Source organism: Limanda limanda, chromosome 1, assembly GCF_963576545.1.
Source record: "Limanda limanda chromosome 1, fLimLim1.1, whole genome shotgun sequence".
Classification (NCBI taxonomy): domain Eukaryota; kingdom Metazoa; phylum Chordata; class Actinopteri; order Pleuronectiformes; family Pleuronectidae; genus Limanda; species Limanda limanda.
In genome coordinates this window covers 8,979,227-9,051,315 of record NC_083636.1, presented here as the reverse complement: position 1 = coordinate 9,051,315, position 72,089 = coordinate 8,979,227, and the positions used below count along the sequence as shown (strand labels likewise).

Below are 72,089 nucleotides of genomic sequence, written 5' to 3'. Positions count from 1 at the left end.
TGGTCCACCATACAACATATTTTCTTTGTTATGAGTGATTGAATAAAACATATCGGTGCAGTAAAGTGTATCATGTTAAATTCAAACGTTTAGTGGAAGAAGAACTCTAAATTACAGGGAATGAAAATAATACAAAAATAAGTGTGTGTGTCCATCCTCCCACAGTGTGATGAATTAGGTCTGTGATACAACGACATAGATCCCATCACATTATACATTTATATAGTTTTACTGTCTCTTTATGGTATTTTTACCTCTTTGGGGCCATTTTAAAATCTTTTGTCCTCGCTTGTCTCTCTGCCGTCGAGTAGGTGGAGGAGGAGGAGGGAGCTGGCAAAGGCTGCAAATGAGAGAGTCTGCAGCAGCACAGAGGAGGAGGATGCCCCCCTGTGGCCATTAGAGAGTAAACGGTTTACAAAGGGAGGCGCAGGGCCGGAGCCAGCGTCTCCACGGCCCCGGGCCCCTCTGTCCCCACCAGAGCTTCAGTCCCCGTTCATTCTGCTGAGCTCCAGTAAACCCAGTGAAGTATTACATCATTGTTACTGGTTTATGGATAAGAGACTAAATTAGTTTTTCCTTCTTCTCACTCCAGATTCCAGCGTTTCCAGAGCTGATGTGTTTTCGAATGAAGATGTAGCTTCAGTTCTGAATGTAATAATAATATCACTACTACTAACACCAATACATACATGAATAACCATAACAATCCCTTTTGAAAGTTAATAACTGAATTCAGCTTTAAACTGAATCTAAACGCTCAGATTGAACTCTGGACACAAATGTTCTGAAGTTTGTCTTTTCACAAAAGAAGAAGTCGGTTCTCTGATCGGAGGGACAGTGAAAAGAGATTTATTCAGCACAGTTACATTTTCATCCACATGAAGAAAGTTTGGAAGAAACAGTGTGACGCAGCCTGACTCTGAGCTTTGTCAACAAACGAGCGAGACAGACGAGGGATGAACAAAATAACAAGTATTTATTATAACACTAAGTTTAACAGTAGCCAAAGTCAACAACCAAGTGAAAAACAGCCGTCTGCAACCGGGAAGGGATTCCCCCCCCAACTGGAAGAGTAGTCTTGATATACCCAGCCCGGGCACAGGTGTGGCTCATCAGGCCTGATGACCCATCACTCCCACAGGACACCTGAAAGACAACCAGCAATAAAGAGAGAAGGACACCTAGTGTCCTTCTCTTATGACACAAGACACACGGAGCTTCTCTTTCCTGCTTCTCCTTCCTTTTTCTCCATATTTATCACATCAAGATAATTCTTATCTGATCAGTACATGTTACTAACTTGACCCCTTTTCCCGGAGTTTCTGTGCCTTAGCGCCCGCGGATGCAGGGCCACAGCTGTGGCCGCACCATGGATTATGATTGTGGATCGCGTGTCGGAGGTCGCAATGGTGGATCCAGTTCGGTGGATTCTGTATCGTGCCAGCTGATCGTCGTTGTAATGGAGGATCCTTTGTCGCGTTGGCATCGGATGATGAGGGACCACGACCGAGGCGGCAGCTGATGATGGATTCTAACTGGCGGCGGTGGACAATGACTGTAGACTATAGTGGATACCATCCTGACGCTGGATCGTGGTCTTGCTGGCTGCTGGCCAGAGACTGTGATTGCAGCGGGACTGCCTGACACATAGTATTGAAAAATGTTTAGCCTCATGGATGCTGCTAAAAATCCTGATGATGTTTTCTTACACCTGACATCTATTGCACTTCTGTCCGTCCTGAGAGAGGGATCCCTCACATGTGGCTCTCTCTGAGGTTTCTACATATTTTTACCTGTGAAAAGGGTTTTTAGTAGTTTTTCCTTACTCTTGTTGAGGGTTAAGGACAGAGGATGTCACACAATGTTAAAGCCCCATGAGACGAATTGTTATTTGTGAATGTGGGCTATACAAATAAAACTTGATTGATTGATTGATTGATAGTGGAGTGGAGGGTCGTCACACCCCCACCCATAAAAAAAACGTTCCCACCTGGAACCGCCAACCTTAGTCAACCCCGCCACCTAGTAACTCCGGTTCTGTTGACAATACACCACTGTTCACACACATACACACACTTTAACGTGTAGTCAGATACACATAGCGTAAACACACAAACATAACACATAGTTCTTCTCCTGCTTCTCAACCTCAGAATGTTTCATACTCCTTAAAAAGGGAGTCTGCCTTAGTGGACAGATAACAGGTTTTCAAACCTCTGGCTTCATGAATCACTTCATTATATTAGTTCTGAGACTCCCTCACACACACACAGCGGACAGATTAGACTAGAGGTTTTCATGCCTTTCTCACAGTTTTCTATGACCTCACTTCACTTCACACACACATAAAATAAGCGCACACGCGAGGCAATATGCTCATGAACTTTAGTAACCGCAACACGGCTTGCACGTCACGCAACGCCAGGAGGAGGACCAAACGACGCCAGGAGGACGACCCGACGAGATCCGACCAATCCCAATCCAAGAAGAACCTCTGTCATGCCCAGTATCAATATATAAGCTTTCTGCGTACTCTGCCTCACCGCCATTTTTCCTGTACAGGATCAGTGGACCATGCATGATCATTTGCTAGACACCGCAGTTTCCTGACCTGTGACCTCTGAATAAACCTGCTTAATTTTAACTTGAGAACGACGCCTCCTGCCTCTGATTTCCACCCGCAACAAAATGGTAGCAGAGGATGGTTTAAGACGATTGGAAGAGCGGAGTGGAAACAACAGGTCGGGGAGGAGGCCGTCTCTCGGACGGGAAAGAACCGTCCTGAAGTGACTTGTATCGCCTTGGGAAACTGATCAAACAGCGCTGTACTATTAAAAGGTGAGCAGAGCCTATTTAATTGAAATCTGCATATTGTCGTGATAAAGAAAACCCAAATTTTTGATCAGTAGTACTGAGGTGTATACAAGTACATATGATAAATTTAACAAAGTAATTAAAATGGTCTGAAAATGCTGTGTATTATGCAATGGTGACGGTTGTATTTTAGTTCAAATTTTACACAAACACTGTAAATAACTGTGCCTGATCTCCAGGTCTGTGTTTGAGTACTAGTTTCAATTTTCACACCAATAAGGTCTCTCACTCTAAAATAAAATTTTACACAAACACTGTAAATAACTGTGCCTGATCTCCAGGTCTGTGTTTGAGTAGTAGTTCAAATTTTACACAAACACTGTAAATAACTGTGCCTGATCTCCAGGTCTGTGTTTGAGTACTAGTTTCAATTTTCACACCAATAAGGTCTCTCACTCTAAAATAAAATAGAATACAAACACTGTAAATAACTGTGCCTGATCTCCAGGTCTGTGTTTGAGTAGTAGTTCAAATTTTACACAAACACTGTAAATAACTGTGCCTGATCTCCAGGTCTGTGTTTGAGTACTAGTTTCAATTTTCACACCAATAAGGTCTCTCACTCTAAAATAAAATAGAATACAAACACTGTAAATAACTGTGCCTGATCTCCAGGTCTGTGTTTGAGTAGTAGTTCAAATTTTACACAAACACTGTAAATAACTGTGCCTGATCTCCAGGTCTGTGTTTGAGTACTAGTTTCAATTTTCACACCAATAAGGTCTCTCACTCTAAAATAAAATAGAATACAAACACTGTAAATAACTGTGCCTGATCTCCAGGTCTGTGTTTGAGTAGTAGTTCAAATTTTACACAAACACTGTAAATAACTGTGCCTGATCTCCAGGTCTGTGTTTGAGTAGTAGTTTCAATTTTCACACCAATAAGGTCTCCCACTTCAAAAAGAAAAAAGAAAGAATACCCAGGGATGGAGGTCACGTGCCACCCGTGGATGTTTTTGAGATTGAAATGTCAAGTTATATGAAGATTTTAACTGCTCTTACTGCAGCTCTCTCCAATCAGGTCTCCAGGGCCCTGGCGACTGATCCGGAGGAAGCTGCAGAACCGAAGGTAAAAGTTGGTGACTGGGTAAGAGTCAAGGTTCACAAGAGAAAGTGGCCAGAACCCAGGTGGACTGGACCGTACGAAGTGAAGGAGGTTACTTCACACTCGGCCCAGGTCAAAGGTAAATCAGGCGCACCTTGGCACCACCTGACACATTGTACCCCAGCACCTTCACCTTCCCGCTCATTGGCTGAAATAAGAACTGATTTGAATAATGCCACAGGAGCTTTACAAACCAGACACACCATTGTTTCAATTGGGCACAAATAACGGAAGGCTGTTACGAATAAGGATTTGAAAGAGGAAATTACTTATATAAAAATTATTATACTACTTTAGATTATATAATATAGAGAGGATTTGAAGTAACTAGTATGAATGGAAGTGTGTGGCTGTTGGACTGACTGACTGGTAGAAAACGTTGGGTCGCGGCCCGTTGTATCTCAAAAGAGGGAGTCCGGTCTCTGCCCGAAATGTAAAAAAAAAGGTGGCAGAGAGCGCTTGGGCTGTGAATGTTCGTGTGCTTGTGTGCAGGGAGATAACTCCCAGTGTGTGTGGGAGTAGGAGTGTTTATGTGTGTGGAAACGAGAGAAATGTCTCAAGGTCAGCTGGCTGACTGAAGACACAGAAAAATTTGATGGAGCGACAAACTGACTGGAAAACGACTTTTTCCTAAACTAGTGGGTGTTATATGCGATTGCCATCTGATAAATGTTGTATGTAAGGTTGGGAGGGGTAAATGTGTTTAGGACTTGCCAAAGAAAGATTAAGACTTGCACAGCAGAGGATGAAAAGGGGGAGGGCCAGAAGCCTTACAGCTTACAACTGGCGTTGACATCATAAGAAGGCTTGGTGTTTGTTTATTTGTTTGTTTGTTTGTTTTTAATATTGCTTCATTCAGAAGTAAAGAATTCCAGAAGGAATTGTTAAAATTACACTTTTTGGCACAAATTTATTCTTTCAGATATTTCCAAAATATATCTTATCTATTAGAGGAAAGGAGAAATCATTTAATATCTTATTTTATTTATTACCTGACACAGGAGGGATAATAGTAGACACCAGTTTAATACTTCACAAGTTATTAATTTGATTTGTAATATAAATTCAAGGATGAGTGATTAACAAAATCACATTAAGGTGTCTTTTTAAAGCCCATCTCTAAGTACAGTTATGAGCTGAATCAATCATATTAGGATGAGAAATTCTAACTTAACTTTAAACTAAATTTTGTGCTGCCTAGAATTAGATATTTCTTTGTTTTCACCTGTAGTTGCTTTAATTCCATATTCAAATCATCCATTAAGAATTCAATAGTCAAGACATGTCAAATCTATTTACAGTTGGAATTTAAACTAGAAATTTGATTCAACCCCCATGTAACTCTGGAGAGTCCTAAAATAAATATGTTTCACCATTGGGAAGACGAATAAATTAAAATCCAGTTAAAGGTCAGAGGTCAAATACACTTTAACTCATAGCGTGTTTCATCTTAAATGAAAAGCACAAGCCATAATACAAGCCCCTCTGTTTACACAGTTTATAGAATGTCATATCTTTAATTAGATTTCAATTTATTTTGGACCCTTTAACTTTCAAACTCTGGAAAGAAGGTTTTTATTTTGTTGTTTTGTTTCACCAGTTATCTTAACATCTAAGGCTCTTAATTTGAAAGGTGATGTTAAGCTCCAATTATTGTTTTTATTTCATCATGAAGGAAATTGTGGCAGAATAACTTTTAAATTGTTTTGAATTGTTTCAGCTGTCAACTCTGAGACGTTTGATTGAATCTAATCTCTCACACATTTGTATTTTGTATGTGATTCCTGTTTTATCACAGGACAGTTTGACGTCAAAGCTTCTGAATTATCGTGTTATGGAGCAGTCAATGAATTTTGGAAAATGGTTTGAACTCAAATACTCAAACACTGTCATATATGCTGCATATTGAAATTCAACTTGTTTAACCTTTTATTTTTAATGTCCACTGATTTGGCCGACCACACCTAAAAAGTTTTATGAAATTGTTGAATACCAAAAGAGGGTATGTATGTTTTGATTCGATTATTTTGTTTGTTTCTTTTAATTATAAATTTATATAATCTACTTTAATCTCAATTACGCATCGCAGTAAATTAATAATTTTTCTGTTTGTCTTCCTTTCAAACTCTGGGAACTGGGCTTCATGAATTCCACAACTCACTCCCATCCGGTGTTAACTCCACCTCCTCCACCACGACCGACAATACGCCCTGCGCCTGGCTTGGTACAGTGCAAGCTCAAACACATGCCCTGTTGGCAAGTATTAATTCCACGAAAGGATCTTTACAAGGCTAAGATCCAGATCATTGACTTTTAAAGACTGAAAAAGCCTCACTGACAATTCTTGATAATTTTGTTCTTGGAGCAGATCTGAAAAAAGCTGATATCTGAACAGCTCGCTCCTGGTCACACAGAAACGAATGGCCCTGGATCTGCTGCTTGCAGAAGAGGGTTATGTGTGTGTACTATGATGGACAGTTCTTGAAAAACATTTTTTCCAAACTGCTCCTGGTGGCTGGGTGACCAGTGCCCTCTCCACCTCTACGCACCATGACATGACATGGCTGTAGACTCTGCTCTGATGAAGGAAAACGTGCCTCATCCCCAGCTGTTCTGTGGATGCTGAACTGGGGATGGGTGCTGTGGATGCTGTGGATGCTGAAGGGGAAACTGATGCTGTGAAGCTGAAGCTGAGGAAGATGGAGATGACGACGCGATGATGAGGATGAGGAGGGGGACGGGTTTGCACTGGATGGGATAAACGTTGAGGGGTACATGAACTCCCCAGTAAGTGGTCACACCCTAAAGGGGGATTAAGAGAGAGTCTGGAGGAATTTCAACTTTTTAACTATAGTCTGTGTCTGATTGAACTCTTACGCAATAAAGATAGAAACAGTTTTAGCTAGATATTATACTTCATACAAATGATTTCAATAACTGTTGCTGCTTAGTGATAATAATGAATCTTTCACCTGTTCTCACTTCTCGTTCTGTATTAAAGCATAATTTCCTTGGCTACATTAGACATCAAACAGAGTTACAGGAGCTGCCTCTCCTGGGGCAAAGTCAGTCTGACATTGTTTGGGTTCAGTCTGTTCCGAATGTTTACAGTCAGGTTTGTTTAGAGATTTTTTGTTTGCTGGCTGTGATTCAAAGAATCACAGCTATGTTTTGACGTTTTTGTTTTTGTGTTTTACTGAGTATTAAGTTGGGTTTGTTTTTCTGCCTTGCCCTTTTCTGCCCTTTGCCTTCCCAGTGTTGTCCGCACCTATCAGGTGCGGAAAGGGGGATTTGTTGACAATACACCACTGTTCACACACATACACACACTTTAACGTGTAGTCAGATACACATAGCGTAAACACACAAACATAACACATAGTTCTTCTCCTGCTTCTCAACCTCAGAATGTTTCATACTCCTTAAAAAGGGAGTCTGCCTTAGTGGACAGATAACAGGTTTTCAAACCTCTGGCTTCATGAATCACTTCATTATATTAGTTCTGAGACTCCCTCACACACACACAGCGGACAGATTAGACTAGAGGTTTTCATGCCTTTCTCACAGTTTTCTATGACCTCACTTCACTTCACACACACATAAAATAAGCGCACACGCGAGGCAATATGCTCATGAACTTTAGTAACCGCAACACGGCTTGCACGTCATCACGCAACGCCCAGGAGGAGGACCAAACGACGCCAGGAGGACGACCCGACGAGATCCGACCAATCCCAATCCAAGAAGAACCTCTGTCATGCCCAGTATCAATATATAAGCTTTCTGCGTACTCTGCCTCACCGCCATTTTTCCTGTACAGGATCAGTGGACCATGCATGATCATTTGCTAGACACCGCAGTTTCCTGACCTGTGACCTCTGAATAAACCTGCTTAATTTTAACTTGAGAACGACACCTCCTGCCTCTGATTTCCACCCGCAACAGTTCCCAGAGAGACGTTTTCAGAAAGCAGAGAGACACAGACAGAGCAGGTAAAACAAAGACAAAATTAATACAGAACTTAAGAGCAAAGTGCTCTCGACAAGGCATCTGTCACAATATTTTCAGAGCCTTTGATGTAACGGATGTCCAAACAGTAGGCTTGCAGTAACAAAATCCAACGCATCAACCTGCGGTTTGGACAAAGCACCGAGTGCAAAAAGGTGATCGGGTTGTGGTCTGTGTAGACCACTCAAAATGTTGCAATGCCCAGATGAGTGACAATGTCTCTTTTTCCAAAGCAGAATAATTTAACTGAAAAGAATTAAATTTCTTTGAGTAAAAACTCACGGGACATTCAACACCCTGGGTGTCACTTGGAAACAAAACAGAACCTGTACCTACATCACCTGCATCCACATGAAGTTGGAAAGGTTGATCCATGCATGGAGCTGCAAGAACAGGGGGTGAGCAAAGAACAGACTTCACATTATCAAATGCTTGCTGACAGGACAATGACCAGATGTATTTTACTTTACCCTTGAGTAGGTCAGTCAGAGGAGCGACAACCGTAGAAAAGTTCTTACAAAAACTGCGGTAGTAACCCACAAGCCCAAGGAACTGCTGGAGCTCCTTTTTAGTGGTGGGCACTGGGTAGTGCTCAATGGCAGTCACTTTAGCCTGAAGGGGCCGCACAATCCCCTGCCCCACTACCTTGCCCAGGTATCTAACTGTGGCCTTAAGGATAGCCATTAACAAGAGCAGACAGCTCAGCACCCCTCTCCTCAGACAGGTGACCAAACATAGACTCCAGACCACGCAGTGTCTCACCAGCAACTTGTCCTGAAGCAAGTACCTACTAGCAGCACTCCTTCCTTCCTCCGTGGTGAGAACCAAGTCAAACAGTTGGCTCAGCGACAATCAGCTCTCTGCTCCGCCACTAAGCCACTGCGAGAAACGGACAAAAGAGAGTTAGGGATAGGCACCCTCTCTTCTGCCCCCTCCTGCTCAGATGCAGGTTCAGGCCCCGACTCTGCACGGCCCATAGCCCGTGTCACTGCACAGGCAGTAAACACCCCAGGGAAGCGCTGAGCACTCTCATCGGGTTCTCCTGTAACACAGGGTGAGGATGTCACTATTGGAGGAATGGGATTTGGCTGAGTTCCCGTCCACACACGGCTACCTGCCAGGTCATTTCCCACTATGACCTCCACGCCCTCAATGGGCAATGCCGGCCGCACGCCCATGACCACCTCACCTTTGACCAACCCACAGTTGAACACCATCTTATGCAGTGGGACAGGGAACACACTCAAACCCATACCTCGCATCAAAACCTGGTCCCCTGTATCAGAGTCTCCAGAAAAGGGTAAGACAGAGCTCACTATGTATGAATTAAAAGCCCCAGTGTCCCTCAGAATCTTTACCGGTACAGTGATGTCACTCCCCACAAGTGACACGAAGCCGTCCGACAAGAACGCAGAGAAATCAGACCCCAATCTGCCTTTCACTCCAGATTGCACCTGTTGACAGGGAGAAACAGAATTGGTTGAGTCAACAGAACCAGCAAACAGTGCTGGTGTAACCTGTCCCCTACCGCTTCCACATTTAGTTTTTGGACACTCCGCTTTCCAATGGCCCTTGCCCCCACAGTAATGGCATGTGTTTGAGTCAAACTCCATCTGACCACGTGTAGCAAATTCTGACCTACCTGAGCGAGGACTAAATGCTTCCCTCCCTGTACCTGCACGAAACATACTGCTTCCCCCCCTGTACCCAACATCACGAGAACAGAGCTCACGGTTTTCCCTGTGGGTAAGCACATACTCGTCTGCCAGTACAGCAGCCTCTGCAGCAGTCATCACTCTACGCTCAGTGATCAGTCAGGCCATTTGGGAGTTCGCAAGACATATGAGTACTTGCTGCGATACTTTTTCTGGCCCTGTGTAAGGAGGGATGTGTCTGGTTATGTCAAAACGTGCCATACATGTCAAATGACCGGTAAACCCAATCAGGGTATTTCCCCGGCTCCTTTATACCCGATTCCGGTGGTGGAGCAGCCATTCGAGCACCTGATAATAGACTGTGTGGGTCCTCTGCCTCGTTCCAAGTCTGGTAGTAGATACCTGGGCAAGGTAGTGGGGCAGGGGATTGTGCGGCCCCTTCAGGCTAAAGTGACTGCCATTGAGCACTACCCAGTGCCCACCACTAAAAAGGAGCTCCAGCAGTTCCTTGGGCTTGTGGGTTACTACCGCAGTTTTTGTAAGAACTTTTCTACGGTTGTCGCTCCTCTGACTGACCTACTCAAGGGTAAAGTAAAATACATCTGGTCATTGTCCTGTCAGGAAGCATTTGATAATGTGAAGTCTGTTCTTTGCTCACCCCCTGTTCTTGCAGCTCCATGCATGGATCAACCTTTCCAACTTCATGTGGATGCAAGTGATGTAGGTACAGGTGCTGTTTGTTTCAAAGTGACACCCAGGGTGTTGAATGTCCCGTGAGTTTTTACTCAAAGAAATGTAATTCTTTTCAGTTAAATTATTCTGTTATTGAAAAAGAGACATTGTCACTCATCTGGGCATTGCAACATTCTATGTAGTATACGTAGATTCCAGTGTTCCTCTAGTGGTCTACACAGACCACAACCCGATCACCTTTTTGCACTCGGTGCTTTGTCCAAACCGCAGGTTGATGCGTTGGATTTTGTTTCTGCAAGCCTACTGTTTGGACATCCGTTACATCAAAGGCTCTGAAAATATTGTGGCAGATGCCTTGTCGAGAGCACCTTGCTCTTAAGTTCTGTATTCATTTTGTCTTTGTTTTACCTGCTCTGTCTGTGTCTCTCTGCTTTCTAAAAACGTCTCTCTGGGAACCGGAGTTACTAGGTGGCGGGGTTGATTAAGGTTGGCGGTTCCAGGTGGGAACGTTTTTTTTTGGGTGGGGGTGTGACGACCCTCCACTCCACTAGGTGTCTTCTCTTTTTATTGCTGGTTGTCTTTCAGGTGTCCTGTGGGAGTGATGGGTCATCAGGCCTGATGAGCCACACCTGTTCCCGGTCTGGGTATATCAAGACTACTCTTCCAGTTCGGGGGGGAATCCCTTCCCGGTTGCAGACGGCTGTTTCTCACTTGGATATTGACTTTGGCTACTGTTACCTTAGTGTTATAATAAATACTTGTTATTTTGTTCATCCCTCGTCCGTCTCCCTCGTTTGTTGACAAAGCTCTGATTCAGGCTGCGTCACATGGGGGCTCGTCCGGGAAAGTTGTTATCGTTCAAAATATTTCAACACAACATCTAAAAGTTCAGAAGGTGAATTAAACTGAAGCAGCAGAACTTTCACATTATGTGTTTATATGACCTGAGGATATGATCACTTCGTCCCTGCCCCTCCTCTGCTCCGTCTGCCCCTCCTCCTCTGTGGCAACTGTGGCACTTTATTAGTATTTTAATAAATGTATTTATAGATATAATCATGGGGGTTATGAGGATTTTACAGCGTATGAACAACTTTTATGATAACCACTGCAATGTGTGTAATTGTTAAAAGTTGTATAACGGGACTTGTTTTGTCATGTCTATAACGCTTGATTTTTCATTTAAAGTGTGTGTTGTTGCGTTGCTGGAGGTAGAGGGCAGCAACTCCCTGCAGCTGAGAGCAGTCTGTTGAAACAGCCTCAACATCCCTGAACATAAAATGAAAGTGCATCAGGCTGCAAAAATATAAAACCAAGAAATATGACTTTGAGACGTAAGAAGCAGGTAAAATCTGGAAAGATAAAATAGTCAGAACCTAACTTACTGCGAGCTTCACAACATGTTTAAGTTGTGCCTTGTCATCGTGGTGTGCGGTGCGTTTCACCAGCGGAGCCTTGCAGCGCCACAGGCCCTGGCTGCAGGTCACAGGTCACACGATGCGAGCGATGTGGAGCAGGAGCACAGACTGCAAGAGGAGATCGACGGCCAGGAGAGCATCCTCTCGAAGTCAGGAGCACATCTCCACTTTCCCTATTCCTCTACACAATTTGTTTTACGCACATTCAAACATGTTTGTGCGCAAAAAAAGTCAAATTCTGATTGGGCGTGGTGGAAAATACATGCTTGCTCTTCTCTCCGTAGCTGCATGGTGATTATGACAAAGTGAAAGCCCTCTCGGAAGGCTCTGACTGTCGATGTAAATGTGGTCAGGTCGGCAGGGTTTCTGAAGAGGTTTGGACTACTGCACTGTAAAAATGGTAACTAGTAATTGTTGATCTCATAAGAATTTTCTAATTAAACTGACTCAGAAATAAGGCTTTGCAATATGCAATCTATAAAATCTTGTCTGTCCAGCAATTTTCTCTCATTGTTGTCCTAACTACTATTTTAAATCAGCACAACAAGGATTTGTAAATTTTTTAGCAGATTTTTGAGTTAAGTTGGGCCAACTCAGTAGATTCCAGTTCCGGTTTTAACGGCTCTCTGCTGAACCTGAGCGGGACATTTTCTGGATGGACAACGACGTGGAGCCCACAACAATTTTGCTCAAGAAGGTATGGTAAGTGCGTTTTTACTTTCATCACATTAAATTACGTTAGTTCTGGCATAGACTGGCATGTTTATAGCACTTCTGCTGTGGTTAAATTTGTTAAGATAACCCGTTTTGTATTTTGCCCATGTAAACGCGAGTGGTCATGCATACGCTTTCATGGGGCAGACACAGTGGCGGCTGGTGACATATATGTTGAATATAATGCAGCTAGTTTTATTTCCTGCATCAAAATTTCAAATGCACAAACAGCAGACTGCCCTCCTCGTATAATAGCCTAGCTCTCAAATTTGAATGTATTTATCCTGTTTATAGTCTAAGACAGACGGGCTCTGTTTCACTGGTAGAATTTATATGCTTATGGACAAATGACTCGTAAGATCTGGATCTGTTTAGTGACTCAGAAAGATTTGAATCCCTAAAAGGATTCAAGTTTGACATCTGTAGTTGTGTTATAAATTACAGAGACTGTTGTGAAAGTGATTGTAGCAAAACTGACTTTGTGTTATATGTGTCTCTTGTGTTTCAGAGGTGGATTTCATGCACTGTCAATTTTGCAAATTTTAAAGCTCCAGCCAAGAGACTCTTCTCAAGCATTTGCGGCTTCATCACGGACAAGGTGCACACTGGCCTTGCATTCATACAGACTGTGTTTGTGTATTTAAAACACCTGGAGCGTTACGATCACACATCTCAAGATCACACTCAACAGTGAAATCCCATGAAAATTTTACATTTCAGTGTGAATTGTGTGATTTTAAAGAAATTTGCAGTGAAAACATTTTTTGGAACCATCTCGGACATCATTTAAAGAAACGAGAAACTGTACAATGTCCCTTTCTAAGGTGTACCTTTAAAACAAACACTCGCCCAACCTTCAGTTCTCACAAAAGTCGAAACCATAAACATTTTACACTTAAGGATTTCAGAACAATAGCAAGAACTGTTACTGAAGATGAGATAATTGATGATGAACAATCTGATAGTGAAGCAGGGACATCAGCTCATAATACTGTGAGACTAAATGAGGTTGAAGATAGTGTTGAGGATGTAGATAGTGAGACTCTTGAGCACAAATTAGCTTCTCTCTTTTTGTCTATGCAAACTGTGTTGCATGTTTCTCGAGGTGCAACACAAAAGATTGTAGAAGATTTGCATAATCTGCTGTCTTTCTCTAACATTCAAACTTTGAACAGTGTCAAAGAGATCCTTTCAAAACATAAAATTGAAGTAAATGATTCTGTTTTGCAAGAAATTTCTAGTGCTATAGTTCAAACTAATCCACTCATTTTAACAACATTAGAGAAAGGATCCCTATCTACAGATCACCCAAGGAATATATATTTCAAAGAGCACTTTCCTGTTATTGAACCCACAGAATATCTGTACAACACAGCCCATAAAAACTCATTTGTATATATATCAGTCACCAAAGTACTTGAAACTTTACTTGGATGTTCAGATTTTTTGGACAAAATTGTATTTGATCAAAGAGATTTATCTGGTAACTTTAAGTCTTTTCAGGACGGCAAGTACTACAAGGAGAACAAGCTACTGGGACAACAAAACATCTGTATCAGTTTGGCATTATATATTGATGATTTTGAAGTTTGTAACCCACTGGGCACCTCTCGAAAAATCCATAAGATTACTGCAGTATGTTGGGTAGTTCTAAATTTACCAGTCAGGTTTCGATCGAGTCTCACTTCAATTCAGGTAGCTCTCTTGGGTAAAAGTGTGGATGTCAAACAATATGGTTATGAAAAGTTTCTTGAGCCATTGCTTAAAGACATAAAGTGTCTAGAACAAGAGGGAATTTTTGTTGAAGTTGTGGGTCAGTTTGTTAAAAGCACTGTATATTGTGTTTGTGCTGATAACCTTGGTGCACATGGTCTTGCAGGCTTTCAAGAAAGTTTTACTGTTGAAAAGTTCTGTCGGTTTTGTTTGATAAGTCGGGACCAAATTGCAACCACTGAAGTTAATGATTTCCAATTGAGAAGTGTTGAGCAACATAACTTGTTTCTGGAAGAGCTTAGGCAGAAGTGCGTTAAAAGTGTTAATGGGGTTAAAAGTGAATGTGTCCTGGGAAAACATCTCCTGTTCTTTCACCCAATAACTGGATTTCCTCCAGATGTTTTGCATGACCTTTTTGAAGGAGTCATCCCTGTGGAATTGTCCTTATGTTTGAAAAATCTGATCTCAAAAGGCTTTATGACATTTGATGCATTAAATGACTGCATAAAATCATTTCCCTACAAGTATTCAGACAAAGTAAACAAGCCTCAAAAAATTCCAAAAGCAAGCTTTGAAAAAGGAACAATTGGAGGTAATGGGCATGAAAATTGGACACTGCTGCGCTTACTTCCTTTTATAGTTGGACGTAAGATACCAGAACAGGAGCCTGCCTGGGAGATTTTGATGGACCTCAAGGAAATTGTTGACATTGTTGTGTCAAACTGTCTCTCTGAGGAAGCATTGTGTTATTTATCTTGTAAACTACTGGATCATCACAAGTTGCTCACCAGTACCTTTCCAGAGTTCAGACTGAGGCCAAAACACCACTTCATTGACCACTACCCACAACTTATTCGCTGCTATGGACCTTTAGTGGAATTGTGGACAATGAGATTCGAGGCAAAACATAGCTTCTTTAAAAAGGTTGTCCATGACACTCACAACTGGAAAAATGTGCTGCTCACTCTCTCCTCAAAACACCAGCAGATGATGGCATACCATCTGGACAGTGGGAACCTTTTCAAGCCAAAACTGTATGTTGAAAATGTGAAAGTGGTCAGGGTTTCAGATCTGGATCCATCAATCAAGTGTGAAATACTGAAGAAGTACCCACATCTAGACAGTGTGTCTCTGTCTAAAACAATTCACCTGCATGGGACACAGTATGCAGCGGGCATGATTTTATCTGCTGGACAGTGCAGTGGCCTCCCGGAATTCCATAAGATTGTGAGCATTCTTGTCATTGCAAAGGATGTGGCATTCATTTGTAAAAGACTGTCTTCCTGGTACGTTGAACATTTCAGGTCCTATGAGCTTGAATATCACACCTGTGCAGACCTTCTTCTTCTGGATCCAGATGTGCTGACAGATTACCACCCTCTAGCAGCATACACAGTTGGTGAAAAGCTTATGGTGACCCCAAGGAAGTTCATTCTCCATTAAAGCTATTCAAAATGGTATGTTCTTTCCCCTCTCCTCTGCTCTCCTCCTCCTCTGTGTCTCCTCTCCTCACTCTCTCTTCTCTCTCCTCCCCCTCTCTCTCTCATCTGCTCACTCTCTCCCCTCTTCTCCTCTCTCACCACCCTCTGTCTCTCCTCTCCTCACCAACTCTCTTCTCCTGTCCTCTGCTCCCCTCTTTCCTTTCCTCTTGCTTTTCTTCTCTTCTCATTTGGACACTAAATTATTTGTTAATCAAACATAATCAGCTGATAAATCTCTCTCCTCTCTTTTCAGACTTTGTTACTTCGGGTCGTTCTTTCTACCAGAGAAGCCCGGCGAATCCAGCTTCCTGAAGTCCCAACATCTGTGGGGCAATTTATTGATATACTGAAAGAGAGACTTGAACTTCAGGGTGATTTCTCACTACAGTTTGAGGATCCAGAGTTTGGAAATGCACTCTGCAACTTAACAGAAATGTCTGAATTACCAGCTGAGCGTGCAGTCTTGCATATAATGTGGAACAGTGATTCATGTCCACTTGACCAATCCACTAGTTCAGTCTCCTCTCAGGACACACTCAGTGTTCACTCTGAAGATTTTAGGCCTAGTTGGACTGATTCTATCCAGAATAATTTAAGGCAAGTCGCAGAGTGGCCATCTCCATTTCCTATCCCTAAGTTTGCATATGATGTGGAACTGAAATTGTGTAAGGCCAATGACACATATGAAAAGTCAAAGAAGGGCCTTGCAGTGACAAGAGACATGAAAATGGAGATACTGGATAAAATTGCACAGGCAATTTTTGAAATCAAAAGCTACCCCGAGAAAGATGAGCTTGAGTCAGTTGCCGCTGCGCTGGTTCATAAGTATCCATGCCTGAAGGAGCCAAGTGGCATCACAGGCCATGAGGGATGGAAAACAAGTATCAAGTACAAACTTGGAAACTACAGATCAAAGCTTCGCCAGGCAGGATGCAATGAGGTAAATGTGAACAGGAAAAGAAAAGAGGGGGGTGAAGATGACAGCCCGTTCACCCTGAAGAAGCCCAAACGTGGAGAGGTCAATCATGTGCCAGATTATCCACAACACCATGATGATTCTACACTTGAAGAGGAAAGAGTTGCTCTGGTTGATGAAATGAAAAAGAAGAAAAGGAACATGACATTGATACAGCAGAAGATGGAGCTGACGTTCTCCCTCAGGCGGAGAGAAGTCGTGGAGCATCAGCCTATGGTATCTGAGGTCCAAGAGAGGTGGCCTGCGCTGTTTTCGTCTCAGGAGGTAAGGATGTCCTAATTTATTTAGCAATTGTCTTATACAACTACATTGGCTTTTCTTGAAGAAGAACAGTATCTACTGGGGAAATGTGTCAATTCTGTCTTGCCAGTGTTACATTTAAATCTATGATCCATTTGATTCTGTGACCTGTCCTAATTTTCTTACCCTAACCATCTCACTCCTATGGAAGCCCATTTCCTCCAGTTAAAGAAAAAAAAATCCCCATGCTTAATTGAAATTGCAATTACAATTAATTACAATATTTTGTTGATTGTCTTGTTTAGATATCTGAAGAATTTCGGCGTATCACCAGCAAAGACCTCCTGGGGACTTTTAATGCATCTCTTGAAAGATTTGGACCTGGCCTGCTAAAACTCTACCGGACTAAGAAGGGTGGTTTTGGCCAAGAAATGGAAGACCTCCTTGATAAACTCGATGATCAGGTGAGTGAAGTGCTCCTTTGCCTGGCATTTTTAGAAGAGCATGAATATACTTTCTTATAACAGACACAGAAAAAGATGTTGGCTTCCTTTGTGTTTTGGTGGCATTTGGTTTAACAGTATTTTAATTTGTTAAAGTAAAGTTGTGTGTGCTTCATCTTCAGTACTATAAAAGATTTCTGATATTGCATTATGTGTATGTTCAGTACAGTACTATACTTATTGAAATACTTATTTTCCACTGGATACTCTTTAGACATCTGACATTGTTACACACCGAAAGACAGCAGCACTGAGAGGCTTGCCCATTTTCCTCCGCGAAGATACCAAAAAGTTTTTCATGAAGTGCTTGGTAAGTACTAGTAACTGTAGCAAAAAGATAAATACTTCAGGCCATGTAGCTAATTCCTCATTCTCATGAGATGTTTTAAAGTAGTAGTTCATCCAAAATGGAAATATACACCTCCCCAGTGCAGTTTATCAGTGCAGTAATCATATTTCTCTGATTTGTTCATATTTTCATACATTGTTCACACTAACTTTTTTACAATTCATGTAAATCAACCTCCTTTTCACAAGTTCTACTTCTAAACTACTAAATCTATTTTCAGCTATTACGTCAGCTATGTTGCCATTGCTTCATCAATTTTCTTTGGCTGTCAGGTTCCAGTGTATAGCTGCCCATTTTCTTCTGCCTTTTTAACATTTCAACTGTTTTTAGCCGTTATGAAGCCAATCATATCTCAGCCTACAAATTATACTTTCAGCTTTAGCACGGACCTTCTCAGCATTCACACACATTTTCTTCAGAAAATGCTCTTTCTAGTTTGTCAAGGCTCAAATGCATCTGTTATTTTTCCTCAGGACACTGACATTTTGGCACCAGTGCTGGAAGGGGCGTCTGTGGCCATCCTCACCATCCTAGATGACGAAGCCGACATCTCACATGCTCGAGACCATGCAGTTGTTTTGGAAGGGGGCATCGTGCTGCATGAAATGGAAAACCTCTCCTCTGCGTTCGCCTACCTCTTTGGCCTTCTATATGCCCTCAATATAAATTACCCCAAACAGTTGAGGTATACATTTGAAGCCATCCAGACTATCTTTTTTGAGCTTGGTGGCTCTCGGTGCTCCCAGCGCACAAGATCTTTGAAAACGAAAGTTTTATTTTGAATACACATTGTGTATGTGTTTGAATACACATTGTTTATGTGTATGTGTTTAAATATACATATTGTTGTATGTGTATGTGTTTAAATATACACATTGTTGTATGTGTATGTGTTTAAAAATACACATTGTTGTATGTGTATGTGTTTAAATACACATTGTGTATGTGTATGTGTTTAAATATACACCTTGTTGTATGTGTATGTGTTTAAATATACACATTGTTGTATGTGTATGTGTTTGAATACACATACACAATGTGTATGTGTCTAAATATACACATTGTTGTATGTGTATGTGTTTGAATATAAACATTGTGTATGTGTATGTGTTTGAATACACATTGTTGTATGTGTATGCAAAAATGGTTAGTCATTCAATTTGATGTTGCGAACTAATTTCAGAAGAATGTTTTTTTACAAAGGCGCTTAACCCGCCTGTTCAAAATAAATAAAAAAATATAAAGAAATAAAGAAATATTTCAGATAACATTCAGCTGTACTGTGTTTTATTTGTTATCTGATTATTTATACAGATAAAATGTATGTTTATTCAACAAGAATATTTGTGTTTGGTGCATCTAGGAATATATGCCATTGAAGGGATAATTGTACGTTTATTCAACAAGAATACCTACGTTTAAAGGAGGTACAAATGCATGACATTGAGGGGCATAATTGTTTATTAATTCAACAAAAAAATCTGCGTTTAGTGAAGGTAGAAATACATGGCATTCAAGCAAGAATTTCTTTATTAGTCTCACATGATTATCCTAATTAGGTGAACAAGAAGATCCAAGTTGGCAGAACTCTTTGCAGAACTTGAAAACCTTAGTTAAGTCAACAACAGCAGGCAAAAGTTGAGAAAACTCAAAAATCTCTTGCATCATGTTGCCTTGATATTTTACGTTTTCTCAACTTTTTCTTTTTTACAGTGTGGGGGCATGGATGTCATGTTTAATCAACTTCAGTGAAGCCTGTTTTTTGGTGAACCCCCTCTGATGGATTCCACTTGATCATGGAGCTGGAGGGCTCTTTATACGGCATGGATCTGCCAAAGCTGCACTCCATCACCAATAAGCTCCTGGATCGTGTGGAACACATTGAAAAGGTACAGTGACACACACACACACACACACACACACACACACACACACACACACACACACACACACACACACACACACACACACACACACACACGCACACCTAGTCATGTCTCCATAACTTCATAGGCCATCACATTGAGTTACAATAAGACATAACCTTAAAACATGTATTCACCTTAAAATGGAATGATTTACATTATAGGGGCTTGCTTTATGTCCATTTAAGGAAGACAAATGGACTACACAGCCATCACTGCAAACTGGACACACTGAGGTTAAACCTGCTTGCTGCTGACAAGCAGATCTTTTAGTTGGACTTGGGATTTTGAGTTATTTTTACATTTCTTTAAATCTTTGTTTAAAGAGGCATTAATCAAAGTTTGGCCACGAGAGGGCAGAAAAATAAAAAAAGATAAAAACAGATTCAGGAGCACATTTCCAGGTTTGTCTGGTGAGGTCAAAACTTGTAGAATAAAATAACATACAGCTGCTGTGTGCTGGACTGAGAAGTGCACACTGTAAACTGGATACATTAAGGTGAGGACACTCAGGTTCAGTGGTATAATGTAGTAGTGTATGACTGTTCTTTGGTGAAATAATGAATAGCACCACCTAGCACTATCTTTTCAACTTTTAACACCATTAATTAACACAACATATTTTTAACCCCAGGGTAAACAAGGGCAATTTCCAGAAATGCTGCGCTAATTTTGCCTCAGTCCTTAGCTGCGACTCCTCTCACCTGAAAGGGCTCAATCTGAGTGGGCAAGAGGTGAAGCTGCTCTCTGAGGGACATGCAAGTCAGCACTGTAAACTGGAGACATTAGGGTGAGTTTGCTTTTCTTTAGCTACACATCATATTTACCTCCTTGATTGCAGGTATTGCATGTAAGTAGCTGTAATGTTAATCATTATCAATCACAAAACATTTAAAAATCTGTCTAAGGGAGCCACAAAAACACAAGTAATGATTCAATATTTCAATGTTATTATCAGATAACGTAGATAAATAGTTATTTTCAAACTATTTTCATCTCTTCATAACACAACAAAGCAAACTATGTGTTTTTGGGTGAACACAGTCTGTCCTTCTGTGGCGTCACAGAGGAAGGCTGCACTTATTTGGCCTCAGCGCTGAGCTCCAACCTGTCCTGCCTGAGGCAGCTGGACCTCAGCTACAACTACATGCAGGACTCTGGAGTGAAGCTGGTCTCTGTTCATCTGGATAACCCGCTGTGTAAACTAGAGACACTCAGGTAAAGCTGTGGCTTAGTTAGCCTGGAATAAAGCACAGTGGATCAAATACATTGTATTATGACAGAGCTTGTCCTAAAGGGAAGCTATAGAACTTGTAATAATGATTATTGTTTCTTATTTGCCCAAAGTGTGGACCACAATGCAGAGTGCTACTTGAAATCCACACTGAAGAAATGTAAGTGATGTATTTTGTTCTGGAAAACTGAAAAAGTGCCCGTAACAACTGTCATCATTTGGTCTGTAATTTGGCCTAATTCCAATCGGAACTGCAGGGATTTATAAATATATTATATGAATTATTAAGAAATGCATGTGTTAATTAAGACCATATGTTTTAAACCTTTCCATATTTAATCAAGCCTGTAATATAATGTTGAGTTGATCTAAATGTGTGAATCTTAAGTTAAATTATTGTTTCGAATAAGTTTTTCTATCTGATCCCTGAGTTTAGTTGTACTTTAGTTTATTTTTAATTGTGTGCATATATATATATTATATACATGACATATAGACAGATGCTCTTTCAAGCTATACTACCAGCTTTTGGTTTAAAAATGTTGTACTGTCATTTGTCCAATAGATGGCAGGATGGTGGCTTTAATCCATCTTTCTTTCTTTCTTTCTCTCTCATGCTCTGTCAACCCAATGTGTACATTTGCTTGTGCCACCTCATACATTTTGTGATCTTAACATACACTGTGCTCAGAGTTTCATCTTAAGTTGAAGTCTTCTTAAATGAAAACTGTGATTAAAAAGTAAAACTTAACATTCCATATCTATGTCTTGTACAGATGCTTGCACACTGACGTTTGACACAAACACAGTTGCCAAGTCCCTCTTCCTGTACAATGGGGGGATGCTCTGTCACCAAGGCCTCACCCAACGCCACTACTGGGAGGTGGAGTGGCGAGGGCGCTCGGTGGATGTCGGCGTGGCGATGATGGGAATCCGTCGAAGGGCGAGCTCTCACCTCTGTGGGTTTGGCTCCACCGACCAGTCCTGGAGTCTGTACTGCTCTGAGGATCTCTACAGCGCTCAGCACGACCACCAGTCTGTGGAGATACCAGCACCTCTATCTGGCTCCCACAGGGTCGGAGTCTACCTGGACAGGCTGGGGGGCACCCTGTCCTTCTACAGCGTCTCCTCTCTGACCCTCAGCCACATTCACACCTTCTACAGCACTTTCACTGAGCCCCTGTACGCTGGGTTTGGGAGGGACGATTAATCTGTACTTATTTGTACAATGGAGAACTTGTCATGAAGTTCTCTTTCTGTTTCGAAAGACTGGATGGAGTCTAGATGCAGGTTATCATTTAAATTTGAATGGAGGAAATTGTGTTTTTCTGCTCACAGAGGGTGACTGTGATCGGAATTTTAGTACGGTTGATAAACTTCATTTTTTAAAACTTCAACCTGGAAGATAAATATATATGCATGGACACTGTAAAAAGGATATTGGGAGTTTAGTAGAATCTTCAATTAAAAAAGTCTTCCAAGCCTAAGAGTCCTGGCCTTTTTTTTTAACACCTAAATGCCCAGATAATGCATTTTTCACTTTGACATAGAATGTGTATATATATGAAATTGAAGATACATTATTTAATATAAAATGCTAACATTTGCTAATTTGCACCAAATACAGTACATAAGACTAATGTGGGACAAGTTAGCAATGTCAAAAGTACATGGCAATCCACCAAAACCATCAGAGACATCCTCTGGGTACCATGAATAACAAAGCCCATCTGTCAGATACATGATCATCCTCTGGAAAGCATGAAAAACTATGCAAAAAAATATTTTTATAACTGTTTTAATCTGTGGCTTTTAGATAAGGATCTATCCCAGAAAACACTGAGTTCTTGTAATTTGCATGCAAAATATCATAACTGCGTCATTATAGACTACTGGATCAGGTTTCACCAACAGAGCAGCCGTTTCCTATTTGACACAAGTCTTGCAAACGTCTAGGCGTGAGATGACCAGAGCCTTGACCAGAACCTGCGCCGCCTTCTGGGTTAGAAGGGGAAGTATTCTCCTGATACTGTTGTACAGTATGAATCTACAGGAACGTGTTGTTGCAGTAATGTTGGCAGTAAGGGAGTTGACTGACGAGTGTCACACCCAGGTCCCTAGCATAGATTGTATATAAAGGTTCATATAGCAGTCTGGGTGGGAGCTAACACGGAGTGAATTAGTTCAGTCTTATGTTTGACTTAAAAGGTGCAGCAAGGTGGGCAATGTCAGAGAAACAAGCCCGTAAAGGCTTGAACACCGCTGCAGCTGAAGATAAAAAGTTATTCAGGAGGGAAGCGGGAAGTGGATTTGTTGCTCAGCTTTCTCTCTCCTCCCTCGTCTGACGTCTCAGCATTTATAGTGAGCTTGAAGCAGGTGTGGCTGTTCAGTCTGAGGGGACAAGGAGCTGCGTCTGTTGTGGAGTTTGACCTGAGCTACAAGTTTCACGCAGGTGAGTGTTAGGAGAAAAAAATTATTGACCTGACGGGTCATTGTGTTGTGCCTGTTTGGAGTTGCTGAGACTAACATGTCACTTTGAAACTCAGGTCAAAATGAAGAGTCTGGTTCCATATTTTGTACTCATCTTGGTGTTACTCTCAAGCCAAACAGATGCCAAAAAGACTAAGGTAAAAAATAAACCTACTTTATTTAATATAGGATATGAAGTCCTCTCTCATGCTGTAATGTCTACCTTTAAGTTGTATATTTTAGAGGTCTCACTTTAAAACTCTTTCTGTTATATAGAAGCAGAAGAAGAAGACAGTTTCTTCTCAAGGTACAGAACATGATGTATGACAGTATATCATTCATATAATGGAAGGTACAAGTTACCCTATGTTCATATTGACAGTTGATCCTCCTCCTCTTGTTTCTCTCTTGTCGTATAAACCACAGGACCAGACTGCACACAGATCAAAGCTCTCTCTCCACATGCATCCAGTGGAGTTTATGTAATCCACCCTCATGGAGTCAAGACCCCGTTTAAGGTATCAAGTATGACATTAACCATTAAGCAATTTGTCATAGTGACACTGTCCTGCTCCATGCTTTGCCTACATCTACAGTTTACAATTTTGCAATTCGGAGGGGGGGGGTCCTCTGCCAATCTTAAATAGTACTGTATGTATAACTACGTGCTCAGGTGTACTGCGAGATGCAGGCAGATGGAGGCTGGATGGTGTTTCAGAGGCGCAGCGGAGGAGAGGTTTCCTTCGACAGAAAGTGGGCTGCATATGAACATGGTTTTGGAAACCTGACACGTAAGTAAATCGTCTTCACTGCAGTTATTTGAGAGCATTCAAGCTTATGTTTGCAGGGCAGTGCCAGGCTATAACTGCGACACGCCCGACAAAACACACAGTGATTCTAAACTTTCCATGACCTTCTTTGTTAAATTCCAAGGAACAGAGAGTACTGACACAATCAGGGGATCAATGTTCTGTAAAATAACAACTTCACCTTTTTTTTTATCTTTGCTTAACAAAACATTTTTTATATTGTATATTGTATTGTATTGTATTTTCTTATTTTTTGTCCTAATTATTTTATAAAGCACTTTGTGATCTTGTTTGGATTAGTGCTATGAAATAAATTATTATTATCATTATTATTATTATTATTATAAAGATATAAGAAAAGCCCCATCTTATCTAAACCTGGGCCGCACTTAACTTTAGGCCTTAATGTAAATTACATTTCTCTGTTACAATACAGTGTGCAACATAGAGGGAATGTGAGAAACAACTTCTACTATACAACTACTTGATGCAAGCACAAACCTGATTCACTTGCAGACAACATAAATACACATCTGTACTGCAGCAAAGACAACTGTTACAATGAAGGGGTAAAAACACAGGGTTTTGTTGTTAAATGGTAGAAAAGATGTTTCCAACATACGTGTAAATCCTCTCACCGTGCTCTGCCGATTCCCTCAGACGACCACTGGCTTGGTCTGAAGAAGGTTTTCTCTGTGACCAAGGACAAGACCAAGTCGTGGACCATGCGAGTGGATTTATCGGACCACCAAGGGGTCGCTGCCATTGCTCAGTACATAGACTTCAGAGTGGCAAATGGGAAGAAAGGTTACAGACTGCATGTCGGGGAATACACGGGAGACGCAGGTACTTTTTGCAAATGCCCCCCTTTTATGCATTGCTTTTTTTTTTTAAATAAACACATATGTTCTGTGTTTCTATACATATGAATTTCATTTATACTTTTCGGATCAGCATTTTGCCTCACTTGTCTGCTTGTTTCACTGAGTAAAATGAAAATAAGACTGGTATTCTTTCTTTTTGAAAGAGGACTATCATATTTTCATCATTCTGGAGTTAGGGCTGCTCAGTGTTTGCACCTACTAATAGAGCTGAGTTCATATTTACAAGCTGAATGCAAATATAGTGGTTGACATTAATTAGAGGAATAAATTCCCTTTTAGAAATAATGAATTACTCATCTGTTTAGTATTATTAACAAATGTAAAATAAGAGGATTTTAAACGATTACCAACTCTGTTTAAAGGTGACGCCATCCGTGGTGCCGACGGAGGCGTTGACCAGAACGGCTACCGTTTCAGCACTTTTGACCGTGACAACGACGGCTGCTCACCGTGCATCTTTGGTGACATTGCTCAAAATAAATGCACCATGTCAGAGGGCGGCGGCTGGTGGTACAGCCGCTGTGGTTCTGCCAGTCTGAATGGTCACTGGCATCCTGTTGGGGATCACATTGGCTACGGTACCGGCCTCCACTGGCGAACCTGGAAATCTCACAAGATGTCCTCGGCCAAGACCAGCAGAATGATGATCAAGTCTGTGTGAGAGGAGGCCGCACATGTTTAACTTCATGCTGGATTTTTTTTGCAGCACATCAAGATTGGTTTAATGTTTTAGTAGAAGATTATCTCTGCCTTTTAGTGTTGTTTATTCTTTCCGAATATCTTCAAATATGTCGACAGCTCAGAAACTGTTAAATGTTAAAGTAGATATTTAGCCATAAATGATTGAATCTGTTGCTAGAGCTATGAGCATCATCTATTTACAGAAGTCCCTAAAATTATAGCAAGTTCCTTATAATAGAAACTGCACTCGTCTGATCTTTTAATATTCTGAAAGCATGGAAAGCAGCAACTTTATTGTTGTTTTCAGTGAACTGAGAATTTTGATTCATTTAATGCAACAAAGTCGATATGTAAGGAGCAATTCAAGGCAATTGCAGTGCTGACAAGTCACAAAGTGCATTTCTGTCATTATGAATCATCTATGTGCAAACAGTCATTAAAGGCTTTTGGGTAACAATCACACAGTGAGCTTCGTGCCTGGCATCCATTATTTAGCGGAGACAGATGACGAACAAAGATCTAATAAATATTTGACAACATGACATTTCCCAACTCTATCAAATGCCAGGGATTTCCTGAAAGCTCCTTTGAAAACTGACCAACTGACCGACTGAGCAGAAAGTGAAACCTTGTATTTTAAGTGAGAGGAGTAAAAGATGCAAACATCAAGTTCTCAGCCTCTCACTCTGTGTCCGAGGACAGGACATGAAAGATTGCCTGAAAGACGTCAAGATGCGTCTTGAGGTGAAGACATCATGTAACTCAGCATTAGCTCAGCTTTAGATAATACTAGAGCAGTGCCCCGTGGTGACCCTGCCTGTTTGGAATGGGCTGTTCTCTTGGCCTGTGTTAATGCTCCGGAGCTACATCAGAATTATTCCTTGAGTAAACAGCTCTACAGTATACTGTGTGTGCAGAGTTTTTTTGTAAACAGTCTATAGTTCAGAGTGAAGTTATAAAACTTTGGTCATCCTACATCTGCAATGGAACATTTGGCTTGGCTAAGCGCCCATGTCAACAATTTACACTTAACCAAACGATTTCAACACCAATCCATTAAGTTGGCAAACAAAGCTGACACTGACGAGGATGTTTCTTCATGCTAACAACACAAGATGGAAACTCAGCAACCACAGTCAGCCTGATGTTGCATTGCTGCCATCTCCTGGAGATATTTAAATACTGCAATGTCCAGATTGCCTTGTCTTCTTCCACCTCACTTCAATTCTACCTCTACACCTGCTCCTGTTACTGACCTTTTCATTCCCTCCAACATCACCTTTCCTTCCAGTTCATATTTGCAGCAGCTAACACGTGAATGTCCTTTCCAAAGTTAAAATCTGTTAATTCTTGCATGTCTGGCTAACAACCTTAAACCTAGAGTAGTAATCCAGGGTTACATCCAGGCCAAGGAGCACTACATACTTTATTATTTTTCAGTTTATTTAAAAAGAAAGTACTTCAGGCTAACATTATGAGCTGTCCTGCTCTATCGGACTTTCAACCGACTCATGGAGCTAACCTGTAACCTGCAGAACACCGTCAGCTGAGTGTGCCTTTCAGTGTGGCCAGGGATACATGAGTGTACACACTGTTGAACTGGTCAGAGTGCTGTGCTGCAGCCAGAGACGAGATGAAGACCGATCACCTATCATGTTGGTGATCAGAGCTTATAAAAGAAGGGAGGTCAGCATTTGCCCTCTGCAGTACAGTGCACTCTTTCTTTTATTGGATGTGTTTGTCTTCATCTGTCCACTACATAACAAAAGCATCCTGAGGGTGAGAATCAGCCTCAGAGAAAACCTCCTTGAAGACTTGTCCTTGTTTGACTCCGGGAAAGTCCTATGAAGCTAAAACACACATAAGTTGACAGAGAGATTGGGCTTCGTCAGCTGAGTCTGGTCCACACTCTGCTTGAGAATGTACAACCGTATACAGTATTTCTGCAGTAGCTGAATTATTACCCGACAGATCTGGGCTAATTCCCTTGTGACATAGGGCCTTTCCTCAACTAGAGAGTTTTCTCCTTCCAAGTTTTCTGTACTGCCAAGGCTGGAAGCCCCTGATTATGTACATATTGAGTCAGTAGTTTAGCTTTTCCTTGCTCTGATTTTGTTCAGAACTGCACCTTATAATTAAAAAATCAGTACAAAGCTAATGTTAGCTAAGTAGAAACAAGAAAAACGTACACGTAGCCTCTTTAATCTTAAGTAAATGGTGCCTCTTACCCTTTTTTGCAGTATCATGTATTATAATTCATGTCATAATATAAAACACAAACGTTATGTTACATTAAACATTAAGAGTCTTTGCTCATGATCTAAGCTTTTATAAATCTTGACCTGAACCTGACCTCAGTGTCCATGCAGCTCCAGTCATACAGCTGAGCTAAGTCATGGATTTATCTGAATATATAATTTTTGTTATTGGAGAATTGTCCAAATAACTAACAATTAAGATTTTACATCGACTGTATATGAAGATTATATCAAAAACTGAAGCCAAAGATTATAGTATAGTCCATGTTTTTTATGTGGTCTTCATGGCCCACTACTCAAAGCTACTTCGTAGTGTTCTCATTAAAATTGGTATCTCAGAAATAATCCCTTTGGGACTATAAACGATTATGTGTTGTACTTAACAGAGGTTTAATTTAAAGATTTATTCTGGTGGCACGACTATTTCCCACGGGAACTAAACACTGAGATCGCAGGAAGCACGTGGAGCAGCCACTCCTGCAGTCGCGCGTAAAAGACTGCGACATCACGGGCTCCACTGGCTCGGAGAGGAGCGGAGCAGCTGTGGGGGGGCAGCTGTGTGAGCCAGGTCTATGGTCTGAACACACAGCGCTGGGTGGGAGCACAGACTGGTTTGGGATGTGAGAGATCGGTGGGTGGAGTTACTGAAGCTGCAGGTGCCAGGAGGAGAAGTTGCTGTCCCTTCCGCACGCCGGGGGGTCGTGCGTAATGCGTGTGGCCGCCCGCGAGGAGGATGCTGGAGCTTGAGTCGGGAGCTGACATGCGACTGGTCCGTCAGATCAGCGCAGGGATGAGGATCCAGGCCGGGGCCGAGCACTGGGAGAGCCAGGAGAGCCAGGTGATTTGTGTGCAGTGTCAGGACGAGCTGGTGCGGGTTTGCCCGGGGAGTCCTCGAAGCGCCGTCGCCACGCGCCTCTCCTCCGGATCCGCAGGTAAAGGCATCACAGCATAGAACCAGCAGAACCATAGAACCATAGAACCATAGAACCAGCAGAATGCACATATTCCTCTTGTTTAATCGAGGGTGTGGTGCTCCACTGTGCACTAAGTGACGGCTCGGAACAACAAAGTCACGTAAAGAATTAGTGGAACATCCCATTCCCTCCAAGACTTTTGAATTGGAACACATAAACATTTCAGTCTATGAGCTTTTAATATGGAGGGCAGGGAACATTAGATACCCAAGCATTAAGATGATACATTTATTTCAGTGTCAGCCAATTGAACAGTCACAATGTTCATATAAGTATTGTATTAATAACATATGTATTGGAATAACTTTTGTTGTTATAATCTGTACATTGTAAGATGAGATAATATAGGCCTTCTCGTGCCAACTTGCTCCAAGACAAAAGCCTCAAAATATATTGTAGAGCAGAATAAAACAATAGATTATTAAGTTTAACACTTTTAATTGCATGATCTGAGTCTGTGATTAGGACACACACACACTTGCACTCACAAGTCTTGATTAGAGTACAAATGTATGTCACCTTATCTGATGCTCCCAATAACACAGTAGTTAATCCATCAGCATGTGAAGTTACACTCCTTTAAGACTGTTTCACTACTGGAGGATAGTTTAAAAAAAGCTGCTATAGTTCATAAAGTAGATATTGACGTCAATATGATCCTCGTACAACAGCCTAACAAAATGTTTATCTCAATGTAAAGCACCATCTGATGATGAATTATGAATGTCACTGGAAGCAGCTCTGCGGCTGATACGATTTGTTAAGTCCCCGTGCTGACTTCCCACAGCTTTGGTAATAAATGATACCTCCCGCCATTTTATCTCCAAACATGTAAGTGAATACAAGAGCCTGAGCTGAAAAGACTCCCAGTCAGTGATGAATGTCTGTGCTGCTGCCGTTGCTCTTCCCTGCTGCAGCTGGAGTTGTTAGATTGGAGCATAAGGAAATGAGAGTTTTCTATACGAGGTTCTCAAACGGCTAAACAAGCAGAAACGCTTGTATTCACCTCTCAGTGAGATGAAGTAATGTGAGGTGGTACCTGGCTGCAGAGCCACAGAGTCTTTTCCTCTGCTGACACAGATGACACAGAGGAAAATGACTTAACCTCTAAATCCCCAGATAACTATGAGTTCTAAATTAGGCCTTTAACTTACAGTGTCAAGGTTATTTTATTAATTGACCATGGAAGATACAAACCAATGTTCCTCATCAAGTAATTCTTGTACTTCAATACTTTTTAATGTTCACTGTATGTAGTTGTTGAGTTATGAATTTTCCATGATGGTTATGACCAAGACACACGAGATTGTAAGGAGCTTGGTTGATTGAGGATGAAATTCAGCATAGTTATAGCTTGATCCTGTCAAATAAAATGATGTGCAACATTAAATGACCAGTGTATCGAGTTTAAAGGGATTGTTTTTATAGAAATTAAATGGAATATAATATTAAGAATGATGTTGTCATTAGTGCATAATCACCTGATACTAAGAATTGTTGTGTTTTTATTTGAGTGAGACCCTTTAGAGAAGGCCTTTCACATATTAAGGGGGGCACTGCAGGTTCTCTTACAATTTGTTGAGGGGAAGGGGTACCCAGGTGGCTGCAATCTGCAACCTCACCAATAGATGGCACTAAATCCTACACACCAACCCTTTCATTTGAATTGCAAATGCTAAAATATGAGACCGTACCTTAGGTAGCTATCTTAAAGCTGCACATTTTTCAGTCAAAAATCTGCGCTGATAAAGCTGGTACCTGCCAAACACCAAATGACAAAGTTAGCAACTAGCTAAATGTAGTTGTCTATGTAACAGCTACAAAGTCAGATTCATCCCCTGAGGAATAGGGCAGGTGGAGGCCAACACAAAGCTAACTTGCTTTGTGTCTGCTTTGTAAGTATGAAAATGCAGGCTTACAGGTATACCATCGCTATTTTATAGTGTCTGCAGCGGTAAAGTAAACAGTCAAAGGTAGGTAGACAGTCATCAGACCTGCAATCGAAGTGCATTAGTGCATAATCTCCTCATCTTTATCAGGGTTAATGATGGTTTTCTCCCTGCAAATCTTCCAGGTTTATAGGCTAATTCCAATCCCACTTCAAGTGTCATGAATTTCATTCATAGTGTCCTACCACAGTGGATGACTCTGTTCCCTCTCTATATAAATTGGTAGACTAAGGCACTAAAGCTGCAAGAGTCATGGATTTTACTCCCCCAGCTCTGCCAAGGTCAAGGGTTTTCTCCCTGTGTAGTTCAATGTGTGGAGCAGGCCACTGACATTGCAGGATTAGGAGTTTCACTCCTGTAATGCTGCAGGGTCGTACTTTTACCCAAGCTCTCAGGAACAGAACAAGGCTCAGTGGTTCAGTGAACACACTCAGAACTATAGAATACATGCCACTGTGGGTTAACAATTTTTCCATAATCATCTATTTTAAAAGCAATGGTTGTGTAATGTTTTACTGGTCACCCATGTTAAAAAAAAAAAAATGCTTTGGATAGAAGACTAAACTATGTGTGATCTCTGTTCCTCTCACAGACCGTGAGCCCAGCAGCAGCAGCTACAATGTCTCTTCTGGAACCTTCTACAGCTGTGTCAGTCAGATCACCATTGGTAAGTGTACTTTGTTGCATAACTTTTAAGCTTCCCTGTAAAAGAAGAAAAATGCTTTGCATGTTTTAATATTTTCTAAAATGTGGACAATATCATTTTGTACCTAACACTTTGAAAAGCCCGCCCAGCATGACTTGGCGTTGCCATCCCTACACACAAGACAATCTCAGTTTATTTTTTCCCGATGAGGGAATGTGCTATCAAATCCAATCAGAGCAGGAGCATCTCTCTCTCAATGTAAGAACCTCTTGAAGACCAATTTCTCCTGAGAGCAGCCAACACCTCCAACACCTCTAATGTCTAGCCACCACTTACATGATCTTCTGCACTTTGTTTTATTGATCATAACTAGTGGTCTCTCACTGCACTGAAGAGTGTTTACAATCACTTGTGAGTCAATTTGAATCAAAGCAACCACCGAAATAGGATTTCAGTAAAGTGCCAAGAAACAGAGGATGCCAGTGCAGGGAAGAGCAAGACAGTAAACTAACAATTTGTAGTACTTTATATTTATTCCAATCAAATGTTTTATATGTGGAAAATCCTTTGACCGCTTTGTTAAACCTCGAGGATGCAAACAAGGCATCAAGAATTACAGGATATTAACAAAACCCCTGCATGACAACAACAATATCCACAGGGCAGCTCTTAAGATGACCTCCTCCAATTTTACACTCCACAGTCTGTGTTCTCTGCCTGAGCGAGAGAAACTGCTCAAAGTCTGACAAATCGTCTCGAGCAGTTCTCTGTAGTCAGTTTCGTTTGGGACAGAAGACTTCAGGTTATAAAATAAAAAGATATCTAGATTTGCAGGTCTGAAAAAAACTGAGCTTATTACCAGATGTCTTTGGTCTGTCCTGATTTCTGCTTGAGGCTCCTAATGGAGCAGCTAATGTAGCACACCTGAATTGCTGACCAAACTGTCGGCAGTCAGGTTGTGGTAATGTGGCTGCCAGGGTTCGATAAGGATGGCACTTAAAAACCAGTTCCCTAAAAGTGCTCGATTTATTGAGATGCATGGATAATTCCCTCAGAAAACGGGGAGAAATGTTAAATAACGCCCTATCTTGCAATGTTGTCCTTTCACAAAATGTTGTGTGTGTGTATGTGTGTGTGTGTGTGTAACATTGAGATCTTCCTGCATAGTAGTTTGCTGCTGTATAAATGATAAGCATTCCAACAGCAGGACAGGAGGGGGACTACAAACTAAGATTTGCTAAGCAGTAAGGAAATTATAGATTTCCCCTGACATCAAACTTTATTTGAATATCAGGGCTTTCAGACAGCAAATAAAGCATTGTTGACGAAGCTGTCTGAAAGAACTTTCCTGTCTGTCACAAAACTGCAGCCTCCTGCCATTTGCAGCATTCAGACGTCGCCCTGTGAAATGTTTTCGATGAATATCCCAGCGGAGCCTGGTTAGTGAGGGAGGCTGGAGCCTGTGACAGTGAAGAGTTTGGGTTCAGCTCAGGCCACCGTGCTGCTGCTGCTGCTGCATGCAGGTGTTCCTCTCCTCTCGCTGTGCTTAATAAATAAATAAATAAAACTAATGAGGTGCTGAGGGAGAGTTTGGGACCATTGAGATTCCCCCTCTTGGTTTTACAAAAAGAAAAAATCGATAGTGTTGCCCTGCACCTGGAGATCGGACTTAGTGGGCCTCGTGTGATTTAAAAGCCCCGGCCTTTGTTTTAGAGGAAAATACTAGTCAGCATCACTGTAGGTTCTTAAAAGTCTTAATCGATTATAATCGTCCATTAATTCCACCGTCTTTCAATGTAGTCGGAATTTACTGCAGCTGTGCAGCTGATGGACGCAGCTGTGGCAGGGATTAATGTGAAGGATGACGTGAAAAGCGATCAGATGCACCCAATTGTGTGCAGCACTGACAGATCACTGGTGTACATTCATACAGCTGAGCTCATTCTATAGGCATGTTTTACCCTAAATTAGTTTTATATTTTAGCATAAGTAAAGATAAATTGTCAGGAGACATATGCTTAATTGTTCTGTTTCTGTATTTTTGGAAATGAATAAATTCATGTTTCAGGAAAACATATTAGGGTTGTGCTGATATTGTGCATTTTGATTTATCAGATTTATTGTCTGAATTACAAAAGAATATCAAGGGAGCTTTGGACTTTGTATAAAAGGGACATTTATCGTCAACTTTTATAGACGTCTTAGTTTCCCTCAAAGAAAAAAACCCACCTTCTAGCTCTATCTGTCTTAATGTGTCACACTGCACTGCAGCGCCTACACCTCTGAAATCACTCCTGCACATCGCTCTTGTAAATGATGGTAACTTTGATGATACAGTAAATACAGTCCTGTGAAGAATGTCTTTTTGCAAGAGGGAATAAATAATCGAGACGACTAAATGAGACCCAGGAACCAAAGAGACCTGACGCTGCCAGCAGAAGCAATATCTCACTCCCAACACATCTCATACAGATGCTTATCCACTTTATTAAAAAAAATTACACCAAGGGGTTCTGACCAAGAGTTTTTATGTGACGACCTCATTTTTCTCAGCCAACAACCTTCGGTTTTTCTTCATATCTGCTGATATGGACCAGTTCATCATTGCAGAGGACTGATTTGTCAGCAGTTATTAATATCACGTGTTTTTTAAATGCTTTCTGTCCTGATAGTGCTCATACAAATCAAGCCCCCATTTCGAATGCTGGCGAACATGATGCATGATTGTTTTTCTATAAAGCTTTCACTTCATAGACCAATTACAGAAACCAGACACTATGATTACATGAAGCTCTGATTGGTAATTTGTCTCTGAAACATCTTATTTGTTGAAATCATCTTCTCGTCCTGATAGACATTTAGAAAAAAAGCCGGTCCCTTGAAGGACTGTAATTAACACGACCGTTCTGAATGAATGAAACGAATGCCTGTCTGTCACCAATCGATCTGCCTGCCTGCGCATGAAGGAGTCTTTACAAGCCAGAGAGAAATACACCGCTGCAGCAAAGACGAAGTTAGCGAGCGCATCGGCCTCTGGCATGTTCATGTGCTTTGGGGGGCGTGGCCTTGACGAGAGGACGATGGAAGAGGGTGGGATGTATCCCTTGCATATTTTCAAAATGTAGCCCCCGCTTGCACTAACTTTTCCAGGATCACCAATTCCAGCTTTAAGCCTAGGAGATCAGCACCCACATTCTGTTTTGGGCCATAGTGCGACTCCAGGCATGACAATGTCAGCTCAGGCTCATAAAACGTGACAATAACTGTATTAGTTTGAGGTATTTATTCTCTCTTGACCTTGAAGAGTAACACCATCTTTTGAAGCACATCTAATCGCTCAGTGTAGTATTTCACTGCAGGCACAGACTGCCTGGATCACATTCATTGTTTCAAACACACTCAGACATATGAACCCAGAGGAAACATTTAACACTCTCCGTTTATTTTCCCATAATGCCATCCTTCCCTCCACATGAAGGTCTTCCACCGGTCTCCCTGTGTGATTACTCATGAAACTACGCTCAGACTTGTCACGGCTCAGAGCACCGACTGGCCCAGATACCTGCACCTGCGTTTGTTTTCTTACCTCTGAAGGCGCGAGGAAGTGAAGGTGCTACCTATCTGGGCCTCGCTCTCCTCAGAGAGCCACGTGGACACATTTTTCTGATGACTGCGACAGAGATATCGCTTAGAACACACTACGTCCTGAACGGCTGCGCACCGTGAGTTTTGGAGGTCGTCCGGATGGATGCCAGGTGTTGATTACCACCTCCACCTACCACCAACCACCCCCCCATCCGCTATTTCAGGTCAATTTCATTAGAGGTTGGGGATTGTTAGCTCAATGAAAGGTCTTGAACTTTATGTTAACAGCCTTAAGATAATGTATATTATGATTTGGGCTATGCAAATAAAATGGAATTGAATTGAAATCGATTGAATACAGCTAACAGTTATTTAATGGCTTTTTTGAATTGTGTCATACTCTACTACCTACCTGGACAGAGTTTCAGTACTAACCACTTTTACAAACTGTGCATTGTTTGATTTGATCTTTGCTGAAGGTCTAAAATCCTCCAGCCTTGTAAGAGTCCATCAAGAATGAATGTTTGGTACAATTTTATTTCATGGGCTGACGGCCAATCAGTTTAATGAGAACCTTTTTTCCCCAATCAGCTTGATAGAGTCCCACATTAACACAACGTTTCTTGCCAAAGGTGAAACAGTTTGTTGAAGTGAGTCATTTGGGAAATTGCAATGCGACACGTTTCTGAGCATCAGTCATCGTTTAGTAACATTTGAATTAAATTTCCTTCGCTATACCTCTGGAGACGGAGCACGCCTAAAAGACACTTCAAATATGTAAAATCTTAATAAATCTTTATAGACAGATATTTTTTGGTGAAATTGGAAGATTGGAGAGGTCTCTATTTTGTAAAGGAGTAAAAAGGGAGAATTATGGAATATACTCCTTGAATTAATGTTTTTGCCTGCAAACTTTTACTCACTTGAACGAGAAAGAGAGAGAGAGAGAGAGAGACAGAGACAGAGAGAGAGAGAGAGAGCGAGAGAGGTTAGATTTATCTTGTTAAAAAGTGTTGTACTAGACAAATTTCCCTCCGGGACAATAAAGATCTCACTGCTCCAGTTTTTGCAAGTGCTGACTTGAGCACTCACATTATTCCAGGGTACGCCCAGCCTCACGTGCCTGCACCCCCGCTGCGTGAAAGCCCCTTTATTCTTTTTAGGGAATTGAAGGAAGTTAAACAGCAGAGATGAGATGCAAAGCTCAGATGAAGCTCATCCCTCGTCTTCCTCAGCTGAATGGGTGGTGTGAGGCTCAGAGACAGCCAGGCGTTCCTCTACTCTGCTATTGATTGGGCCGGGTTTGTTCTTTGCTGATGTGCCTCCAAAATCTGCTGGGCTTTGTGTTTCACTGGAAACCAGGAGTTGTGTGTGTGTGTGGGGGTGGGCGGGGGGGGGGGGGAGACGGGACTTTTCCTTAGTCCCACCTGCCGCCTGGTGTATTACATAACAGCAGTGTGCAGGAAATCAATCTCATAATTTATATGTACTGTATATTATGCAACTCAGCATTGTCCTAATTCACAGAACTTTCATTTTTAACTTCCACACATACTTAATTCAAAGTATGGTCTGATCTATACTTTGCTTGTGATGACCTGCTGGTGAAGGATAAAGGAAAATGTACACATTACTGCATAGTCATAGTCCCACAGAGTCAAAGTCCATGAGTTCTGCAGTCTGACTCATACCCGATCAAAGTCTAAACAGTCACACAAATCATAGAAATAGAGGAAGCTGACGTGACAAAGCAAATTTAATCCCGAGACATTATGTCTACGTAGGCACTCGCATAGACAAGGCAGTCACTGAATCCCAGAACGAAAATATTGTTTTAATTCAGTACAGTAATATATAACGTTATTAAAAAGACAAATGTTAATTAATACAGTACAATTTAAAATGATGATTGACGTCACCTACGATTTAAAACTCAAACTATTTCACTCGCACAGCATTTTTAGAAAGTTAAATGCTTATGACGTGACAGAAACCTACAGAGAACCATGAGAAAATCTGCAATCAACAAAGTCAACTGCCTTTAAAAAGAACCAACAAAAATATGAACACAGTCTTATGGAGTGTTCAGGCAAATAAAACAAGGGAAGCAAACTAATCCAGAAGAAAACAGGCAGAAATCCAACCCTCTCATACTCTCATAATGTAGACACAGGTAAACCAGGCAGAACACTGGAAGGAAGACAAGAAACTTGCAGTCACAAAACATATTTAAACATAATATTCTGGCAGCTGAAATGGGGAAACACAAGGCTTCTTAAGTCAGCCATCGGGTAAAACAGGAACTCCTGTTTAATGTATCTGAGCGGTCTCAACACAAAACCCCTCCTGAAGACTGCATACTATTAAAAAAATAAAATGAGAACATGTCTTGTCTCTCCGTATCAATGACGGTTTGAATAAAGGAGTATATTAATTATCTCTGTCGAAATTCTCTTTCATTAACTTTATAAACATTTCAGATTTATGGTTTTCATACCTTCATGCTGAAACAAAAACATGGGAGTAGAAGCTGTATTTAAATTACAAATACGTGCTTTTCTCTCTACAGCTTGTATATTTTGTTTTGCTAAATATAAGATTATTGGAGTTTGTTGGTGTTTCAAGGGTTACATTACATTTGTTGTGTTGTTAAGCAAATCCTGTTCTGTGTGTACGATCGATAAAATATTGGGCAATGACCTCACCTTACCTTCAGTTGGATTTCTTTATGCTGTTGACAGCTTTTACCACTAGAGGGCAACATTGGTAAATACTTTACAGTCATCCTTTTGACTGTTTCTTGTCTCCCAGCATCATAAAGAGACCGAGTTATGTTTGTTAATACAAACAAAAAAAAAATCATATTTATCAAGTACAATAGAGAGGACTATAGTGGTTGGTGTTATGTTTCCCTTTTAGAGCGAAAATAATTAATCTAATTGATTATTTTTTAACAATTTTGACAATTGATTAATGGTATTTGTTCTTTTTTTTGCAAAAAATACCCAAAAAATGATTGCTCAGTTTTACAAATGAAAATTTGATGCTGTTGTTGTGTCATACATGTTAATTTATGTTATTACTTTTTGACACTTGAAAAATGTTGTTGGTTTTCTAACAAACCTCACACATTTCTTTGCTCTGATTGCGTTGTGTTTGCAGGGTTTGAGCTCGGCGGTCAAGTGGCTATCGGGTTCTCCCACTGGAAGAGTCCTTTCCCAGCGAGCGGTCCCAATCTTCCCAGTCCGGACTGCGTTCACTCCGAGGCCAGCGCCATCCCGCCCATCAGCGAGCATCCCGAGCCAGTGTCCTGCCCGGCGTCGCTGCCCACCACCCCGCTGCCCACCTTCACTGCGAGCCAGGAGACGCTCTGTGACAGCAGCACAAGTACGTGAAAATAAGTGAAATACATTTTTAATAAACGGGAGGCAACAGGAGCAGCAGACACATTTTTCCATTTGTAAAACCCTGATCAGAGTGACTGAAATGCTCTATATTTTCCAATAAGCCTTAGGCAGAGTTAGTATTCTCCAAAAAACAGTATTTTACATAAAAACAATACTAATGAGTCATTCTCATGTCCACACTGGTCCAGATGAAACATTTACAGTCACGCAATGAAATCAGTGAACCCACCAAACAAAGTTTACTCCTGTAAAAAGTGTGTTGTGGACTCAATCACCCCCCCCCCCCCTCCATCTGCATAGTGGTGAGTAGATAATGAATGAATTTCAATTTTCTTCGGTGAGCTATCCCTTTAAGTGGGGACCACTTGTTGTAGATTGTGTATCTTTACTGAGCTGCAGTAGAGTTAAATTAATGACTTGAACACTGGGAGATGAATTAGTTTCACGCAAGCTGCTGAAGTTTCATATCAGACATAACTAAGAAATGCTTTTTTTTACACCTATGGCTTTTGTGTCCCATCACTTCCATTGAATCTGAGTTCTAAAGGCTTCCCCTCAGACCCAGCAGCGACATGAAGAATGACTTCACTGACCTTTACACATTTTAACTTACATATAGGCATGTCAGTATTAAATTATAATAAATTCTAATGCAATTTAAATCAAATCAAATTTTATTTGCATAGCCCATTATCATCAATGACAATTTGCCTTGTAGGGCTTCACCAGATGCAACATTCTCTGTCCCTCCTCGACTAAAGCATGAAAAACATCAAATCCTCAGAGAGAGAGAGAGAGAGAGCCACGTGTGAGCGATCTCTCTCCCAGGACAGACACAAGTTCAATAGATGTCATGTGAAATAGAGCACATTAACCAGATAACAATATTTCATATCAATAAATGTGCAGTACATTTTTGTTGCTATAAAATGTACTTCTAAGTACATCTGTGTGCGTTATGGTGTGTGTGTGTGTGTGTGTGTGCACGTGTGTGTTGCCCTTGAGCCTCCATCAGAGGTACACACTGATACTGTGATCAGTGCCAACTGTCATTGTTTTGGGCGACGACAACACTGACACAGCCAGCCCTTTTTCTCATTGGCCGCTGTCAGAGAGCAGCTTGACCTCCGATTGGCTGCCAGTGAAAAGCTGATTAGGAATGCCACAGAGCAGCATGCGCCTCCCTCTCTCTCTCTCTCTCTCTCTCTCTCTCTCTCTCTCTCTCTCTCTCTCTCTCTCTCTCTCTCTCTCTCTCTCTCTCTCTCCTGTTTCTCTCCCCTGTTTCTCTCTCCCCCTCTCTCTCTCTCTGTCACTGTAAACATCACGCTCATGCTTGTGTGTTTTTTCCCCTCAGAGAAGATTTGACAGCTTGTGTTTTTTTTTTGGGAGCTTTTCTGCTGCCTGGTGTCAGCATCCTCACTATGTCACGTCCGTTTGTGTGAGTGTGTGTGTGTCTGTGTGAGGTGCAGGGATGATGGATCGGCCGAAGCACTGATGAGGAGTGAGGAGTAAAAAGTGGGGATGCTGGTTTCCCTCGTGGGACGTTGCGCTCGCTTGTTTCCCTCAGAGAGGTCATTTGCGCGTTGGGGCTGGGGGGGGGGGAGAGGGGTGACCGCTGTGTGTGTGTGAATGGGGAAGAGTCTTCTGGCTGTTTTGACGTCTGCTGCGGCTCGGCTGGGAAGCCCTCCCCCCCTCACCTATTATTCTCCCCCTCTGAGGTGTGAGGCTGCCTCCCTTCCTCTCTCCACCTTCACACGGTGAGTGTCGTCAAGTTGTGTTGGAGCAAACGCAGCTTGTTCTCCAGAGTGGCTGTGCTTTTGCTGCAGTGCTCTCTCGCTCTCTCTCTCTCTCTCTCTCTCTTTCTCTTTCTCTTTCTCTCTCTCTCTCTCCTAATCTGTCTCTCTCTCATGTGTTGCTCACTCTCCTCTTTGCGCCGCTTCATCTCTTTTTTTCGCAGTTCCCTGTGACCATACAAAGCATTTGACCTTGACACAAACCCACACTGTCTCATTTGCTCTGCAGGGTGTCCCCCATTCTCCTGATTGTAAGCGTGTCTCACAATCTTTCCCCTCCGTGATGTAGGACTTGTAAGACGCAGCACTGCGAGGAGTGTGTGTGTGTGTGTGTATGTGTGTGTGTGCGCTGCAACTGTGTCCCCAGCAGCAGGTCAGCAGGCACCAAATCTCCACCGCTTGACATCAGGGAAAATATGCTCCCCCCGTCAACCCAATCCACCACCCCAGGGCATGATGGGTGCATCCAGATGGAACGAACGATCCCTCCTCACAAGTGACTGACACCCAATCCCCTTGGCAACACATCACACACCCCCACACCCTCCCATTCTTCTTCACGTCCCCCCTCCAATCTTTTATTGTCAATCAGTGGGAGAATCTCCAGGCTGGGTTGTGTTACGAAAGAAACCATATTGTTACAGAGTGTTTTTTATTTATTTATTTTTCATTTTAACTTGGAATATTTCTTTTGTTTTTGTCTGGCATACCAACTCGGCACACAAAAAGTAAATGTCCCCATTTATCAAATGAAAATATGTTGACAAAAGTCCATAAGGGGCTTTCTACAAAACCTAATTCTATGTGTATTTAAATCGAACTCAGATGTCCTGGTGCTGATGTTGGGGCACTGCAGGGCAATTGAGTAATTAAGAATCAAAGAATTGTATTTTATTGGGGCATTTAACATCCCACTTTTCTTGAAGCATCATTGATATTGATCCTAAGCTCCAGCAGGAGTCTTTATTACCCTCCATGCTAGATGCCCCATTCTTAATTTAGCTTCACTTTAGCTGCTTTCAGACCAAGGGCCTCAAATCAGAATCGAACCCGGGGGGGCCAGCTCTCCCAGGTGAGCTATACACTCCCCATTTTCCAGAACTTTTGCTGCCAGCTCGCCAGTAGAATGTCCAGACTTGAAAATCCATAGCAAGCGAGTGGGCGTGATAATGACGTTTCTACAGCAAGGGCGTATGGATCCTCTTTTCCACAGGATGTAAAAGAGATGACCCTCATGTAGAAGACACAGACGAAGATTTAATCTGGGAAAGACAGCGAGACAAAAACATGTGACTGGAAATATCCATTAAATCCTGCCTCCTGCATGCTCTACCCAGACGCCATCCTTCATCTGAATGTTCCAGATATTGTCCTGTTGTTGTGAATGCTTCTGACCCAGACTATTTTCTGTTATGTTCCTCATCTGTGAAAGTCTCTGGAAAATTACCCCAAAATTGGGTCTGACAATATATTTGACGATCATCACTATTACTGTCAAAACTTTGTGTTCAAATCTGTGGGATTGTTTTTGCTCTCCATGCTCTTTGCCCCATTATACACAATGCAGAGTTGTTTAGCAGAGTGGACGCAACAAGTTTCCCTGTGCATGTCTTTTCTGTTCAGCTCCAACTCTGAGTGGAGTCGTAACTCAGTGTTTTTATCGTCTCCTTCTTTCATCCCTGTATGAATGAGGACATATGTCTCGCTCAAGTTGGATCAACTGAAGCCGCAAGGCCACATCCTACACCGCCCAGGCCAATTTACATTTAATAACACCGTTATTTATCATAATTTGACAAACAATAAAGGGTGAGAGAGAGATTTATGACACGGTCCTTGACTGATACAGGAACATGGACATTGCAGCATCTACACATTCATACTTTAGAAAGCAGCCTTTAGAGCCACAGAAGACATGATACAACTGTTTTTATCCAATTCAAATCCGGTTTGGATCCATTCATCAAATTCACATCCTTTCAAATCCAGTAACTGATTTAAACACTATCATATTACATAAGACCATCTTACTTAAACCGTTCTTAGACATGAACTGAAGTTTGTCTTTCACACATTAACAAAGCGGCAGGAGATTCTCTGCCTAGAAGCGTTCACAACAACAGAAATCCTTAGGAGGATTCCGGCGAGGAGTGGTTCAGCAGGCGGAGGAAAGATGTAACATATTCATTCTGCTGCAGAAATTGTGTGTTTTTGTTTACATCACACAGACACCGGCATCGGCTCTTATAACCACAAAGTCTTTTGACATCTTCGTCTGTGTCTTCTAAGCTTATGGAGCTTCTCTTTCATCCTCAGATATTTGTTTTCTTTCAGTTTTTTCAACGTTTCATCTGTTGCATGTTAGAAAGGTCATCAGCCCCCCCACTTGCTCTTGGTGAGTATTGCAAAGGATCTCCTCCAGACTCTCTGTGGACTTTATACGGACATTTGCATTCATACATACACCTCATCCGGAGAGAGTGCAGAGAATATCCCGAGTAACGTGCATGTCTGAAAGCAGCTTTAGTAAGTAGTGACCTAACTACTGTTCACAACCTGCAGCAGCAACCTGGCAATGAGACGAACAGCACAAGATATGAAATGTTAATTCAATATGTATCTGACACGTTGAAAACAGGCGTGTAGCCTACTCACTTCCACACACAGGATTATTCATGAGCATCTTGCTCCCAATACCGAAGGTCCTGATTCAAAACAAGTGGGTTGTTGAGTTTAAATTATTGATGGGATATGTACTGGACACAGAATGAGAATCTGAAACTGAGAGACTGGGATAAGCTGGGTCATTTTACACTCACCTCAACACCAATGGAACAACTGAACGTGATTATTAACTTTGTTTATTCTTTAAATTAATGTCGATGTTGCTGCCTGTCTGAGGTCTGTAAATAATTGTGTTAAACTCACTCAGTAACTGTAGTATTTATATTTATTTACCTTCTGCTAGAGATATGTACTTTTGTATATTGTCCATTTTTTGTTTCAATACAGAGCGGCATGCATTACAGTTGTTCACACTGTGGGACATTAGAGAATGTACTGTCTGTGTACATGGAGGACATCAGGAGCATGACAAATACAGGGAAATAATCTATTGACTCCTTGTATTGATGCTGAGTTAGTGAATGTTTGATTATGTGCTGGCACATTGTCCGTCTGACATTATGAAGTGTTCAAAGGTCAGCATGTCTGGACTGGGAGAGTCAGTGTTGCTTTTATTTATGTAGCTATTATTAGCTGTTAGTTAGCTGCCAGCTTGATGGACTGCTAATGTACAGCTTGTAAGTTGAGTGTATGTTTCCTGGATTTGTAGTTTCCACTTATCACTACGGGGGGACAGGGGATGGCAACAAAGAAACAATCCCCTAACAAATTGCTAATGAAACACTATATTTTGTATTTACTGTGAAGAGAACAGTCCACTGCTCGTCTGCCTGTTTGCTGCCAAAGATTCAGCACCATGGGACCTCGGTTGTGGCTTGGGTTACCAACAAACCATAGGCCCATTAAAGTTTGATGAATACATTGTTTGACTGGCCGCTGTCTCAGCATAGCTGCATTATATAGGCCAATATGTGGTGTGTTAGGCCTCTGAGAGCCAATATTTATAGTAAGCAATTCTCTCTCCCTCTAATGAGACCAGCGTTGGAGGGCTGTGGGTGCTGAGGAAACGGGGTCGCCGAGCGTCTTGAATAGGGGCAGGTGAAGTTAACAAGCCGATGCTGCTGATCCCCCACAGGCGTTCTGTGTGTTGCATACAGTGAATTAAACCACAAGGGTTCGTTTATGTTGTGAACTCTGTTCTCAATCGTTTTGTAGCAGTTCTCAAACCGAGACTGCAACCACGAAACAAATGTCCAATATTTCGAATCCCGGAAAGGGAAAGCCGTCGCTCCAACCCGCTACCACATCTGCACCTGCCGCCTGTTCTTGATTAAAAGGATTAAAAACAAATAGACCTTTGTTATATATTTGACTTGTGTACTAACATTATTGAACAATGCTCAAACCCAGCCACGTCCCCAATTTTATTTAAGTTAATGGGACGTTTCATTTTGCCGTATTTTTTCTTCCACTGTTTGAATTGGTCACTCGTTATGGATTACAATTATTCATTGCCGTAACGTGGATTTAACTGTGTGCACATGATTTGAGTCATGTGCACACATTTGTGTAGATTAGTAAAACTCGTGAAAACAACAACTCCCATAATCCCACGCGGCTTCACAACGTTCAAACTCTGTCTTTTGTTATCGTTTTGGTTGAGAGACCCCTAGTGGCCGAAGTAACTTGGTGCACGTTTAACATTTTAATACTTGTAAAGAAGGCCATTTAGGGCAAGCGGTAAGTGCAATGTCACTACTTTGGTCCAATCATGCTTGATCACGCCTACAGTAAAAGTAAGGCTAGTTTAATTTGCTAATAATGGACAGGTGCTGGAGCATTGTGGGAACACAAAGTTTTCTCCGGCCGGCCTCTCTGATTGTAGCAGCTCCTCTTTGGATAGCTAGACGTCATCAGGTGAAATGTTCAAGGTGGCTGTTGGTAAACCAAGAGGGGGCTGAGTACTGACTCTTTTCACAAGTAAGAAAATTCATCACATTTCTATTAGCTACATCCATCGGCTCCAGATTTCTAAAGCATCAGCGGCTGATTAAGAGCAAAGACGCTTCCCCATTTCTATCTCTGTCCCCGCTACCACTGCTCAGCAGAAAAATGTAGCTGAGTCACCTTTGCTGTCTCCAACGGAAATTCAGCATACAGACCTCAGAGACATCCACCCCCCCCCCCTCCACTGAAGTCTTCCTGCTCTCCAGAGACTGAAAGTAATAGATACAACTATTTAGACGCAATTGATTTAAAGTGTTTTGCTAATCTTTGAATCATTTCTTTCCCCCAAAAGGACGACATCTGGTTGACAAATAGACCCAATTAGTTTGTGTGTTCCCAGGGAATGTGCATGTCTTTTTCAAGGTGTTAAAGGGAGGGTTATGCAAGAGACCTCTTCTCTCTATCCCCTATATTCCTGCTTCTATGTTTTTTTCACTTCCCATCTTTGATGATATTGCTTTTACACTATGGCAACAGCAAAAATAAAAAGTTTATAGTTTTGTTAGTGGTTATTTAACCAGGTTCTCGAAACTTGTAACGGTTTTTATTGCTAAATTGGACTTTGACGGTGACTAGAAAAGAATCAGACTGTTCATCAGTTCATCTGTTGCATAAGGCTTTAGTTCAGTCTTGACCTCAACAGAATCCATTCAGCTAGGATCCCTCCTGTGTACTAACTACACTGACTACAACTGGCTGCCCAAGCTCTAGCTACCCTATCCTTAGCCTAAGTTAGATGGATAGTTGACAGAAAACTGTTATCTGACGTTACAGCTCTTAAATATATAAGGAATTTAAGTTTCTCCCAACTCATATTATCTGCTTTTTGGCACTGTACTTTCAGGCTTGGTCTCATTGTTGCACATCACCTGCACAGAACTAAACAGCACACACTGGTGAACATAGTGGAACATTTAGCAGCTAATAGCAAGATATTCCCCTCAGGAGTTTATTGAAAGCAAAACGGGGCTAAAAAAAGAGTGAATATTGAGCTTGAATAACTCACGAGCATAACTGAAAATTAATGTAATGTTCCCCCTTGTCTGCAAGATGTTTGTGTTCTACATAGCAACACTTAAATGTGATTACAGTGTTTCATACATCTTGTCATGCTGCATCCAGGTGGTAAAAGAAAATCGCTGACTCCTGGTTTAAAGAGTGTAATTAGACATAAGGAATAACAAAACCATTAAGTCTGATGACCAGTGTTAAATTATTGTACAGTATTTTTGATTTTTGTGAACATAAGCCTCTCACACTTGGTCTCTCTCTATGTTTGTGGGTAAATTGTACTTATGTGGGCCGTAAACGTAGAACCCATAGTCATGGGGCACGTACAGCTCCTACATGAAGGCTGGGGAAACCCAGTAATTATTCATGCCAATAACCTTTAAAGCTGACAGTGAGTTTGTGTTGAGGGGTCTAACTGCACAATTTTTTACTGCTCAGTCATAGTGCACCCATAAATATCCCTGCTGATAGATTAGCTGATCAATACCAATCACTCAGTCAATACTTGGCCAGTTGCTAATGCATCCGGCTTTCAGAACTCACTGTTGGCTCTTCTTCGCTGTCACCCACATCGAGTCCTTTTAAGTAATTCTAAGCAATTCCCTTGTTCTTGTTGTGTCTCTACTTTGAGAGCAACTAATAAAAAACAAAAGGGAAAACGAGAGGGACTAGTAGGTCATTTGATTCAAGCAGATATTCAGATACTAAGTGAAATCTTATTCTCTGTGCCCGAAACCTGCAGGTGTGAGTTTATTTCTACATGGGTCTGAGCCCCAGCTGCAGAGCCTCCACCGACGCATTGTCCCGCAGCAGCCCTCGTCCTCTGGCTACCTCGCAGCGGACAGACCTCTCGTCTTCCCCTCCTGTGGGAACTCAGACATCATGGAGGAATCCTCGGCTGAAACTCCGGACTCCAGCGTGCAAGACAATGTGCCTCCCCTCGGTGAGAGCCAGCACTTAGAGAAGTTAGAGAAGTCATTGTGGTGGTTATTCTGGATGTGGAGGCTGTTATGATTATAGTATTTGAAATATGTCATCATGTCCTAGACACTTTATCCTGCTACCATAACTAACACTTCCTGACCCTAATCTTAACCCAACCTTTACTCTGGTCTAAACCTAACCTTAAACCTAACCTAAATGAAATGACTTACTTTAGTTTTTTTTTTTTTTTTTTGTCCCCAATAATAAGTAAAAAAACATGTCCGCATAATGTGACCCAGTAAATAGATTTAGGTCCCCACCACATGAGCAATACCTAGATCACACGCTCTTTCTTCAGTTGACTCAAAGGAAAATGTGGTATTCCATAGTCACCTTTAAATAATCATCTTCAAGAGTAAAAGACTAAGTAATCCAAACAGATGCATCCATTATATAATAGTAAATGTAAAATGATACTGGTGATTTTTGAGTTCACCTTCCCTAATTTCAAATCCCCAATCTAATTTACTGTTTAAGAATTGTTTAAGAGTAGTTACTACCAGGAAACTCGCGCTTGTTCAATAGTATCCTTCCCTGAGAAACTGAATTCAGCCAGAGTAATTTCCAACCATATTCTGTGATGTGCTCAGCTTATGAAAATTACACACCCACTCAAGATCCATCAGTATGTAAAAATCATAAGCTGCGTACTGTTCGGAGTGTCCAGCAAGGATGTCTTCACATTGCCTTGTGTTTTGTGACGTATTCCCTGTTCATCACCTGAGAAACTAGTTACCTTCCAATGTACAAACTCAACAGTTAAGAGACCAAAGTGTGTGACAATGAAAGGATTTAGAGACTAAACTACCACTTCTGGCTTCAAAGAGCCTCCTTTAAATTTTGGTTAAAGCTTCACAAATATTTTCAAATATTTTGCTCTTAACGACAATCCCACAGAGAAATAGCAATCGACATTTTTTGTCTTTCAGCTTATTGTTTTGGTTTTATGGGCAGCAACTTCTGATATTTTCTCACAAATGGAGACTCATGGTTGCCCCTTGGTGTTGTAAAGTGGCTCATTCAATAGCCTGGTAACCATATTGCAAGTGAGCAGTGTTATCATATGGTGTTAAACCATTTTATACTTTCCTCCCCGCAGCTGTGAGGGATGTTAAGGTGCTGCTCCAGAGGGAAAGGTCACAGGGCACCAGCAGCCCGTCCAGAGACGACGACTCCACACTGCTGAACCCGGCCACACCCAGCAGCATCCTCGACGACAACACAAAGTCTAATTCAAGTACCACAGAGGTTAGTCGGGAAACTTAATCTCTGGGCTTCCCAAAGCCTGCCTTACAAAGATAGCCAGCAAAATACACACCCATCCATCTGTCCATCATAATATCTTTCTTCCCTCAGTATCACTCTTTCATGGTTTGTCTCTCTTTTGTCTGTCTATCCTTAGGGGAGGAGTAAGTCCAGCGGCCTTTGCTTCAGTGATGGAAAAAGTCGCATAGACTACATCCTGGTGTACAGGAAGTCCAGCTCGCTGGCAGAGAAGAGGGAGGTATTTGAGCGGAATATCCGTGCTGAGGGCTTGCAGATGGAAAAAGAGGTAAAGAACAAATACAAAATGGCCTCTTAAACTGCTCAGAAATTAAGAAAGTTGTCATGTTAAAGTTGAAACGCAAACAAATGCACAGTGGTTGAGAGAGCTGAACACACTGCAAATTAAGAAAACACATGCACTGCAAAAAAAGTCAGAACACATGCAAATACAGAAACGTGCTGCAAATTGCGAAAATGACAACAGAAATATTTCAAGGGGACCCAAAGAAATGATGAACCAGGCTGTAGTTCAATGCCTTGCTCAGTCCTATATTTCATGTCATCTAATTGGTCAAGTTGTCACATACAGCTGAGGGATGCTGTGGCGTTCGTCGGTGAGTCACCACTGATAACGGCAAAACAAATTTGCTGATGGGAAATTCTCCCCTACTGCTTCTTATTAAGTAAAAGTGCCACTCGAGTGACAGAGTGGAACATGTGGATGTCGTGTGTGTGTGTGTGTGTGTGTTGACTGCAGCTCTATCTGCCAATGCTCTAACATCAAGGTCATTGTGATCCAGGATATGCAGAGGAGGGTAATGGTGCCCGTCTCCTTCAGCCGGCCACTTGTGTGCGCTTCTTGTGTTGAGTAATTGTATTATTTTTAGGTCTCTTTTTCTTTCATCTCCTGATTCATGAGCCTTTACTCTGACTCCTACTTAGTCAGTCAGTAACAGACAGGTGAAGAAAACAGCAGACCTCTGGAAACATATTTCTGTTGAACAAGTGTTGTACGCCGCTGCCTTCACAGTTATTGTAAACTACGTCTTAACTTCACAGCCAGTGAAAAAGCATTGAAGCAAAAGCTGACCTGGAGTTTCGTGTTTCCTGTTTAAGTCCTCTTTGTTTCTGATGTTAAACTTTGTGTGTTTGGCTTCCTCAGGCTTCCCTGACCAACAGTGACGTAATCTTTCTGAAGGTTCACGCACCATGGGATGTCCTCTGTCGCTACGCAGAGCTCATGAACATACGCATGCCTTTTAGGTGAGATACTCCTAAAACTGTCTTCTGGTTGAAACATGAACTTCAATGTACCCTGTGGAATTTAAAGGTTAACAAAAAAATGTCATGTTGGTGTCTAATTCTTAATATTCCGAAACAATTGAAATCCGGCATGCATCGTTTACATCCATGTTTGCTTGCCTACAGTTATCCTCTGCACTGCCTTTGTTTGTGCTTTGCTGCGGAGCCCAATGCTTTGGGTCCAAAAGTAAAAATCCCATTTATTTTCTGAACAAAGATGCTGATTGTCGCCATAGTATTGTAGCCATCCAAGGTAGACTCACCACAAGATATTTGATTGAGATTGTGAAGCATGTATATGAAGAAAAATATGTTTTATTCATGAAGTCAGGAGACGTACTATATAAATGGTAAATGGATTTGTATTTATATAGCGCTTTTCTAGTCTGATGAAGACCACTCAAAGCGCTTTACAGTACAGTTTCACATTCACCCATTCACTCACACATTCATACAGTGCATCTACTTGCAGCACTTTGTTATTCTATGGGGGGCTATTGAGGGTTCAGCATCTTGCCCAAGGACACTTCGGCATGCAGATGGTTCAGACTGGGGATCGAACCGCCGACCTTGAGGTTGGAGGACGACCACTCTACCCCTCAGCCACAGCCGCCCATATATATATATATATACTACCCAGAATCCTAATGTGAAATAGTGAAGTCTCTGATTGGCAGAGATCACTGTTGCCATGGAAATGTTTACTACAACCAGAACAGAGCAACAACGAGTTCCCTTTTTAACATCTTGCAGTTATACAATGTCACTCTCTATACTCACATTTGAATCACTCGTACAAAACAGGAACCCAAAACATTGCTCCAATTGTCAAAAAAGCTTTTACGTTAGTATTAACAGTAGTGTTATCATTATAAGCAACAGAAGTAGTTGTTGTAGGAGTGGAACTTGTACTTGGAGCCACAGCAACATCAGGAATATTAATGGTCAGAGCAGTAGTTGCACCATTCATTATCATTGTCCTCATTACTGATTTGTCATCCTGTGGTTAAGTGAATTATCCTCAACCTTCCATTTTTCCAGGAGGAAAATCTTTTACCTGCAACGACGGCAGAAGTTCATGAGCAGGTGAGTGCTCCGTGATAGAGGCCACATTAAGGCTAGCTGATAAAGTCAGGCTCTGGCAGCTTTAACACAAACTTTACTCGCAGGATGGAGAAGCGAATGAACAAATTCCGTGGCTGGCTTCCCCAAAAGCCCATGAAGTTTGACAACAACACTCTGCCTGACCTGGAGGAGAACGAGAGCTTTACCGCCCCCTTCAGTCGATCGAGGATACATCAGTGAGTTTCACAGAAGTGCCCTTTCGAAGCTCCGTCCCATAGAAGATGATTTTAACTTAATCATACATTGCTGCCTGGTACATTTTACATTTCCTCTTTTGTACTTTTGCCATTGGAATTCTGTCTGTTTCCTCTATGATTTTAATTGGCACACCCACACACACCCCCACAGAGCATTCTCAGCTAACAGATTTGTAATAATCGCCTTGTTTCACTGCAGTTTCATCATCCACAACAAAGACACCTTTTTCAACAATGCCACCAGAAGTCGCATCGTCCACCACATCCTCCAGCGGGTCAAATATGAGGAGGGAAAAAATAAGATGGGTGAGTTTTTCTATGGACAGAAATAATTGAGAAAAGCAAAAAGGATTGCTTGAGGGGGAGATATCAATGTTTGCATAGAATGGAGAGCAGGAGCTGTCGCAGTAAAAACCTGTTTAAATGATCTCGTATACATTTTTCCTTTATTATAATTTCAGGCCTGTCTTTGTGTCACTACACCTCTAGATTAGCTTTTTCCCCTAAAGTTCATCCTGCTCCACCTAAAGAATTTGGTTATCAACAACACCACCTTGCTCGCCGTGAATTCTGTGGCGAGCAAGATCTCCTGCTGTGTTCTCACAATGGCTCCTTCGGACATTATACACAGTTGTTATGGGGGGCTGGGCAGAGATACTCGAAACCCTTTATGTTCTCGCACACAGCCCCTATGGATAATGTCAGGAGATTATCTGGAGTTCAGTGCATGTATGAAAGCAGCTACGGCCACAGGACATTCAATGGATCAGACAAGCGCTGCATGTTACGGACGTTTCCTGCTGCTGTAAAAGAATGGACCTGTTCATTTAATGCACTTAACATGAGTTAATTGACACAGATGGTTTGGAAGGAACTTATAAGCTCCACTGCATCAGGCATCCGTTTCTCCTCTTTCATGCCGCTCTCTTTTTCATTCCAGGGCTTAATCGTCTTTTGAGCAACAGCTCGTATGAAGCAGCTTTCCCTCTTCATGAGGTAATTTGGCTGATTTCCATAATAACTATTCATTCATTCAGTTCTGTCGCTGCTGGCTCTGACACGGATGTGGTTGCTGATGTGTGAAAAGGCTCACCCTCCATTTGCTGATCATTCACTACACCAAGGGTGTGTGTAAAGATGGGCGAAACATCACCACTTTCCCCCACTGTACAAACATGAAGCCAAAATGTAGTGCTGCCATCTTGTGATCATGGAGTGGAGCCACGGCATTGAGGTCCAGCTGATACCTGCACCCGACCAATTCTGATTCAGTCTCAATCGTGACAGTTCCCCCTGTTTTTATAGCATCAGATATTTGAGTATCAATCAGTGTGATAAGAAACAGCTAAAATTACATGTTTTATTTTGTGAAAATGTTTTGGGCCATGTCCCATCCTTTAACATGGAGAAGGCAGGGTTTGTGATCTATACTGCAACCAGCAACCGGGGTGCAGATGTCATCCATCTTTATATACAGTCCGTGCATTACACTAGGACTGTACATAGATTATGTTTGTCTATTTTTTATAAATGTGTGTGCTTGTACGTTAACAGGGGAGCTACCACAGCAAAAACTCCATCAGAACGCACGGAGCAGAGAACCATCGACACCTGCTGTACGAGTGCTGGGCCTGGTGGGGGGTTTGGTACAAGTACCAACCCCTGGACCTCATCAGGTAACTAATATTCAAGTTGTTATACATTTTATCACTCTATATATTTTGTTTACACTGTACAAATCCTTGTTTCTGGTGTGATTTCACATATCTCTCTCATATCACTGCTGTAACACAGTACATTTACATGGGACAAATAAAAAATAGTGGAACTAATAAAATACTATCTTATGTGTCAGACAGTAGGAGAACAAATACTCATTACCTTATAGTAGCATTTTCTTATAGTAAAAATCCAAATCCAGTGACCGTGCTGTCACTGAATATTAGACAAATCTCAGGACTGTTTTAGAGCATGCAGTAAAATGTTAAATTAATGTTTTTAAAATGAAAATGTCAAGAGCTTGTTTGTCTGCCGTCTCAGGAGGTATTTTGGGGAGAAGATCGGCCTGTACTTCGCCTGGCTCGGCTGGTACACCGGGATGCTGTTTCCTGCCGCTCTGGTCGGCCTGGTGGTGTTTCTGTATGGCCTCTTCACTCTGGACCACTGCCAGGTCAGGTAAACACACCCCCTCTCTGTTCTCTGATAAAAGTACTTGACTGGACTGGAAGTACTTTGTAGAATAAATCAGGGTTTGATCTGCTTCATATTGTTGTTTGTACTTTGACATGCAGCTCAGTAGTAAGCACAGATCTGAGTCAGGTTATTTTACGATAAAGTCAGGCGATTGTTCTCAACACAAAACTAATTTGGTGTTACAGGAAAGTCAAGGGAGTGTGAAATTGTCCCTTGTAGCTAACTAACTCCGGATTCTCAGGTTGATTTAAACGGGTGAATGTGAATGTGCTCCATCATCAGTTATAAGACCGTGTCTGAAATTCTGCAGTGCTGCACAATAAGAATGTGGTGACTATTTCTTTACTTTTTTTAGAACATCATCATCATTTTATCAACTTAAAAGCCTGAATGGACACACACACAAACACACACACTCACACAAAGTAGTCTTTCTTCACACTGACTATATGGACTTTCCGTTGGTTGTCGCAGGTCACAGTAACACCAGGCTTACCGAAATCTGATTTCTGATGAGCTTAATGCCGTTTGTTCTTCTCCAGTAAAGAAATCTGCCAGGCCACTGACATCATCATGTGTCCCATCTGTGACCAGTACTGCCCCTACCTGAAACTGTCTGACAGCTGTATCTACGCCAAGGTACTGTCGCAGCAGCGGCGGGACACAATGTTCCCGACAGCTGTGCTTGTTATTGTTCTCGTAGGAAAATGTGCTACGTGCCAACTAAATCTGTCAATGTGACTTTTACTCAAAATGATGAAGCACAATGACGATCTATAAATATCCACTACAAACTAGGACTGGGTGATATGGCAATCAATTATATCAAGATAAATATGTTATCAGTAATTGATAAATGTCACATTATTTTTTACTCTTGAGTGAAGGTTGTTGTTCATAGAAAAAAACAAAAGAGTAATATCTCCTCACTGTGCTCCCCCCCCCCCCCGGCTAGAAAAAACTATAGGAAACACTGGATATATATTGAACCTTTGTTATATTGTTAAAGAATCATGTTAAGAACTTCCTTTCTTCATTCTCAGGTCACCCATCTTTTCGACAACGGGGCAACTGTTTTCTTTGCTGTATTCATGGCTGTCTGGGGTAAGTTTTACATCTCATGCTCCAATATGTTCACCAGCTGTTTGGTGAGAGGACAGGTCAAATACATTTATCTGAGCTTTGAATCTGATAACAGCTGTTTTCTGCTGCTGAGAAAGACACTGAGCAGAGTGGTGAGAGTGAACCAAATGTGTGGAGCCATAAAACCAAAACAAAGAGCTGAAAGTGGCAAAAATGCCGTGTTGAGCTGAGGGGAACTGCAGAGGTTGGGTGGCGATTCACACATCACACACACACACTCATTTGACCCATTGTAAATACTAGAGCAGCGCCTGGTCTGAACCTGCCTGTTTGGAACGGGCACTTTCCTCAGCTTCTTTACTGCTTATGAAACTGTGTCTGCGCCCTAAAGCGTCCACTGCTGCACAAAGACATGTTCACCTGTTTGTTCAAAGTTGAGTAGAGCTCGACTCCGCACGCACAAGCCCAAACTGGAGAATCAGTTGTTGTTGTCATAAATGCCCATTGTCTTGAACGCGCTGTTGACGACGTTGATGACTCCCAGCCGCCACTGCTACATAACACTGGTCATCTCTTTATATAAAGTGTCTTAATATTGAAAGTATTGCATGTTCAAATGGCACCAAATTCAACACTGCACTTCTTTGGGCCCTTAACAATACAAATGCTTAATGTGAAGCCGACAAGATGAACAGTTCTCCGGATATTTATTGCACATACAAACAGACAGATGTCTGGAATCACTGCATAGATTAAAAGATAAATTCAGCTGTATCATTATAAAATTGCAGTATCCTGGACAACTTTAACACATCAGAGGCTTCTCAAAAAACAACTATTATTACTACTTTTTAAAACTGGCTGTACATTGTTTGCAAAGACTGCATTAACTCCAACATGTTTGTCATTGAGCTCTAACCGCAAATGTCCACATTTTTCATTTACTCAAGGTAATTGCCAGGGGGGCAGGGAGCCTGTCACTGCTGAGCAATGTCCCAGGGAATGAAAGGTGCAAACAGAGAGCTTCCAGAGGTTTCATGTTGTTCATAGGTGTCATCCCTTGAAGACACCACAGGCATTGACACAGCAGCATGGTCATAGTCAAATATATGATAGCTGGCTTCTTTGTAACTGTCTGGATAGACGGTGGAGGGGACTGGAGGAAAAGAAAAGAGCAAATAAATGATCCATATGTCACAGTGGTGTAGAAAATAATTTACAGCTACAAGATGTTTGAACATTCTCTTTTTTATATTTTTGTATGGCACAATTCAATTTAACAGGAGGGTGAGGGGTAGACGAGACCCTAGCTTTAATGCCACACATTAAATAGATCTCATATAATTTTGTCATATATGTAATCTGGCTACTATTGAAACAAAAGTTGCTTAAGAATGAAAACAGGAGACATAAAATACATGATTTGTATTTGCATTGCAATTAAAAGAAACACGTGCAGACAATGTCTTTTATAACAATTTAATTGCTCGTGAACCTTTTCTTTCTCATGGCCCAGTCAGTTTATACTGATTCCATATGACGTGAGTCAAAAAATGAACAAAGATTGAATCTGTAAATAATATCTCAAAAACAACTCAACAACTCCCATATCCAAAAAACACAGCAAACTGAATGCTCACCAACGAGTTTGTCGGCAGAGTCTGAGTGTTTTAGGGCCTCTGCTACTTTGTTGTCAAATCTCCTGAATCTCAGCAAGAAGCCCAGAAGTAAACACAGCTGAACGGCAAAGGTCAACACGCCCAGGATGATGAGGTTGTTATTAACTGTTGAGGGGTAAGAGGAGAGAAGGAATTACTAGATGGTTTCGTAGCTAAGTGTGTGACACAAACACTGTCAGGACATTTGAATTGAAACTAATAAAAAGTGTAGTTCTGGTCAGTGCCAGTGTCATTGGACTCTGTCAAACCTATATGAGGAGATTAAATTTGTGGCAGCTGAACACTTAATATCATGGACAGTAAAGCGATCACTACTGTATACCTACTAATGAAAGCAGTGCATGCCCTGTTGCATTAGTGTGTGTTAATAATTCAGACCCTCAGACATTGTCCTGGTGCCAGTGGAAACTCCATCTGTTTCACACTTATCAATGTTTTATAGTGATTTGCAGATAAAGTGGAATTAGGTTTCAGTCAAGAGGAGGTAAAAAAAAAGGTAAAGGAAGTGCATTGTGTATTATTATGACATTTTGTAGGTAGTACTTTTAAACATTTTTCACATTTTAAATATAGTAAGCAAAGAAACAAATAGATAGAAGAAGCGAACAAATATGGGTTGGTTGAACCATAAATCGTTTGCTCTAATTTAAATCAGAATATCACACATTGTATCTAAAATAAACACAGCCTCCTTAACACAATATTTACCACTTTCTCACAAGTCAAAAGTCATAAGTACTTTCTTCTAGAGTATGTAAATGTTTAAAAATATTAACAAAATGTCCTTTAATGGGGCTGTTTTTCTCTGGAGCCAGTGTTATACTCCAAGATACCTAATGTGGGGGATTAACCAGTTGAATGTATACATTGGAGTGAATTCTTATATATCATATCATTATATAATATCATATCATAACCTGGGTTTTTTAACTACCATTAGCTACCATTAGCCTCTACTCTTAGTAGGAGAGGATGTTTTAAATGTTTAAAATCTATCTAAAGATGAATCTTTTCTAGAGACATTTCCACCCAACAGCTGAGAGCTATTTTCAGTTTTTAAACTACTACTTAATCTGCTAACTACTAACTTTATAATCTGCTCCATTTAAAAAGTAACACTCTCCTTATATGAGTTTATAGAGGATTTGCCATGATGGTGGTCTAGTTTGTAGACTAGTTCTATCCTTTCCTTTCTTGGGGATAATGTGATTCCCAGTATTGAATTTATGAAACATTGACATTAATAGAGTACCAGATGATGACAGCTCTGATGTTGACTCCCAGCGGACGACCTCTGGCTGGGTGAGGCTCAGAGTCAGGTTCTGGCTCTGCAGGAATCCCATGATTCAAATGCCTCTCTCAGGGGAGTCCTTGTGTAATCAGATAGAGATAGAGCAAAGATTAAAATGATAAGCTTCAACAACAAAATGAGCTGATAATTTTATTGATAGCCTTTTGGAGGTATTTGCAAATGTTATACATAAGAGTGTCGCCTAAAAAAAGACCATGTAAAATGGCATGAAGGGTGGTGTGATACTTTAAAAGAAACCTACCACCTGCTCAGGTATACACATGCAGAGCCACAAGGATTCAAGGTAAACCAGAAATCACTAAAAGTGCTTTAGTGAAATGCAGTTCACCGCAGAACCAACATCACAGAGTGAGCAAACAAGTTACAAAAACCACAACAGGAATGACACCTTGCGATAGACATTTACCTAACTGTAAGTAAACAAGCTGGTGATATGTCATCTCATTAACTGACAGTTAATGAGACAAACAAATTTGTCACTCACTATAAATTATAAACTATATATTTTTTAAAAGAATGTATCTAGCTTCTCAGGATGATGGTTTAAAATTTGATAAAACAAAAAAAAATTGCGCAGGTGCAATAAAAGATCAGCAGAGCAAAACTGTAGAAATTAGCGTACAGATAAAAAAAACATGACAAACTGGAATTAAACTTCAGTTTAAGTACACATGATGATTATGAAATAGTGTAAGTGCAACGCAGAGGACTGGAGTCGTTTTCACAGCTGCACACACATGCAGAGGCAACTCTGATGTCTGTGAATACCTTCTTATTCCAGTTTTACATCTTTATCAAGTTAAAACAAAACAAAACTTGCCCGTGTACTGACCTTGCAGTCACCACTTCTGTATTGGAAGTTGCTGCCGCTGCCGCTGTCCTAATGAATATGTTTCAGGTTCAACTGCAGCGAAGAAACAGCTCAAATCCCTTCATTAGGGTCCCTCAGAAGTGTGCACCCCTGCTGGCTCCACATGAGATACACTGCCGTCATTGGACACGTTCAAAAACACAACATTTTTCCTCTACTGCACGTTCAACTGCGATGGAGAAAATCTACTGAAAGCTAGTGCATGAAATACGGAGGTTCAGAGCAAAGTCCCTGCAGAAGCAATGGCAGGTAAACATGTGCAATAAGTTAGCTATCCACAGGACTTTGTTCAGCACTGAATGCTCCCGGGACTGTCTGTGTTTATGTGGTAATGAGAGTGAATTTCGTTATGCTCAGTGAACATCAGAACATTAATTGCCTCAGTTTCAACACAGTCTGGCATTAAAACCAGTTGGTGTCACAAGTTAGTACTGGTCAGTCAGAACTGAGACAGTAACATGCGATGAGGACAGATGTCTTCACCCTTTCACAAGGTGGATGTTGAATCCTCACCTTTAAATTACTTATAGGGAAAAACAGGGTGTAAAACGATTGAGGTACAGTAGTGATACTTAGTGTTTTTGCTTTTGAGGGTTGCCCAATGCAGCATCAAATCTTTAAGTAATGACCTTTTATACAATTATTTTACTAATTAGTTTTGAGAGTATATGCAGGTTTTGTAAATGCAGTTAAATGCGATTGACTCCTTTTCCATTGCCAGCAGAGCAGTTTGCGTTGTGGAAAAGAGGCTATGGTAAAATATATATTCCAAAAGACATTTTAATGTGTTTTGACTTTATTGATAAGACAAAGTAAATGTGAAATGGGGAGAGAGAGAGAAAGTAACCTGCGACCCCTGCAGTTGGGCTAAAACCTCCTTATATGAGCAACCCACTATCTTACCTGGTAGAGCATCATAAAAGTAACATAGTCAAATATTAACCAGCCCACCAATAATATGACCAACTGGGAATTGTCCCAATTTAACCAGAGCTGGCCCTGACCTCACTGTGACTGGGGGAAATCCTGCCCTCCTCCATGACCCATGTGCCATGTAAACAACTGATATTTCCACACCATCCTTCCCAGCATTTTATTGCACCCCTAAAAATCCCCCCTGCTTTAAAACTAAAATCTGTCAAAATTAGACCTGATCACCAACCAATGAAGTACAAAGAATATCAACATTATTATAAATAAGAGATTCTAAAAAATATATAATGCTGTAAATAACAAAATATAGTTCTGAGCTTATTTCTCTGCTGCCTGGTGATTCCTCCTGGATGAGATTCTGGATCTCATCCAGAAAAAATTTATTAAAAAAAGTTAATTTGGGTATGTAGCATGTCTACCGTCCCAAAAACTGGGGGGGGGGGGGGGGGGGGCTGCTGTTTTAAATGATCCTTGTGGTATTTTGACCAAAATATGTTTCAGGCATTTCATTAAGACACCAAGGAATCATATCAACTGTGGTAAAATGGGCATAATATGTCTCCTTTAAATAAAAAATGCTATGTATACTACGGCTCGGCTAAATACTTGATTTACTGAAAGATATGAATCCATGTTAGCCAAAATATCTATTCAGTCAAAATTCTGTATTTCAGTCAATGTTGTTTCATAACTTTCAGTTGTGATTAAACCTTAACTGAGGGATAATCACTGTCTTGTCTATGAGGTTCATCACTCCCATATATTATCTGAACTGGTCCCCACAGGGGTGGCTGTTGGAAAGTGTGAGTTTCAGTTCATGAAGAATTTGGATTTCTTATCTTAGCTGCAGTTTGTAAACATGATTGCCCATTGGCATTAATCAAACTTAGTAAATAGTGATATTTCACTCTCACCTTTGTCACAAAGTCACAGAACAGCCCTGGAGGTGGTTGGAATCAGGACGCACACCGAGAGAAAAACGAACCAAGTTAGCGAGAAATCAGCTTAATGCTACTGACATCAAACTTGGAGAGTAAAGAAGACAAAGTTTCCCTGACAGCTTCTCCTGATATTCACCCTTAATATGTTTCCTTTCTTGTGACGAGAGGGACAAGAAGTTCTGCTTCTCTCATCGAAACACTCTTTGATGCGTGCTTCTGGTTTTTTTCCCAGCGTAGGTTTTCATGTAAAAAAAAAATGTTAGCTGAGTAAAACGTGTGCACTCTTTCTAAGCCAACATGAAGATTTGCATTAGGCCTATTTGCCTTTTGAACAGCCCTTGTTCTACAACTCATAGGTTCAACAGCCCTCAGGCTCACAATATCACCCCCCCTCTCCCCTGTCACGTCTTCATGTCTACTGACCTCACACAGCACCCTCTGGAATCCAACAGACGGAAATGCGTCAAAGCGAATGAGAACTTTAATCCCTGTTTGACTTTCATTTGCTTTGGTTTTAAGTTCTGCAACTTTACTGTTTTGGCTCACTCTCATGTCAAACAGCAGGTCATCGTTTTCAAAAAACCAGCTCGGATAAAACCTCCGAGCAAATGATTAGTCAGAGTGAATGAAGTGAGTAAACATTGGACTTCCGTTACATTACATTCATAGCCACGAGCACAACCCCATGAAAAGCAAAAAGGTGATTATATATCCATAATACATGTCCAGTTGTTCTGGTGCCTTACACATCAGTTTCTATAGCTTTCAAGAAGATACACATCAGGGAGTTTAACGCTGAATTTCGGAGGATAGAATATTTCGGAGTACTCAGATGGTCCTAATGCTGTTTTATTGATGTGTTTCAGCAACAGTCTTTCTAGAGTTCTGGAAAAGACGCAGAGCCGTCCTTGCTTATGACTGGGATCTGATCGACTGGGAGGAAGAGGAGGTGATGTAGTTAATCTCTACCCAGATGTTTTGTTTTTGCAGTGTAATGCAGATAACTCGTGGCTCTTTTGAGTCTTTGAGGCTTTTCCTTGATTAAAAACCCAAACAACAACAGTATTTCTGCCTCAAGAGCAGTTTTGGCCTTGAGGAATATTTGTTCTCTGTCATTTTTAGTGAGTCTGCAGGCATATATCTGTTTAAAAGGTGGGATTGTGTCTGATTACACAGAAAATTTTGAGTTTTAAAACTTGTAAAATTAAGTCTTTCACAACCTTAGGTCTGAATGGGGACTTGGTGGCCAGGGTCATAATGTCACTGGTGACAACCACGCTGTGACCGCTGGGCCCAGGCCCTACCCACTCACCTTTCCACCAAACCCTGTCTCTCTAACATTAGTTCAACAGGTAGCCTATGTTAGAACAACGGCAGATATCCCACAAGTACCTGCTGCAAAGTAACACAGAAACAACTAGAATTGCACTCAGTAGAGTGTATACTTCTCTCATGGACCAACATTCCACTTTAAACTAAAACAAGCCTCATAGCTACACATTGGTGGTATGTACCGGTTTAAGCTTGTAACCGTACAGCTGCTGAAAAAAAACCTACCTCCCTATGAAACAACATTTATTCCACTAGATTTTTATTTGGAGTACAATTAACTCCCTGTTGTCCTTGTCCTTTGTCTTTCAGGATGAAATACGTCCTCAGTTTGAGGCCAAATACTCTAAGAAGGAGAGGACGAACCCCATTTCTGGAAAGCCTGAGCCTTACCAAGCCTTCACCGACAAATACAGTCGACTTGTTGTCTCAGCATCCGGAATCTTCTTCATGGTGAGTGTCAGTGGTGAATAAATGTAAATTATATGTGTAACTCTCATCTTTGTAATAATTGTATATTCTGTATAAAGAAACTAAGCGGGGTGAGCCCCAGGGTTCCATACTGGGATTACCGTTGTTCTCTTTGTGATATTTTATCAAACTCTAGGTTCCAGGTTTCTGCAGTTGATACAGTTATCTATTGCTCATTCCCTTCCATAGTATAGTAGAAATCTCATGAACCACTGCTGATTCCAAGTCACCATCCTCATGTCTGCAGACTTTTGCATTGGCTGGTTTTTGTAAATATAAATCTCTCCTTGAGCTGGTTCCTTTTTATGTGTGAATTAACATATGTGTGAATTAACACATGTAAAAAAACTAAAGGGGACCTGGAATTGACAGAGCTGATTTCTATTCTATTTCTATTCTATTTGTATGATGTACATGCAGTGTGTCATAGGTATTTGTGTTTTGTTGTTGTAATACCTTTTGCATAACACTCTGATGTGACAGATACTGGTGGTGATTGCCGCTGTGTTTGGCATCGTAATTTACCGTGTGATCACCGTCAGCACCTTTGCTGCCTTCGGCTGGGCTCTCATCAGGAACAACTCTCAGGTGGCGACCACGGGCACGGCAGTCTGCATCAACTTCTGTATCATCATGCTCCTCAACGTGGTGAGTCTCTGCCGTCCACAGACACGTTACCGTTCTCTCTGCTGAGAGAAAAGGTAAAAAAAAAAGATTAAATTGTGAGCTGAGAAGATAGAAACACATCACAGCCGAGACCCAAAGTCACAAAAGTACAAAACACGCGGATGTTAAGCAGCAATGAATTTATAACAATTGTCCTGTCCTGTATTTTTTCCCCTAGCTCTACGAAAAAGTTGCTCTTCTTCTCACCAACTTAGGTAAGTTAACTACACCAGCAGATTGAGTATCGTTGAAGCTGAATGTAAGTTTTATGCAGATTTAACTTACATCACATTGGCTAATTATTTGATGCCAGACTTTATTATCCATACAGTTGCAGCTGTCTCATTAGAATATGTGGTAATTTGTCTCCTAGGTAAATTCATTGAGAGGATATAAGGTATCTGTGAATGTGTGAATTAGAGCCCGACCGATTTATCAGTTGGCAAATATGAGCCATTTTTCTAATTCAAGTTTGATAAATTTGGTTGTATTTGTGTTTTCTTTTTATTTGTTATTTAATAAAATGTATGGTTAAACTGTAATATTTCAAGCCTGGAGGACATTTCTTTGTCACAAAGGTTTTATAACAACCTCTTAGGAATCTTTAAGTCTTCACTCCATAATATCAGTATGGGCATCGGCCCCCAAAATCAATTGGAGTCTAGCGTTAATTTTGTGAAAAGATTTGGAAATATCTCCATATTTACATCTCATTTTATCTGTTCATGTCACTGTTGCTTGTTTCTCTCTGTTAAACCTCCACAGAGCAGCCAAGGACAGAGTCTGAGTGGGACAACAGCTTTACACTCAAGATGTTCCTTTTTCAGTTTGTCAACCTCAACAGTTCAACTTTCTACATCGCCTTCTTTTTGGGGAGGTGAGAAAGGCCCATAGGTGGTACTGTACATGTGGAATGATTATGAAATCAAGGCAAATGTTTAAAAAACAAAACTATCTTGCAATGTGAAATTCACCCCTTGATCTGGATCTATAACAATAATGCATGAAGATGATGTTTTTTGCATAATGTTGGATACAACAGACAAACAGACGGGTGACAACATAACCCCCTTGTCTGATGTAACAACAGTAAAGAGGAGGGAAAATAGGTTGTTTGAGAGGTTAATTCTAACGTCATCTCAGTTTGAGACATTAACCGTAATGACCCTGACCTAGGCCATGAAAATCCCTTCATAACACAGGTTGGAGATTAAGCAAATGTTTTTTTCATCTTATCCCAGCAGCCAATGGGGAGGCTTTACTGCAGGGTTGAAATAATGTAAATAATGAAAACATTATTTTGCTTTGCTGGGGATCCTTTCACTGTTGAGATGCAAACATAAAGCTGTTTGCTTCAAAAACAAACTCACTAACAAAACCCAAACTACTTAGGAACAAACATGTAGTTGTGGACATGGTCTGAAAAGAGGCGTATCCTATATTATTAGATAAACAAACGTAGACTTTTGAATATTTACTCATTTTAAAGAATTCCCCCAAGGAAGATAGAGTAAATATTAGATATGTTAGGCCCTTAGGGCTCAGCTCACACTCATGAAAACTCAACCCAATGTTTTAATAACTCAATTTGAAGGTTTTTTATATGTAGAATAGAGGTTTTATGGAATCCATGCGCAAGGCATTTGTAGCTTTAAGCATCAAATCCATTCTGATACATTTATCGCTTAAGGCAGAGTAATGTCAATGCTTTGTTGTTTTCTTTTCTTCTATTGTTAGTCACACTGTAGCTTATGGGGCATTTGGTTTCCCACTTTAACATAAAAATAAAATTCAGATTGATTGTTCTTCTGCCTCCTGACATGGGAGAAACTGACTTTACTCTAACAATTTTACATTTGTTCCCTTGGTTGTCAGGTTCACAGGGCGGCCTGGTGCATATCTACGCCTCATCAATCGCTGGAAACTGGAAGAAGTGAGTAGGGCATCCCCGTGGGACAATAACAGCAAAGCATTATGGATCCAAGTATTTCTGGTTTAGACGTTTAGCTATTACACTCTGCCCCGCCATCAGGCATTCAACCGCCCTCAGCAGGAAGTGTTGCTCGCTTATGGGAACATGTGGGGAAAGAACAAACACCGAAGTGGTCCAAGGGGACAGAGGAGCCTGAGGTGGTGCTTTTACTTGCTGAGCTAATGCGCTCCCACTTGTTCCCCTGGCTGCAGAAATGGAAATGGAAAATCTCTGTAAATGTGACATGTGCACCACAACTGTAGGACCAGTCAGCCATTTGTAGCCGTGCAGAGTCATGATTGTGCTTGGAGGGTTTAGTGCCTTGAATGAGAATTTGCAAATCTGCTAAAAGCTCCAGGGAAATGTCTAAGAGGTTCTCTCGCTTACAAAAAAACACCCGGAATGTAAATTTGTGTAACATTAGAGGCCTGTGCTGCATCGTCAATGTAAATGAGCTTGCTTAAAAAAGTGCCTGTGCATTGAAGAGGCTTTTCAGATGCAAAAAGCACATTGTAAAACATTTTGAGCTAATTAAATGCAAGAGACACAATAAAATGCTTTGGAATTTAGAAAGATGTAAATGTGAGTTCTGCAGAGAAAGCGTCTTCCACAGTCTTACCACATACTAACTCTAACGAGCCTTTGGATAAAGAAAAGCGGCTCACAGCCAGAAAACCCTAGAGCATCAAGAGCCAATATTAATTTACATAACCACTGTGTTCATTGTGTAATATATAGGCTACTCATCACTGAAGTGTATGGTAATATACAAGAAAATCAACAAACAAGAACTTATATTTGATGACAGCTTTCTAAAACTTGTAAATTACTGCCATAAAAAGTTCACAAAAACAAATGTTTTTTCTCTCTGTAGCTGGAGGCCAGCTTTGACTGCTCTGCGTTCCACTTTTCCATTTCCTCCTTCAACAGTGTACACAGCACACTTAACTGTCAGCATTTTACTTTACACACTAACCCATTTTTTCCAGTTTGCTCTCTCTTTTTTATACAACACTCAAGAGATAGAGAGAGAGAGAGAGAGAGAGAGAGAGAGAGAGGGAGTTTTGTCCTGCACATAAGGTAGAAATGTGTAAATATTACGACAATCATCAATACATTGCAATACCCCTATTTCCATTCTAGTAGTCTGTCCAAAAAGTCCCCAGATTTGCCGCTAGGCGCGTTTTTGAAAAATGTCACTAAAGGGTTCAGATAATAGAAAGTCCATCCATCCAGCCGCTTATCCTTTGTGGGTCACGTGGCGAAGATGGAGCCAAGCTGACATTTGGCGAGAGGCATGGTTCACCCTGGACAGGTTGCCAGTGTGTCACAAAACCAACAAACAGACACACAACCAACCATATGAAAAAAGGATTGAAAAGACTCCATTTGTGGTTACATTTTTAAAGTGCCATTGCTTGGTGTTTAACAGTTTAAGTTGATCCTACATCCTTCTCTCTATCCTCGTCTCTGCAGTGTCACCCCAGCGGTTGCCTCATTGACCTGTGTATGCAGATGGGGATCATCATGGTGCTTAAACAGACCTGGAATAACTTTATGGAGCTTGGCTACCCGTGAGTGCCAAGGTTTTGCCTTTTAATCCTCATTGCAACTAAATGACTCTTCAGCCAGATGTGGCATCACTGCACCATGTTCTTGCGGAATGATAACGAATAATACAGTAAGATCATTGGTTTCTGCCATTTTGTGTTGCATGCTTCCACTGCTGCTGTTTGTCTAGGCTGATCCAGAACTGGTGGACGCGGCGGCGGCTGAGGAGAGAGCACGGGCCGAACGCCAAGGCCAGCTTCCCCCAGTGGGAGAGGGATTACAACCTGCAGCCAATGAATGCCTACGGACTCTTCGATGAATACCTAGAGATGAGTAAGTAGCATCTCGAGCGCAGAACTCGTTTTTTAGTGCTAAAACAAAACGTCCCCATGTTCGAACCACAACCTTTAATAATGGGTTTATATCTATAAGATTATCCCAAATGTACTCAGCAGTTTAATCTTCCGCAACCCAATTTTGGAACATTTTCATTTGGTGGCCTAGCAGCTTCAGCCTGTGTTACGTAATTGTGACGGTCATCTGCTGTGGATTGTATCATGGCAATTCTTCACCTTCTCTCCACTGTCTACTACAATTTCAATAAATATTAATATTATATTTCATCTTATTCAATACTTTTAAGTAAACAAGGGAAGTAATTTATGGTAACATGCAAAGTATACAAAGGCTGGCTATTTAATACAGTAATAGTGCAAAGCAAACATCCACACTCACATCCACACCCACACCTACAGTCAATTTATAGTCTCCAATTACCCTAACCTCAGTCTGCTTGTCTTTGGACTGTGGGAGGAATTTTCCCATCAGTATGAGCTTCAGGTCGTTGCTGTATTGTATCTCACCGTATCTGCCGGATGTGTGATGATGCAACTGTTGTCTAACATGTTACCCATGATGCACACGTCTGTGGATTTAAAGGCTCTCGATGCGTGTGTTGTGTTTCAGTTCTGCAGTTCGGCTTCACCACCATCTTTGTGGCAGCCTTCCCTCTGGCGCCGCTCTTGGCCCTGATCAACAACGTCATTGAGATCCGTTTAGACGCCTACAAGTTTGTCACACAGTGGCGCCGACCTCTGCCATCACAAGCCAAAGACATTGGTAAATAAATGTATTAAATTAAATACGGTGCATTTATCTCTATCCTGTAAATAGGAATTTTGTGTGAAAGTGAATATGTGTGTTTGTGGCAGGGATCTGGTACGGCATTCTGGAAGGCATCGGCATCCTGTCTGTCATCACCAATGCCTTCGTCATCGCCGTTACCTCGGACTTCATCCCGCGCCTTGTTTACGCCTACAAGTATGGACCTTGTGCTGGTCAGGGTCGAGCAGGGGAGGGGTGAGTGAGAATCAAACTAGTTATTTCTTTTATCTTGATACAGGAAGCGCTGCATAAACTCATTTTTTGTGTGATCCTCAGATGTATGAGGGGTTACGTCAACGCCAGTCTCTCGGTGTTCCAGGTGTCTGACTTTGAGAGGAGATCGCAGTATCGGACAAATGGCTCTGATATCTTTGGAGAGGCTGTGAAGTACTGCAGGTATAAGGTTACTGCTAGGGGTCGGTGGTCGAGCCTCCGGTACACTTTCCAAAAAACAGATACATCTGTTCGAAATGGAAACGTGTTTATTTTTAACTAGATTTGGCAGCAGGCGTTTGTGTAACTCCAAGACAAATTACATGACCTATTTTGTGTATGTTCATTCATCACTTCATTAATGATCCTTATTAATCAACACTATGTCAATTTTACTGAGCAACAGCGCCCTCTGCAGCCAAATGTGGTGATTCATTCTATTGGGCTCCATGTCCAAGTGGTTTTCATATGGAAAAAAACAAAACCAGCGCTCTGACTGTGCCGTCCAACTCACTGAACTGAAACACCACTTAACAGGGGATATTACCCATGATCCTCAGCTTCCTGAACCAAAAGAGCTGCTGCTGTAACAAATACACCAAACTGTGTTATTTATATTTTAAATGTTTACTGGCTGAATATTGGAAATTTACACTGGTTTTCAATGACTTCTACGTCTTTTGTACTGATCTTCAGTTCAACATAACTCCTGAACTTTCTGGACCTGACTCTGGCCATTTAAGCTGCTTCTTTCACTGGAGATTGTACCTGCTCACCAAAGTTACATAGAGCAAGAACAGACATTCAGGGTGAGGAGTGGGAATGACAGTGGCACAATTCTCTATTTCAAGTCAGTGAACCGTCAAACACATTTTGAAGCTGCTGTTTCATGGTAAAAATGTTGCGTAGTGTTTGTTTAACCAAATAAGAATCACAAAATAAAAAGTTCAAAGGGGAAAATACTGTAGATATAACCATGTAGCCAGGTAGAAGCTTAAAACATGTTATGCATACAAACGTTATTTTGAGGCTAAATATGACATTTTATTATAATTTCTTGCTTGTATCTATACAGATGTTGTCAGTGGCCTGAGCTGAACCTCTGTGAATTTTACTTTTGTTTAATTTGTTGACTTTTGTGTCATCAGTTCTACTTATGCCCTGAACTTTGACCTACACGTTGCGATCCACCAGGTATCGTGACTACAGGGACCCTCCAGATTCTGCCGAGCCCTACTCGTACACTCTGCAGTTCTGGCACGTCCTGGCAGCTCGACTGGCGTTCATTATCGTTTTTGAGGTCAGTCTGTGATTAATGACTCCAGACAGCAGGCTGAGCTCAGAACTGGATTCTGTTATAATGTTTTTATCGATGATAGATTTAACCAGATTAACTCAACTCGTGGACTTTTTTTTGAAAAGGCCTTAAAATAGGACTAACTGCAGGATTCAGTTTAGCCTTTGCGTAAACAGGTTAACCGTACAATTCATGTCTGTCTGTTTGAGGAGACACTTAATTTAGATCGATAGTGGATATCAATCAGCACTACTAGCCAGACAAATGGAGAGTACAGCTCAATCATAGATACAAGTTAGATGAAGTGAAAAAAAATCCCTGGAACATCCTCTTAGTCAGGTCTGCTCTGAAAGTTGATGGGTTCTTCGTTCGCCCATACAACAAGTGTGCAGAAAATCAGTTATGCAGTTTTTGCTTGATCCTGCTAACACACAGCAAAGACAAGCAGCAATAAAAATACAACCCTGTTGGTGGAGATAATAATCGGCTAAAACACAACCACAGAGCTAAAAGAGGAAAGTGAACATTGTACTTGAGTCAGCACAGAAACACAAATGAATGTTGATGTCGTTCCGTGTCTGCTACATACACTTTATAGAGGTAATCTTTAACAGAAGGTTTAGCCATTTTAATTTACTTTGTTTTTATAGACCTTGTACTATTATGAACTAACGTTTCCCTTTTAAAGAATTTACAGTAACTAAGTTACCATTATTCAGGTGTCTCCATCTCAATGTGGGCAAAAAAGTCCCAGAGTTAGTTTCCCCCAGAAGTATCCATCGCACTAATATAGTTCCGAATACTTTGAGTATTCAGTTTGTATTGAGGGGTACCCTCTGACATTTGGGATAACTGTTTGCAGCACATGGTCTTTGCCATCAAGACCTTGATCGCGTACCTGATCCCAGACCTTCCCAAGGACCTGCGGGACCGTATGCGCAGGGAGAAATACCTGATCCAGGAGATGATGTATGAGGCCGAGCTGGAGAGACTGCAGAAGGAGAAGAACGAGAAGAAGAGGAAAGTGAGGGCCCACCACAAGGAATGGCCCTGAACGCACCAAACTGGTAGAATCACACATTCTTAAACAATTTATTTATTTATTGGGCCTCATTCACAAACCGTTTTAATGAGAAATTTCTTCATGAAACCCACTTATGCAGATTTTGCAAAGATTATGATATTCACCAATGTTTTCTATCTGGGATTTGCTCTAAGGCAAACAATTGAGGTCCGAGAACTCTTTACAGTTATAATTGATTGTTTTAAAGGCCAAAGTCAAAGTACACCAAAGTAAACATATATAGAAGTGTTTTATATTTTTATGCAACACTTAATTTTCAATGTTCACCTGTTTGGACTCACCATAGAGTATCTCTCATTTCCAGGTCATCAGCTGGTGTTTGATTTTCAATGCAGAGTGAAGGAAAGTGATGAGTGCTTGGTTTCCTGCATGATACTAGACCCTTGCACTCTCAGCCTGCTCCTGCCACGTCAGACCAGCACCTCCAAGTGGACAGTTGACGATCTGCGCCCAGCAGGGTCACAGAGATCCAGGAGCGCCCCTGAGTCTGCACCATGAGAGATGTTCTCTTGAACATTTGGCAACGGGTTTTGCTAAAAAAATAGATGCATAAAGTTTTTATGGGGATGGTTATCGACCACTTTGGACTGTCAACAGTGAATGTCTTCAGATCCTGAATGTAGGTTTCAAGCTAGGCTCAGCTTTTACCGATTTCTTCTTTCAGATGTGAGAAAAAACACTCTGCGGAGCTTACTGAATGACAAACCCTGTTTACATTGCTCCTTAAACAATGTTTAAGGAGTTCACATTTTGCTTTATTGTAAATAAAGATATTTAAATGAATGTCAGGCGCTCTGCTCTGCTATAGTGTAGTGCAATTAAAAATTAAAAATAATTTAAGAAGTTGTTCTACTCAAGAAGTGGCTGTGTCCACAGTTTGCTTACATTGCAAATGTATTTGAATTTAGATTGATAAATGCAGTAATAAACGTTATTTATTGTAAAGAAATTTGACTTTGAATTGATTGTGTGTGTATGTGTGTGTGTTTAACTATAGTGTAACACAAACAGTCACTTAGTCAGTGCACAATAGTTCAGATAAAGATATGGAATATGGATATAGGCAACTCAACAAATATGAAAAATCAAGTTTAATCGATAATTATTGCGTATTAACACGAAATTAAACCTTTGTTTTTATTACTTTCCTCCTTTTCCTGGTAATTACTGCTTAATTTGTGGATTGATATGATGAAAGAAGTTAAAATTATTTGATGGTTATACATCCAACAAAATCTTAGTGACACTCCTATCACATCCTATCAGTTTTCCCAAAAATTAAAGCCAGATAAGAATTATGTTTTGCTATAATGCATTGATAAAAGCGGCAGAAAGCCTCTACACTAAAACACCACCAACTCCCTGAACCAGAAAACAAAATAAAAGCTTCCCTTCACAATTAATTTATTCACTTATAGTTACTATATCTAAATGGTGATTTAAAAACCTGCACCTGCAATCTATATATTACTTTTTCATTGCTGAATGTAAACAAACACACACACACACACACACACACACACTCACGCACACAAACAAAATGTATCTTTGCCACCACCAGGGGGAGTTAGAGATTTAAGTTGCACTGAAGAAGCAGATGTCTACATCTACTTGCCATTGTAACATCATTATTTAGGGCAGGTCAAACCAAAAATAACACAAACAGGAAGGTTTAATAAACCCTTTTGGGTCAGAAAATGTACTTTAATGAGACTCCATTTCAGGATGCTACTGCTATGATGTGATATTGTTGAATTGAAATGTGACGATCTGACTGTGGGTCCTCTTTAACCTTCACACCTCGTTTCAGACACACTTTGTGGCCCATGAAGCTGGTCTCAGTGGCTGAGCAGCTGGCTCTCCCTCTCAGTGCAGAAGTGGGCTTTTTACAATCATCCTTACTGACCTGGGATTTATGATGAAACATAACTCTGCCTTCAAGACACTTTTATGAACTTGATCCCGTGTAAATCGGAAAATCTACTCTATATTTCACATTAAGTGTATATACATATATTTACATAACCTTGTACACCTCACAGACATTTTTTATTCTGGACAAAGCATCTGCATGCATGTCCAACACCACATCAGTCACAACAGCATTGTGTTAAACATCCCAGCACCAGTTCTCCATTACCCAAACACATCTGTTTATCTGACACCTATAACTGACTGGTCATTTTGAACATGAAATTAATCACAGGTTGAGTGTAGTGGCTTGTCCTTCAGGGTGGATTACTCTGCTGATGTGGCCTCCATACAAACTCCATTTTGATTATTAAAAGCAGGGGGCAGAGCAGACAAATGGTGTTTTGTTTCCTATTAAGGCGACTCTGCTCCTCTCTAAGAGGATTATCCCTGACACACGCCCAAGAGTTACATAAGGCTGTCAGGGGATAATATCTGACATTTCCTCATATATCCCCGCACTTTGGAAGCACAGCACTCTGTGTAATCAGTGTGGT

The 72,089-nt window shown here is 41.2% G+C and overlaps 3 protein-coding genes across 3 annotated transcripts; all 3 read left to right on the top strand.

Moving 5' to 3' along the window:
• Positions 1–9,914: 9,914 nt before the first annotated feature.
• Positions 9,915–18,513, top strand: LOC133012653 (uncharacterized). The gene is made up of 8 exons (XM_061080337.1): positions 9,915–10,160; positions 10,923–11,003; positions 11,786–11,904; positions 12,040–12,046; positions 12,396–12,452; positions 17,185–17,343; positions 17,597–17,692; positions 18,205–18,513. Exons 1-8 carry the CDS (start codon positions 9,915–9,917, stop codon positions 18,511–18,513), a joined length of 1,074 nt encoding a protein of 357 aa, XP_060936320.1.
• A 4,929-nt stretch (positions 18,514–23,442) lies between these two features.
• LOC133009353 (angiopoietin-related protein 5-like) lies at positions 23,443–25,713 on the top strand. Its single transcript, XM_061076874.1, has 6 exons — positions 23,443–23,517; positions 23,651–23,666; positions 23,786–23,877; positions 24,033–24,150; positions 24,829–25,014; positions 25,415–25,713. The coding sequence occupies exons 1-6, from the start codon at positions 23,443–23,445 to the stop codon at positions 25,711–25,713; spliced, it is 786 nt and encodes a 261-aa protein (XP_060932857.1).
• A 21,111-nt stretch (positions 25,714–46,824) lies between these two features.
• On the top strand, positions 46,825–68,428 carry LOC133026121 (anoctamin-4-like). Its single transcript, XM_061093016.1, has 23 exons — positions 46,825–46,931; positions 48,072–48,220; positions 48,375–48,524; positions 49,401–49,501; positions 50,582–50,626; positions 50,710–50,841; positions 51,062–51,168; positions 51,803–51,858; positions 52,417–52,538; positions 52,903–53,037; positions 53,598–53,694; positions 54,099–54,159; positions 60,741–60,823; positions 61,516–61,656; positions 62,158–62,322; positions 62,519–62,555; positions 63,106–63,217; positions 64,216–64,273; positions 65,789–65,886; positions 66,054–66,196; positions 66,830–66,982; positions 67,075–67,222; positions 67,304–68,428. The coding sequence occupies exons 1-23, from the start codon at positions 46,871–46,873 to the stop codon at positions 67,521–67,523; spliced, it is 2,574 nt and encodes an 857-aa protein (XP_060948999.1). The 5' UTR covers positions 46,825–46,870; the 3' UTR covers positions 67,524–68,428.
• Positions 68,429–72,089: the final 3,661 nt, after the last annotated feature.

Coding starts and splice junctions, on each gene's coding strand:
- LOC133009353 (XM_061076874.1), top strand. CDS start 23,443: ATGAAGAGTCTGGTTCCATATTTTGTACTCATCTTGGTGTTACTCTCA. Junction 24,151..24,828: donor TGGTTTTGGAAACCTGACAC/GTAAGTAAATCG, acceptor CGATTCCCTCAG/ACGACCACTGGCTTGGTCTG. Junction 25,015..25,414: donor GGAATACACGGGAGACGCAG/GTACTTTTTGCA, acceptor CTCTGTTTAAAG/GTGACGCCATCCGTGGTGCC.
- LOC133012653 (XM_061080337.1), top strand. CDS start 9,915: ATGACCGGTAAACCCAATCAGGGTATTTCCCCGGCTCCTTTATACCCG. Junction 10,161..10,922: donor TCCAGCAGTTCCTTGGGCTT/GTGGGTTACTAC, acceptor GTTGTCTTTCAG/GTGTCCTGTGGGAGTGATGG. Junction 17,693..18,204: donor AGTTTTTCATGAAGTGCTTG/GTAAGTACTAGT, acceptor ATTTTTCCTCAG/GACACTGACATTTTGGCACC.
- LOC133026121 (XM_061093016.1), top strand. CDS start 46,871: ATGGAGGAATCCTCGGCTGAAACTCCGGACTCCAGCGTGCAAGACAAT. Junction 63,218..64,215: donor ATCGCCTTCTTTTTGGGGAG/GTGAGAAAGGCC, acceptor CTTGGTTGTCAG/GTTCACAGGGCGGCCTGGTG. Junction 66,197..66,829: donor CGATGAATACCTAGAGATGA/GTAAGTAGCATC, acceptor GTTGTGTTTCAG/TTCTGCAGTTCGGCTTCACC.